Source organism: Apodemus sylvaticus, chromosome 17 (genome assembly GCF_947179515.1).
Source record: "Apodemus sylvaticus chromosome 17, mApoSyl1.1, whole genome shotgun sequence".
Lineage (NCBI taxonomy): Eukaryota > Metazoa > Chordata > Mammalia > Rodentia > Muridae > Apodemus > Apodemus sylvaticus.
In genome coordinates, this window is record NC_067488.1 from 51296624 (window position 1) to 51368314 (window position 71691).

The 71691-nt window shown below is 44.7% G+C and overlaps 2 protein-coding genes and 1 pseudogene across 4 annotated transcripts; all 3 read right to left on the reverse strand.

Annotated features, from left to right (window-relative positions):
- Positions 1-8069: 8069 nt before the first annotated feature.
- Positions 8070-12363, reverse strand: LOC127667321 (cytochrome P450 2D3). Of its 2 annotated transcripts, XM_052160318.1 has the most exons (9): positions 12175-12363; positions 11095-11266; positions 10660-10812; positions 10418-10578; positions 9603-9779; positions 9324-9465; positions 8921-9108; positions 8343-8484; positions 8070-8248 (listed from the first exon to the last, which is right to left on the reverse strand). In XM_052160318.1, the coding sequence occupies exons 1-9, from the start codon at positions 12361-12363 to the stop codon at positions 8070-8072; spliced, it is 1503 nt and encodes a 500-aa protein (XP_052016278.1). The 2 variants fall into 2 exon arrangements, with proteins under 2 accessions (XP_052016278.1, XP_052016279.1); XM_052160319.1 differs by lacking the exon at positions 10660-10812.
- Positions 12364-17534: 5171 nt separating this feature from the next.
- On the reverse strand, positions 17535-32462 carry LOC127667364 (cytochrome P450 2D3-like; annotated as a pseudogene).
- A 14072-nt stretch (positions 32463-46534) lies between these two features.
- LOC127667319 (cytochrome P450 2D3-like) lies at positions 46535-50872 on the reverse strand. Of its 2 annotated transcripts, XM_052160316.1 has the most exons (9): positions 50684-50872; positions 49616-49787; positions 49157-49309; positions 48914-49074; positions 48078-48254; positions 47786-47927; positions 47376-47563; positions 46813-46954; positions 46535-46713 (listed from the first exon to the last, which is right to left on the reverse strand). In XM_052160316.1, exons 1-9 carry the CDS (start codon positions 50870-50872, stop codon positions 46535-46537), a joined length of 1503 nt encoding a protein of 500 aa, XP_052016276.1. The 2 variants fall into 2 exon arrangements, with proteins under 2 accessions (XP_052016276.1, XP_052016277.1); XM_052160317.1 differs by lacking the exon at positions 49157-49309.
- Positions 50873-71691: the final 20819 nt, after the last annotated feature.

Below are 71691 nucleotides of genomic sequence, written 5' to 3' on the forward strand. Positions count from 1 at the left end.
CACTCAAAGACAAAGTATTTCTGGCTTTTGGAGCCAAAGGTAAGCTGAAGAATGCATCCTTTAGATCCAGAACAAAATACCATTTCTGATCTGGAGGTAGAGAGCTCAACAGGGTGTAAGGGTTAGGGACTGTTGGGTGTATGTCCATCACTCTGCAGTTAACTTCCCATAGATCTTGTATGGGGCAGTAATCATTGAACTTTGGCTTTTTCAAGGCAATAATGGTGTGTTCTAAGCTGACTAGCATGGCCTAAGGACTCCCACAGCCAACAGTTTCTGGATATGGGGAATGAACCCCTTCTGTGTCTCCTGCGGCATGGGATATTGGATCTGCTCCTGGCTTGAGCTCTATGAACACAGAAGGTTGGGTGGTTTGTCAGTCCCATGCCCCAAGTCTGTATCCATGCCTGGGGAAATTCTGCAAGCCAGGCATCCAGGTCTTGTTCAGGGCTGGCCTGCAGTTCGCATCATCTATACTCAGTCTCAGAGGCCAGGTCAAGTGTCAGCACCTGGATTGGGTTTCTGTTCTGGTCTGTCAGCTGAAATTTCCCAGGTTCAAAATGAATTTGGGCTCTCATTTTGGCTGGTAAATCTCTCCCCATCAAGGGGTATGAGCATTGAGGGATTACTGTAGAAGAATGGGACACACATCCAGTCCTCAAATCTACCATGCTTTTGGTAGTACATGAGTATTGTTTGGCGCCTGTGGCTCCCTGGACCCAGGACTCCTTAGACAATGGCCCTTCAGCCTCCACAAGCACTGAATGTTGAGCTCCAGTATCCACCAAGAAGTCCAGAGGATTCCCTCCCCACTCTGAGGGTTACCCTGGGCTCAGGTAGGGGATCCAAGTCCTGACTCTCTCAGTCTTCCTCTTCCTCAGTAACCATGATTTTGTTTTTGAGCTTTTTCTTGGGGCTCTCTCTGGCCCAATATCCCTCCTCTTTACAGTAGGCACACTGATTTTTACCTATAGCTGGCCGACAGCCTTCTCTGGACTCTGACTGGCAGCTTTCTTTTGGTTCCCTCCCCTCTGTGATGTCCCGGAGCTGGCATCTCCCCTCCCTTGGGTCTGAATTACCATTGGCTAATATGATCTTTGCTATATTTCTGCTGAACATCTTCCTTGTCTTAGTCTCCTTTTCATCTTTAGTTTCTCTGATGTGGTACACTTTCTCTGCCACTCCTGCTAAATCTGTCATTGGATTTTCTCCTCATCGTTCTAGATTTTGTAGTTTCCATCTAATGTCTGGTGCTGACTGGTTTATAAATGCCAATGCCACTGTGTTAGAGTTTGCCATGTCCTCAGGATCTAAGTGTGTATAACAACAGAAAGCATCCACAATCCTCTTGATGAACTCTGCAGGGTTCTCATTATCTTTCTGCTTGACATCATAAACTTTAGCCAAATTTATGGGTTGCTTAGTGGCAGCCCTGAGGCCTGACATCAGAGACTGGCAATAGACTTGAAGACGCTCCCTACCTGTCCTGGTGTTATAGTCCCAAGCTGGTCTCCTGAGGGGGAATCCTTCATCAATATCTGCTGGATTCTGGGATGTTCTTCTGGGCCTCTGGGATGATGTGTTCCCTCTCTTTTCTGGTAAAGAGAATCTGCAACAATTGCTGACAATCATCTCAAGTGGGCTGATGTGTAAAAGGAATAATGTCTAACAGACCAATAAGCTCTTTAAAGTTGTCAGAGAACTTAGCATGTACTCTTCTACAATTGTAGAGCTATCTGCTGTGGCAAAGGGCCAATAATGGTGTGGTTGGTTCACCTGCTCATCAATTTTCCCTGTTGCTCTAAGGGGTAGAATGGTAGAATGTGACTCTTGTGCCATGGTATGGGGTGGTGCCGCAGCACACCTGCTTCTGGTCCCCTGAGCTGGGCCTCCCTCTATCTCTGATGTAGATACTACTGGAACCTGGGGCACTCTGTCTGGTGAATATATAGGTGAGAGTAAAGCTGGTGCGGGGACTACTGGCTCTGCTGGAGGAATGCCTTAGGGTGGGGACACCTGTTCAGGTTCTGCAGATGCAGGTGGAAGTGGGGCCGGCAGAGGTGCCTGCCCTACTCCCACCAGCCAAGGCATGGATGGAATCACAGGTGTGGAATTCCTGGGAGCAGGCAGGAACTCTAGTAGGGGGTACCTCTGTGGGGGACAAGCCACCAAGGATGCTTGGTTTGGCCCTGCCTGCAGGAGTGCCAGCCAGGTCCCCTGGCTCGGCCCTGCCTGCTGGAGTGCAGGCAAATGCTCTCGTGGTGGTAGGCTGGCCAATGTAGGGGCTGCCTGCCTCAGTCAGATCTGGTGTCTGAGTATTTGGTGGCAGTAGGAATATGATCTCCTCTGGCATACTGTCCTGTAGGATAAGATAGAGAGGATTTGAGGACTTAGAATCTCCCCACTTTTGTTCTTTTGCCACCAGAGCACAGTGGTTTCTGGGGATGAAATAGCATTAGTCAGGGGTAACAGGAAGGATCTCACTCAGGATGGTTGGGTGACAACCAAATCTTTCCAGATCATGATGTCCCTGCACTTTCTGGAATACTTTATTCTCCCCCACTATCACGTGGCAATGTAGAAAGTTCCTTCTGCTGGCCATCCCAGTCTGAAAGTGGGCCACTCCTTGCTGCAAGATGTGTACATCTTCTTCTTGATCACACACACTGAGAGATTGTGAGCTCTGGTCTTCGATTTCTTGAAATGAGCCAAGACAATGTTAAGGGGATGGGAGAGAAGAGGGCAAGAGGTAAACTCCCACATTGAGTCTGTCTGTCACCATCCAGTATAGCAAAAGACTAAGCACTATCAGAAACACCACTGACAAAACCACACATCTACAGTAGCCACATCCTGACTGGAAACAAAAATAAATCTAAACACTAGGACTCACAGACTCCCACCTTGGAAAATGGAACCAAGGCAGATAAAGTTGCAAACCATGTTGAGGCCTTTCCTCTAACACTTCAAACTAATGGGCAGGAACTGCATCTACCCTGAATTCTTAGACAACAGGGATGCCCATCTGTCTCTCATGACCCTAGTCAAGAAGCATGTCTGCCATAACTACTATTGGTCGCAAATGCCCCTTACCTTGAGGCTTTTTCCCAGTGCCGAAATATGGCAAGAAAGATGAGAACAGTGAACAACAGACAATACAGAAGCACTGACACCACACTCACTTGCCCGCCTTAGACTCTCAGGACTGCAGGTTCCCGAGATCCTCTGGGGAGTCCCGGGCGAGCCCCCAAATGTTATACCTGGATTCTGCAGGAAACCCAGGAGAGCTCAAGAAATCTACAGAGTCTGCTGTAATGTAACATAAGAGTCTCTTTATTTCGAGTCTTGACCCAGTTTGCAAACCATTCCAAAAGATAGGCCAGGAGTGCAACCCTGAGCATGGGTGTCAGGCACTTTATACACAGAATAGTAAGAATAGTTAGGAATGCTTTGATTGTTCAGGGCGAAGCGGGAAGGAAGGTGGGTTAGGTGAGTCATAATCAAGCCACAATACCATTTGGCAGGGCAGAAACCATGATGCTGAAAGAGGGATTCTTCTGACCTAGAAGTTATCTTTTGTGGGGCTACCAGGTACTAGTTTTATGGCTGGCCATAACTGTCTGTGGCCTCTAATTGTCTTTTTTTCTATGATTTAAGCATGGGACTCTAATCTCTCTGCCCCAAGGACAGACAGCAGCTGCACCTGGTTATCTGGGAGAGTGCTGGTCTAGGTGCCACTGGAGCTGAGTTTTTGCTATTTGTCTTACTGGAGCTGGCACCTGTGGCACTCTTGAGTCTTCTCAGAGGAGTTAAGGGGAAGGAGAGAGGGGAAGGGGACTCCCTGAGTTTGCTGCAGGGGGCAGTGATTGGGGAAAGCCAAATGCATAGGCAAGCAAGCCTCTTGTGTGCCTGGGGAGAGTTGAACTTCTGAGGGGAAAACTCAGGCAAGCAAGCTGCATGGCTTGTGCATGCCTCCATGCTTGCTGAGGTGAAAGCCTAGGGTGGGGGGGGGAGAGTACAGAAACGATCTAACACTTCAATGTCCTCTACTGGTGTATGGCTGAAGACAGCTACAGAGTACTCATACTTAATATATAAAATGAATAAGTAATTCATTAAAGAAAAAGAACAATCAAATTATGGAGCCATGAGAGGAGTCAGTGTCAGGGGAAGGCCACTCAGCAGTCCTTTTGGTGGTGGCTATGGATTTGGTGGTGCCATGATGGCACAAACAGTAGATGTATCTCTGAGTTCAAGGCCAGCCTGTTATAAGTAGGAAGTTCCAGGCCAGCCTGGGCTGTATAGAGAGATTCTGTCTGAGGAGCAGGACCTTTCCTGCTGCTGTGGAATGAGGCTATAAATCCAGAGTTCAGTAGTGAAATGGGCACAGGACAAGCTTGTGGAAATTAGCAACAATGTTCTCAAACAACCAAAGAGTCTAAATGCTAAAAAATGGAAAAATGTGAGGCAAACAGAAATAAAACGTTATGCAAAATACTATAACAATGAAATATACCATCATCTCTCCAACCCATCCAAAAGGTTTAGGGCTGTGACAAGTTTGCTCCAAACCCTGGGTTCAACACACAGCACCTCAAAAACTTATATACAGAACTATCTGAGGAAGAAGCAACTGGAGTAGATCCAGACTGCCATCCTTGGGCTTCTATTGCTGTGATCCAACACAACGGTGGGAGGGAAGGGTTTGTATCACCCTTGAGATTACAATGCCCTCATTTAGGGCAGTTGGGGATGGGAACCAAGGCAGGAACTGATGAAGAGACCATGGTGGAGTGCTGCTGACTGGCTTGTTAGCCTTCTTTCTTTTATCGTTCAGGACTACCTGCCCTGGGGTGGCAGCACCCCAGTATGATGAGTCCTTCCACAGTACCCACCAATCAAGAAAATGCACTACAGTCCAGTCTGCTGGGAGCGTCTTCTCAATGTAGGCTCTCTCTTCTCAAGGGAAGATAGCTTGTGTCCAGTTGACAGGACTGTCACATACAGAGACAGCAGTTAACAAGAACGTTAAAAATGAGGAACCCTTGGCTGGTGATCTGGGAGGAGTTGGGCAAGCGGAAAAAAAAATAGTCAAAATATATGACATGTAAAAACTTTTTTTAGCCAGGCAGTGGTGGTATATGCCTTTAATTTCAGTGTTTGAGAGGCAGAGGCTGGTAGATCTCTGAGTTCGAGGTCAGCTTGGCCTACAGAGTAAGTTCTAAGATAGCCATGGCTACACAAAAAACTTCTGTCTCAAGAAACTAAACCAAACCAACCAAATAAATAACAAGGAACCCCCCTCCCCCACGTATACAATAACTAGAATTCAGTAGTGAAATGGGCACAGGACAAGCTTGTGGAAATTGGCAACAATGTTCTCAAACAACAGAAAGTGGAGAAAAAGCCCCACAGCTGGTTGCCTCAATTATGTAGCTCAAGGATAAAGCATTTGTTTACAGAACTTTGAAGGCCAGGATTTGAAAGAGACCTCTCTGTTTTTTTTGGGTTTCAGCCCTGTAGACAGGCACAGGATGGCTTCTTTCACCATTCAGGGTCAATCAGATGCCAGGGTGGGGCCAGACAGTAGAAGTGGGAGGGATCCTCAAACCCTGCAGCTTCCTCCTTTGCGCCAGGACTATCTTTGCTGCCCTCCTGTGGCTACTGAGAGACAGCACAGCCCATAGGTCTGTGACCTTCAGTAACCATAGCATCCCAGAATGGACTGGGGACCCTAGAAGCTAGAAATGTTGTGACATCTGTAATGTGGGTGTTGGTCAGGGCTGTAGGGCCTGTGCCTTCCTGATTCTATTGATGGGGTGTGAGATTGTAGAGCAGGTCTGGAAAGCAGTAGAGTAGATCAAATCATGCAGAAAACGGGAAGGAGGAAAACCTCCAAAGAAACAGTCAATCTAAATAAGGACAGTGCTGAGACATGTCATGTGCTCCAGAATTGCTGCTTTTGTCACCACACCCAGGGGACTGCAAGGAGGTGGCTGCAGAGATGGTTCAGGGGGTAGAGGGCTTGCTGTGGAGGCACAAAGACCTGAGTTCAGAACCTGGTGCCTATGCGCACCTGGTCTTGGTGTTGTGTGACAGTAACCACAGCAGTGGGTGCAGGGACTGGTGCATCCTGGGAACTCGTTGGCGAGCCAGTCTCCCCGACAGGATGAGGTCCATGTTCTCCATAGTAAAGGTGAAGGGGACACTGGGAGACAGTTGACATTGACCTCTGTGTGCTCACATGGAATGCAGGCCAGAGCATCAGCACACACATGTGCACGCACGCACGCACGCACGCACACATGCACGCACTGATACACACACACACACATATGCATGCACACACACATGTGAACAATGTTACACTCAAAGGTAGACACATATATACACACATACACACAGATACATGGAGATACACAGACACACACACACACACATACTTATAGGTAGAAACAGAGAAAGAGATAGACACACATGCACAACACAAGTACATTCAGACACTTTCATACACAGAAAGACACTTGATCATACAGTTACTTACAATACACCTACAAACATATTCACACATACACACACATATTCACACATACAAACAGACATATGTTCACATGTACAGATTTATAGGACACCCACATGCCAATGCACACAAACTTACAGCACATACTTGAACACACACAAATGTACCTATGCCACAGGTATGTGCCCACATAAGACACACATGATCACACATACACATATACCTTGGGTATGGTGCACTGGAGGGCTCTGTCTGAGCATACATAAGACCTTGGGGCCAATCCCCAACACCATGAGAAATACATGTTACTGCTTGTGAACATTAGTGATGCCTGACCACAATAAGACAGAAAAGGTGCTCAGACAAACGCAGCAATCTGCCTGGAACTGCAAGGAGTGTGGGCAGGGCTGAAGAGCAACCGCAGGTTAAGGAGTTCTGTCCTGCACATTCCAAGAGAAGCGCTTGAGTCCTGTCAGGAAGAGGGAGACCTTGCCTGAGAACCTGGGACATGCTGACAGAAGTGTCTCTGCACAGCTGGGGATGAGGGCCATGTGGCACCATTTATACCTCTAACAGGGTTTACGCAAGGGGTCCCTGGTCACTTGAGTCTGACTTGGAGAGTGTGGGGACAGGTCAGCCATGTGGGTGCTCCATCTCTCTGGCACCCACCAAGACCCTGGTCAGTGAGGCTCACTGAGGTTCCCTGTGAGCAGTGTCCTCAGCCTGAGTCACAGTGGTGACTGGGAGTCCCACCCTCTGACACATCTGACAGACAGCTGGGAGTGTGCCAGTCTCCCTGAGTTCTGTTGTCACTTTGCCTGCTGCTCCTTTTCTTCTCTGTCATTCTCTGTGGTCACCACTGTGAGGACAGAAGTGTTCCTGTCCTTGGGAGCCTTCCCTCTCCTAGTACAACAGGGTCTTGGGGACCGCCATATCATATATCCAGACAGGACCAGTGCTGACTCTGAGTCAAGGTGTTATATCTGTCCCTGAGATCCATGGAGAAGTGACTTCTGCCTGCAGTTTGTCACCAACCTCATCACCACTGATTGGCCTTCCTGGGTGCCACATGGTCAGCTGTCAGTCCTGAACATCAGTCCCTTCTGTCCTTTTATTTCTCTCTGACCCCCTTTCTCTCTTTCTCCTCTGTGGTCTGTTCTTGCTTACTTAGTTGTTTTCCTTTTTCCTCCCTGCCTTTGTTTGTGTTCATGAAGCAGTATCCCCTCATTATGTGTTCTCCAGAAGTCTGAAACCATGCTTTAGAGCCCCGGCTAGCCCCCAACTTGCCACTGTCTAGTCTCAGATTCTCAAATGCTGAAACAGGAGGCTGTGCCTCTGCACTAGGCTGAGGTTACCCCTTTTCTCTTAACACTCAAGTTGTCCATTAATGAAGGGTCAGGAGGAGGCTAGAGTGTGAATGAGGACTGTACTCTGAGGACAGAAAATAGACAGGGATGAGATTTTGAATAAGAAAAGAAATGGCAGCCACAAAACTGGTTTATTACGTGTATGACTCTAAGCTAGGGTGGGGACTAGGATTTGTTTCCTGCTAACGTGTGAATGCACAGAGCTCGTAGGGGGAGGGGCAAACCAGAAATGTAAAGACACCAAGGTCACTGGGCCTGGGCTGCCCAGCGGGCACCGAGAAACTAAAGCGCTGCAGGAGGCAGGTGAAGAAGAGGAAGAGTTCCATGCGGGCCAGGGGCTCCCCCAGGCATGCTCGGCGGCCTGTGGGTGGGAGAGGGTTCAGTGAGCCAGGGGCCTGGCTTCATAATTCAAAGCATTCTGGGAAGAGGAAGGGAAGCCAGGCCTCCCCAGGTACCTGCAGAGAAAGGCATGAAGGCCTCATGCTTCACAAAGTGGCCCTGGGCATCCAGGAAGTGTTCAGGATGGAAGCGGAGGGGCTTCTCCCAGACAGTCTCATCCTTCAGCACGGAGGACAGGTTGGGAAAGAGGGTTGTACCCTGGCAGGAGGCAATGGTGTGAACACAGAAAGGGTGAGGCTTACTAGACCCTTGTCACCAATTTCACAGGCACAGCCTCTACCACACACACTAGATCGCTTCAGGTAATCCCAGCACTAGAGGCTTCTCAGCACTCATTAATACTATGACAGGGATAAGTGACAATTGACAGATGTACACATGCTGTCACCTGTATTTATAGGTAGTGGCTATAAATACAGCCACTCAACTTTTACCTTGCCTGACTTTCTAGCTGGGGATTCCAGTATATAGTTCTTACTACTGTTTGTCTTCCCATACTTACCCAGGGGAAGCTGGTTCTGTGGAGTTGACAATTGGGCTGCCTAAATTCCAGTACTTCAAGAGTGGACAGCTCAGGCCACCAGCTAGCTGGCAACACTGACTAGACAGGGTCATTGGAGGGTCCCAGGCCTACCTTAGGGATAAGGAAGCCCTGTACTTCAATGTCATGAGAAGTTTTGTGTGGCAAGTTCATTGGGACAATGTCTGCGAAGCGCTGCACCTCATGAATGACTGCATTGGTGTAGGGCATGTGGGCCTGGTCTGCCATCTCTGGTCTCCGCACCTGTCCTATGACTTCATCGATTTCCTGTTGTACTCGGACTGGAAGGACATTATCCCCTTAGAAAAGGAACACCAGATGGAGTGCCCTTGTCCCTCCATGACCTCTAATGATAAGGGCTGGGTCCATGGAAGAAAGGTAGCCATCACCCTTACTGGAGTCTGGGTTAAACCAGAACTGGGAGCCACACAAGTCCCAAGTAGGCTTAAGGTGTGTGCCTCTATCCTCCCTTTTTCCCAGCCCCAGCCAGGCTTACGCTGAACATCTGGATGCAGGATCATGAGCAGCAGGGCCCAGGTCAGAGTGATTGAAGTGGTCACAATCCCTGCACCAAACAGGTCATGGACAACCAGTTGTAGATTTGCATCATTGAAGGTACTCTCGGGGTTCCCCTTTGCCTAGGACACAGCAGGACAGCAGACTCAGTGTAGAGACTGGATCGCCCCATAAAACCCTCCTGATAACTCCAGGTGGTTACACATCGGTGTCACTGGGTTAGTCACAGTTCAATGGACACCAGATCCCGTAGTCTCACCTTCTCCATCTCAGCCAGAAAGGCTTCAGTCAGGTCTCGAGGTGGCTGGTCAGGGTCCCAGGTCCTCTTGTGCTCAGTCACCAGCTTATCCACTATGGTGAAAAATGCCTTTTGCCCAGAGAAGACTTTGTCAGCCAACCCTGGGATGCGCAGGAGAATTGGGAACGTGTTCAGAACCTGTAATAGCCATAGAACGTTCTAGGCTTTCCTGTGGCCTTTAATTAGTTGAGTAAATAAGATTTCCAATAATCTTCATTATTATTCCAATGTGTGTTCATGTGCACATGATGTGGGGAGTGCTGTTGCCACAGTCAAGATGTTGAGGTCCGGGAAAACCATACAGAGTCAGTTCTCACCTTACTACGTGACTTCCAGGAATGAAACTCAAGCACCGTGCTTCCCTGGCCAGCTCCTTTACCCTTTGATCACCTTTCTGTCTCCTGGGTATGTGGGCTTAATGTTGGTCTCAGCCAGTCTTAGTTTCCAGCCTCTTCCATGATGGACACAGGCCCTATTTGTTCCCACCCATCACCTCTCTCCTCCTTAGTTCCTGTCTTCTGCTCCTAGCAGCACCTCGGTAGAAAGCTCATAGGCGGTTGGTGGCATTCCTGTGGGCAGAGGCTCAGGTTTTCAGCTTCTAGGAGCCCTGACCTTGGTCCACTTCTCCACTCCATTGCTACAGGCTTGTCAAGCAACAGGCTTCTGTTCCTGTGGTTGATATTTCTAATGTCTCATTCTGAAACCCTGTCTACAGCCTACTCTGGGAAGACGGACAACACAGAAGTGGCTCTGCAGGCTTCCCTTGAGCCTCCTACCTCAGGAAACAAGCCAGTATTCTCTCCCATGTTTTCTTTCAATACTTTTAGCATCTCGATGAAGTCAGGGTCTTCATACTCGAAGCGACGGGCATAAATGAGAGAGGCAATCACATTGCACACGGCTTTGTTCAGGAGAGGGTAAGGATTGAGGGGACTCCCTGGGAGTGGAGATGCAAGGAAAAGTCAGGATATTATTCCCACCTCCCTGTCCCCACTTGCTGTCCACACCCACCACCCACCATCCTTGGCCGTGAAGGCATCACAGAGGTGGCCAGCCTCTTCTGTCACCCATTGCTCCAGCGATTTCTTGCCCAGGCCGAAGTTGCGAAGGGTGGACACAGTGAATCTCCTCTGCTCTCGCCACTCGGGCCCATAAGGTGCAAGGACCACACCTGCAGACACATCTGTGTGTAACCAAGGACACCTGGGTGTGCTGCCCTCTCCCCCCTTCATTTCTCTTTTCCTCTGGGATCAGTATTACCCCTAACCTCACCCTTCCCCAAACACATCTCTACCTGCCTCCAGCATGCTAAGAGTGATCCACAATGGATTTCAGTGACTTTGTTTTTGGATTTCTTAAGTTCATAACCACCTACATCATGTCCTGACCTGCCTCCTCTCACTGTCTCCCAAACTGACTCTGATCCCATCTCTGCCCCGACACTGCATTTTGCCTTTAGCCTTTTGTCCATAGCCAAGGTGTTGAAAGATGGGCATTTCAGGGCGGTCAGCGGTGTCCTCCCCACAGGTCACCAGCACTTCCCGCACTGCCTTCAGTCCATTGACCACGACCATGGGCTTCCAGGCCATCTGCAGGCTGAACACAGCACCATAGCGGTTTTGAAGCTGAAGTAGAGAGACAGAGAGCATAGGAAGGGGAGGTCTCCAGAGATCATGTAACCAGGCAAGGTGTTGAGTGTGCACATACAGGTTCCAGAATATGTGTGTGTAAGCATGTTTGTGTGTATACACATGCAAGTATGTGCACATGTATGTGAACATGTTGGTGTGTATACACATGCATGTGCATGAATGTTTGTGTGCATGTGTGCATGCATGTGTACATGCATGTGTGTGTGAGTGTGTGTGTGTGTGTGTGTGTGTGTGTGTGTCTGTCTGTCTGTTTGTCTTGCTTGTTATTAAACACTGGTCCTTATGTATCCTGGGAAAAATGTCCTTCACTGACCTCCATCCCCAGCCTGAGGATTCCCACCACTGTGATGTCTTATTTTTTAAGTTCAGCAGAGGAATCACAGATGTGACACTGCAGCTGTGACCTTGTCACAGTCAGAAAACTGTTGTGGGGTCCCTTAGCATATCAACATACATGAATTAAACTCTGGTTCCTTGAGATGTGCAGAAAGACCAGAGAACACAGCATCAAGAGATTCAGGCAGCCTCAACCTCTCTCCACTTAGAGTCCTGACTACTAGTATGCTACACTAAACCTTGCACTATGAAAGACCTCGGCTTTGAAAGGATCATAAGGAATTTGGGAACTCTATGGCTGCTGTCCTGTCCAACCAGACTGAACCCTGCTCACCGGCTTCATCCTGCTTCATTCTTTCCCTGTTCATTCTGATTCACCTCCAGGACTTTGACCCCCATAACTTTTGCCATAGAAAGTCCCAGTGGCTGCCACCAAAACATTTCTAAGCTTGTCCCTTCATGGGGACCAGATCCCTTTCTGACCTGTTTCAACCCCCACTATGGACAGCATAACTTCAGGTCCCATACACCACTAAGTCACTCACCTTGTATAAGCTGTATGGCATGTTATTTGGGTCCACCTGCAGCAGGTTACCCAGCACAGGCCATGGCACAGGGCCCGGTGGGTAGCAGGAAGTCCAGCGCTGTCGCCGGTGCATCAGGTCCACCAGTAATATGAAGATGACTGTGAACAGGGCCACAGGCCACAGGCCAGTCCCAGTCAGCAGCTCCATGACTGCTCCACTGCTGCCCAGGCTATCCATAAACCAATGAACAACACTCAATACAGCACCTAGGATCAGGAAGTTCCAAACTTGGATCCCGCCACCGGATAAGGGAGTGCCAGGCTTGCCCTTTGTCCTCGCCTCCAACCCCATTCCTGTGCTTTGTTTGATGAAGTGTAGGGAGGGGTCATAGATGTTCAGTCCCTCCAAAGGGCTGGGCGTGATGGTTCTACTGGGCTGAGTTTGGTAGATAGATGATCTGATGACTGCATACAAAAGAAAAACCTTGTATGCCACACATGCAAAGTTTTGGGGGTTGAGAACATTGCCTCAGAGAGGAATGAGACCTCCCATATCTGCATGGAGCATTTTGTTGGACAGCCATGAGGGGTGACTTGCATCTAGTCAATGGCTTCTATGGACATATGAGCAGTCTGTCTCCTGCAGTTTAGGGAAAGAGGCTGGAGCCCCTATGGATGAGGAAAGGGCAGTGGGGGAGGGCAGCTGGGATCCCTGTGGGCGAGTGAGGGCCAGTGCAGAAAGGCAGCTGGATCATTGCCATCTTCAGTACAGGTCTGTAGTCAGCCAGTTGATCAGGCAGCAAGACATACTACATGGCATTTCTCAGACCCAGTATGAGGAAGCTGAAATATATTAGAATCTTGGGGGAAGGGGCATTAAATAAGTTCAGGAACTTGTCACATGCTGGCCTCTGTCTCTTTTTCACCCTTTGTTTCTTGGTGGATCAGTCTCTCCTGGCAACAGTCTTCTACCTGGAGATAGGTAAGGCAGTTTGCTCCTCATGCCAGAGGCCTATGATCAGGGATGGCAGCCTTGAGGAAAAGAGAAAGATGAGTCCCGAGCCTTCCAACAAATGGCACTTGGGTGCTGGGCACTGCAGGGCACACCACACATGCCAGCTCACCATTCCTAGGATCTGCAGAGGCTCAGACCCTGTCCTTGCTCAGGATACAGACATCTAAAGATTAAAAGCACAGAAGTCCTAGTGGAAGCTAGGCAGGCTCTCTCTTCTGTACCTTCAGTGTGACAGAAGCTGAGTTGAGACCACACCATGTATCCCCACAGCAAGGACTAGGCACAGATCTCCTCCTCTCTGTAGTCTAAGTCACCCCTGTAATAACTACCTTTGTGACACTGGAGCCTGTGGGAGACTCCATGCTGGCCTCCAAGTCTACTTCTCCCTGTTTATGATTCTTGGCCCTGCCCAATGCAGTTCCATAGAATGGCAGCATAGCTTGGGGCAGAGACAAGGATCTGAGCCCAAAGTTGGCCTGAAAGGGGACCTGCATGGGAGTCAGGACAACAGCAGAGATCATGGTAAGAAAGCGAATTAGGGTGACAACTTGCTCAGATCTGTGACATACTCAGGCTTCTGGGTTCCTCTAGGTTTGCTCCAGGACCCTTCCAGTATAACTTCTGGTGCCTGGTTTTTAACCCTGCCTGTCAGTGTTGGGACAACACATTTGGCCTCTCATCTCTACCTGTCTTGTCATACATGACATTGTCTAAGAGAAGCAGTGGCTGTATTTTCCTGCATCAGGTAAGTGAGCCCTTGTGAGGTAAGTGCACAGACAGCTGAGGGATGTCACTTACTGTGTGGTGTGATGGGTTTCCTGTCTGGCTCTTGGGAGAAGACAGTATGCTCTGTTCCTCCTGTGCCTGCTGCCACTGTCCAGTTCCCTTCATCCTCTGTCCATGTCCTCTCAGCCATGGTAACCACTGTGGTCTGTCAGGATCAGGTGACTTGATGGGGACTGGGGTCTGGATATTCATGTCACGTGCACCATGTCCACAACAGGAAGCTGAGTCCTGGGCATCAGGTGGAATTGGGTCTCCCATGTTTGCAATTTTCTGCAAGCATGTGTACAGATAAATGATTGCTATTCTTGGACTCTCTGGAAGAGGACAGATGGAACCTGGACACATCTCTCCTGGACTCTGTCCTTTGAAGTTCCCTTTCCTGCCTTTGATCTGTTTCATTCCCCTGAAATGAGTTTAAGAGCCACCTCTAGGTCTTCTTTCTTTTCCTAAACATTCTCAGAAGTGGGAAGTGACTCATTAAGATGATTGTGACTCTTGAGGGCTGCCTTGGGGAACCTTAGTTTGGACAAAGGATGACCAAGGTTGGCTAGCATTGGTTATACTTTAAACCCTGGATGCTTACTGTACCTCTCATGGTGCGAGGAACAACATGGTTCATTACCATGGTCTGTTACCTATGAAATCTCAAAGCACAGAATCGATGATTCAGATGATTCATTTGGCATGGAATGAAATGTAAAGTATTGAGAATCAACCTCAGATATAATTCCTGGATGTTTTATTTATTCCAAAATGCACACATCGGGGACTGCTGAGCAGGGCATGACACTGGCCAACCTCCATTTCCACCTCCCGTGCTGATGAAGTAGTTGGGTTTTTTAAGTGTTCTCGGATCCAAATAGACTTCTGGTCACAAAGAACACAGCCCAAGGATCAACGAAATAAAGCCAAACTGGGTTTTTGTAATAGTCAAAAACATCCAGGTCAGAGGTCACTGCCTGGCTGCTGAGATGGCTTGGGAGGTAAACATCAGCCACCCAGCCTACAGTCTGAGTTCCAGCTCTTGGAGCCGCACAGCAGAAGGGGTGTCTTCACTCCTCATGGTTGAACCAATTCCCTCTTACCTCTGCAAACACATGGGGCACCCACACACACACCTAAATAATAAATAAACTGATAAATAAATAAACCAAATAATGTTCATTAACATGGTCACTGTAAAAAGGGAAGAAGAGAAATAATCCATTGGGGCAAGAAACTAATGGCACTCCAGAGGTCTGACAAGACAGTAAGTGTCAGAAATGAAATTGCATATGAGATATCTGTAGCAATCATGAGCCAAGGTTTGCACAGATATTTCTGCAAAGTGCACAGTCAGGCAGTCAATAAGCACATAAACAATGACCACTCTCACTTATTATTAGAATAATGAGGCCACAACCTCACTTTGTGGTTGTATCAAAACAGCCCTGAGAACATAGGCTTCCTCAGGGCAGTGCTGGCAGAGCCTTGTGAATTCTTCCTAGAATGTCAACCAGCACTGAGGACAACTGTACAGGAATTCCTCAACAAAACTACTAAGGATGCCATCACCCAGGAGTCCCTTCTGAAAAAACATACAGAAGGCAAAGGAGCCTCCCTGGAGGGGTCATTGGACATCCGTGCCCACAGCTACATGGTCCACAATTGCCCAATGACAGAGAGACAAACAAAAATAGGGCCACTAGTGGTCCCCCAATTCCATGTTACTAAGCTTCAAGACCACTCTAAGATGGCTAATAAAATTGAACTACAAAGCATGCTGTGGTTTTTCCTACAGGTATGAAGGAAGTGGATGTGTCTTAGTTAGAGTTTTTCTGTTGTGAACAGACACCATGACCAAGGCAACTCTTATAAAGACCAACATTTAATTGGGACTGGCTTATAGGTTCAGAGTTTTTGTCCATTATCATCAAGGTGGGATCATGGCAGCATCTGGGCAGGCATGGTGCAGGCAGAGCTGGGAGTTCTACATCTTCATCTGAAGACTGCTAGCAGATTCCTGGTTTCCAGTCAGCTAGTATTAGAGTCTTAAAGTCCACATCTACAGTGACACACCTGGTTAAACAGGGCCACACCTTCTAATAGTGCCACTCCCTAGGCCAAGCATATACAAAGAATAACCCTCCACTCCTTTGACCCCATAGGCTTGTTCAAACAAGTCAGTCTATCAGGGTCATACCTAAATATAGCATAATACAAAATACATTACACTTACTTCAAAGGTACCCATAGTTTATAGCAATCTCAACAATGTTAAAAGTCCAAAGTTTCTTCTGAGATTCACCCAATCATTTAACTGTAATCTCATAGGCAAGACAGAAATCTAGCAGGGCAAACTCCAAACATTGCCATGTCTGATTTCAAAGCTGTCTTCAGATCTCCAACTCCATTTTCATCTTTGTTGATTGCAAAAACTTTCTCCTGAGCTGGTTCTACTCCCTGCTAGCAGCTTTTCTCAGCAGATAGCCCATGACTCTGGCATCATGAACATTTTGTGGTATCCAAGGCAGCTTCAATATTACAGTTTCTTGTTGCAGTGTCTAGGATCCACAATGATCTTCTGAGCTCTTCCAAAGGGTTGGCACCAATTCTCCAGCTCTTCCCTCTGTAGCACTCTAAGCTCTGGTTGATCCACTTCACTGCCTCTTCTGTTCTTGGTGATCATCCCATGTAACTGCCATCTCCAATACACTGGGGTCTTCTGCTGCAATTAGGCTCTACCAATACCCTCTCATAGGCTCTCCTCATGGTGACAAGTTTCAACTCCTTTGCATGACCCCTTCAGTCCTGGGCCATCAACTATAACTTAGGCTGTACCCTCCATGCCTACCACAGTGCCAAGCCTCAGTTGCTCTTCACGACCTCTTTTAGCCTTCAAAACCTGTACCACCTGTGTCACTCTTACAAAGTACATTATCAAGTACAGCTGCTGCAGTAGGTACAGCTTTAGCTATCTCAGGAACACAGATTCTTTGTGCTCTCAGAAAACATTTCCCAGAATATTTCACCTCAGTAATGCTGGTCACTTCTTAATCCTGAGTAATTTCTTAGCTTCAGCTAAGCAGCAGCAATTGTCCCAGTATTCCCTTTTATTATGGAATCTAAAACCAGAGCCACATGGCCAAAGTTATGGAGTTCTGCTGCTTGCTGGGCTGGAACATGGCCCCCTTGTTCTATTACCTTATCACCAACTTTCTCTTTTCCAACTCCTTCACTGCATAAGCTTGGCCTTCCTGGAAATTCCTCTACAGACTGACTTGGAACAAAGATATCTGCATGCCTGTCTCCTACATAGTAAGACTAAAGATTTGGTCCTCCAAGACTGGATTTAAGGTTTTCTTCACCCAGAACTTGCTCTGTTCTTGGCTGGACTTGAGCTCAAAGATCTGATTGTCTTTGCCTCCTGTGATTCAAGGTTTGTGGATCTAACTTTAGCTGGGCCACGATCTTGCCCTAAGGTCAATACTCCCTTAATTCAACATAATATCTTTGAACACAGGATCCAGTTCCATTTGACTTCCTGGTGCCTCTTTAATACTCCATTCATAGATTTGATATTTTGCTTTCTCAGTTTGCTATGCTTGTTTACAAGGCTTTTCATGAGACGTAACCAGAGAACAAAGTCTATGACGGGCATCTCTGAAACTTCCATTGTCAATGCAATTTATCTGAGCTTCATCACCTTAGTCTCAGGCAGACTCTTCAGACAAGGGCTAAAAGTAGCCATGTTCATCACTCAAATATCACAAAACCACTCTCTAGACCACATATTAAATCCTGCACTGAAACCTCTTGGGCCTGGTTCTGACAATTCAAATCACTCTCAGTAACAAAGTCTTCCATATTCCTACTAGGATCGTCCATTAAGCCCCACTTAAAACATTCCATGGCTTTTCCAAACCTGAAGCCCCCAAATCCACATTCTTTAAACAAAAGAATACTCAGGTCTATCACAGCAATACCCCAGTCCCTGGTACCAATTTCTATCTTTCTTAGGGTTTTACTGCTGTGAACAGACACCACGACCAAGGCAACCCTTATAAAGACAACATTTAATTGGGGCTGGCTTACAAGCTCAAAGTTCAATCCATTATCATGAAGGTGGGAACATGGCAGCAACCGGGCAGGCATGGTGTAAGAGGTACTGATCCACATCTTCATCTGAAGGCTGCTGTAAGAATATTGACTTCCAGGCAGCTAGGTTGAGGGTATTTAAGCCCATGCCCACAGTGACAAACCTACCTCAATGAGGCCGCATCTCTTAATAATGTCACTCCCTGGGTCTAGCATATACAAACCATCACAATGACAAATGCAAACTCAAATTATGGGCATAACCAAGGATGGTTCCCACTAGTGTCTTCTGCAGAATCATCTGTCCATTGACCAGAACCTCCTGCTTAAAGGCCAACTGTAACATGTCTGTGGTGTCGTAGTAAATGAGGCCAGGAGACAGAACACCTGTGAAGGAGAGTCCCATCAGACTTTAAGAGTCAGGTTCTTTTGATCGGGAAATGGGAGGAGGGAAGAGGGCTTATGGGACTTATGGGGAGGATTGGGGTGGGGGGACCGGGAAAGGGGAAATCATTTGGAATGTAAACAAAGAATGTAGAAAAAAAAAAGAATCAGGTTCTGTAGCTCAGAGAAGCTGTGCTCTTCCAGAAAAATGGTGACTCCTTTTGCTACAGCAGATTTCTTTCACATCTGTTGACTCCAGCAAGCCTGAGTGTGAAAACAGTAGCTCTCTAATTGTGAGAGCAGACTTAACAACCAATTGTAGCTCTTCACAGACAAGGGGACCTATGTCATCGTTGTCACCAGAACAAGAATTGCACTGACTTCCAGCACAGTCATTCACATGCTCCTCATTGTAACCCTTGAGAATGACTCCTGTGTGCAGTGTGCAGCAAACCCAGCAGTCATTGGTAGGTCGTTTTGTGTGATATTGGGTCAAGCACTGAACCTTAGTACAACTATCTCTCCTCCTACTATATATGGATGCTTCCCTCTCTCATCCCTTTCATTCCTTCCTCCTTCCTCCTGTCAGCACTTCCTGATGACTAACCACCTGTCCCCTTTCTGAGAAAAGGTCTCATTAAACAATCCAGGCTATATACCGCAAGTGGGACTTGAACTTGCAATCTTCTTGCCTCATCTTCCCATGTGCTTTAATGAAGGCCACAACTCCTGGAGTAATGAACTCTGTTCTCACAACATTAAAGTTGTTAATAGTTAGCCTGAGAAAGAGGATCAAGAAGGATTGTAGACTGTTGTCTTGGGGAACAATTTAGACAAGGGTGGGAGTGGACCAAGAATCTGAGTTGCAGACAGAGAACTTGTTTATTGGACATCAACCAGCCTCAACATAGGAGAAGGATGGAGCCACTGCCCCTCCTAGCAAACCACTATACAACTGGTAGGGCTCTGGAGTAACTGGCAATCTATAGTTGCCATAATCACTGGGCCTGGGCTGTCCAGCAGGCACCGAGAAACTAAAGCGCTGCAGGAGGCAGGTGAAGAAGAGGAAGAGTTCCATGTGGGCCAGGGGCCCCCCAGGCATGCTTGGCAGCATGTGGGAGGGAGAGGGTTCAGTGAGCCAGGGGCCTGGCTTCATAATTCAAAGCATTCTGGGAAGAGGAAGGGAAGCCATGCTTCCTGCAGGCACCTGCAGAGAAAGGCATGAAGGCCTCATGCTTCACAAAGTGGCCCTGGGCATCCAGGAAGTGTTCAGGATGGAAGCGGAGGGGCTTCTCCCAGACAGTCTCATCCTTCAGCACGGAGGACAGGTTGGGGATGAGGGTCGTCCCCTGGAAGGAGGCAATGGTGTGAACACAGACAGGATGAGGCTTACTAGACCCTTGTCATCAAGTTCACAGTCACTGCCTCTCATTCATGCACTGTATGCTGTCATGTAAACTCAGTCTTAGAAACTTCTCAGTTCTCATTAATACACAGATATGTGACAAGTAACAGATATACACACACTGCCACCTGTATTTATAGGTAGTGGCTGTTACAACCACTCCTGCCATATTTTGCTTTGCTTACTTTTCTACCTGGGGATTCTAGTGTACATACACTTCTTGCTCTTGTTTCTCTTCCCATACTTACCCAGGGGAAGTTGGTACTGTGGAGTTGAGTTGTATAAATTCCAGTCCTTCATAACTGGTCAGATCAGGTCACCAGCTAGCTGGCCACACTGACTAGACATTGGAGGGTCCCAAGCCTGCCTTAGGGATAGGGAAACCCTGCATTTCAATGTCACAAGAAGCCCTGCATGGCAAAAGCACTGGGAGAATGTCCCCAAAGCACTGCACATCATTAATGACAGTATTGGTGTAGGGCATGTGACCTGGTCTGCCATCTCTGGTTTCCCCACCTGCCCTATGACCTCATCAATTTCCTGTTGTACTCAGCCTGGAAGGACAGCATCCCCTTGGTTAAGGTGCTCCAGGGATGCCCCCTTGTCTTCCTACTACATCTCTGTTAAGGGCTGGGTCATGGGAAAAAGATAGCCATAGCCCTTACTGGAGTCTGGGTTAAACAAGTACCGAGAGCCACAACTGTGCCAAGTAGACCTAATGTGTGTGCCTCCACCTCCTCCTCTTCTCTGCCCAGCCCCATCAGTCTCATGCTGCACATCTGGATGCAGGATCATGAGCAGCAGGGCCCAGGTCAGAGTGATTGAAGTGGTCACAATCCCTGCACCAAACAGGTCATGGACAACCAGTTGTAGATTTGCATCATTGAAGGTACTCTTGGGGTTCCCCTTTGCCTAGGACACAGCAGGACAGCAGACTCAGTGTAGAGACTGGAGCGCCCCATAAAACCCTCCTGATAACTCCAGGTGGTTACACATCGGTGTCACTGGGTTAGTCACAGCTCAATGGACACCAGATCCCGTAGTCTCACCTTCTCCATCTCAGCCAGAAAGGCTTCAGTCAGGTCTCGAGATGGCTGGGGGCCCTATCACCATCACACATGAAGAAACTCTGTTTCCTGAAGATGGGCAGTGAGATCAGAGAGCACAGCAGTGAGAGATTCAGGGAGCCCCAACTCCTCTCTCTACTTAGTGTCCTGATTGACATGGGGTCTTAGACCTCTCAGCAGTCCAAGGCCTCGACTTTGACAGGACCATAATGGACTTGAGACCTATATGGCTGCTGCCTTTTCAAACCAGCATGATCATTATTGTAATATCCTTCTTCACCTGGAATTTGACCCCCAAAACTTTTGCTTTAAAAAGTCCCATGGTATGCCACAAAAAAAAAAAAAAATTGGTAAGGCTGTCTGCCCTTGAGGGCCAAGATCCCTATGGCTTAACCCCAACTGTGTGCTGCTGCGGACACCATAACCTTAGATACCATCCATCACTAAGTCACTCACCTTGTACAAGCTGTATGTCAGGTTATCTAGGTCCACCTGCAGCAGGTTACCCAGCACAGGCCATGGCACAGGGCCTGGTGGGTAGCACGAAGTCCTGTGCTGTCACCGGTGCATCAAGCCCACCAGTAAGAAGAAGATGATTGAATATGGCCACAGACCACAGGCCAGTTCCAGTCAGCAGCTCCATCACAGCCCCATTGCTGTCCAGGCTTCTTAAAGTCCAATGACCATCACTCAATATAACACCTAGGTTCAGGAAGCCCCGAGCTTGGATCCTGCCATCGTATAAGAGAGTGCCAGGGTTGCCCTTTGTCCTCTGTGTCCAGCCCCAATCCATTGTTTTGTTTGTCCAGATGTAGGGAGGGGCCAGAGTCAATAAGTGCCTTCCAGGAGCTTAGCATGCTGATTCTGTTGGGCTGAACATGGTAGACAGATGTCCAGTGGACTCCTGCTTCAAGATGGATGATCTGATCATTGCTTGCAGAAAAATCGTCTGGTATGCTACCCATGCAAAGCTTTGGGGGCTCGTGTTCATTGTCTCAGAGAGGAATGAGAGTCCTTTCTTTCATGGAGTACTTTGTTGGCAGGACATGAGGGGTGACTGTCATCCAGTCAATGGCTTCTGTGGGTGTGTGAGCAGTGGGAGGCTGTCTCATGAAGTTGAAGGGAAAGGCTGGAGACCCTATGGGCAAGGGAATGGCAATGGGGAAAGACAGCTAGAGTCCTTGTGGGCAAGTGAGGGCCAGTGGGAGAAGGCAGCTGGAGCATGTGACATCTTCTGTATGGGTCTGTAGCCACCCAGTTGATCAGGCAGCAAGACATAAAACACGGGATTTCTCAGACCCAGTCTGAGGGAGCTGAGAAATGATCTGAGAATCTACAGGGACTACTAAGTTGGGGCAGAAACTTGTCACATGCTGGCCTCTGTCTTTTATTTACCCTCTGTGTCTTGGTGTGTCAATCTCTCCTGGCAATAGACTTTCATATGGATAGGTAGAGAAGCTTTCTCCTCATATCAGAGGCCTATGGTCAGAGCCATCAGCCATGAGGAAAACAGAAAGATGACTCCTGAGCCTTCTAAAAAATGGCATTTGTGTGCTGGGCACTGCAGGGCACACCACATATTCCAGCTCAACATTCACTAGGGTCAGCAAAGGCTCAGTCCCTGTCCTTGTTGGATCCAGACCTCTGAAAATCAAGCACTCAGAAGTTCCCAGTGGAATATAGGCATGCTCTCTCTGCTGCACGTTCAGTGTGGCGGAAGGGTGCCAGGGACTGAGTGGAGACCACACCAGGCAGCCCCACAGCAAGGACTACACATGTGTCTCCTCCTCTCTGCTGACCATACCACCCCTGCAATGACCACCTCTGTGTCACTGGAACATGAGGGTGACTCCATGCTTATTGCTGGCCTGAACGCCCCACGTCTGCTTCCTCTTCCTGTCCATGCTTCACAGCCCTACCCAACCCAGTTCCCTAGAATGGCACCATTTGGGGTAGATACAAGGGATATTGTTAAGGCCCAATTTGGCCTTAAAGGAGACCTATGTGGGAGTCAGGAAACCAGAATGGGTCATGGTCAGTGTGGGATTATGGGGACAATTTGCTCAGGTCACTGATAGACTCAAGGTACTGGGTTCCTCCTGGTTTGCTTTAGGACTTTTTCCAAGTAATTTCTGGTGCCTGACGATTAAACCTACCTGTCAGAACTGGGACAATACATTCAGCCTCTCATCTCTGTTTCAAGCATTAGCTAAGAGAAGCAGCGGTGCTGACTAGGTGTTGTGTCCAGTGGGGGATAGACTGACTCAGGCTGGATTTTCCTGCATCCGGTAAGTGAGTCCTTGTGAGGTAAGTGCACAGACAGCTGAGGGATGTCACACACTGTTTGCTGTAATGGGTTTCCTCTCTGTCTGCAGCTCTTGGGAGAGGACCTGGATGTTCTGCTCAGCCTCTGCCTGTTGGCATTGTCAGCTTCCTTTCATCCTTAGTCCATGTCCTCTCGGCCATGTGAACAATGGTGGTCTGTCAGGATCAAGTGACTTTAGGGGGACTGGGGTCTGGATGATCATGTCAGCAGCACAGGTGTGCCATGTCCACAACAGGAAGCTGAGTCCTGGTCATCAGGGGAAAGTGGGTCTCCCCTGTTGACAATTCACTGCAGTCATGTGTACAGATAAATGATTGTTGTCCTTTGGACTCTCTGGAAGAGGACAGATGGAACCTGGGCACATCTCTCCTGGACTCTGTCCTTTGAACTGTTTATTTCCCTTTCCTACCTTTGATCTGTGTCATTTCCCTGAAATGATTGCCAAAGTGAGTTTAAGAGCCATCTCTAGGTCTTCTTTCTTTTCCTAAGCATTCTCAGAAGTGGGAAGTGACTCATTAAGATGATTGTGACTCTTGAGGGCTGCCTTGGGAAACCTTAGTTTGGGCAAAGGATGGCCGAGGTTGGCTAGCATTGGTTACACTTTCATTCCTGGATGTGTACTGTACCTTTAATGGCACAAGGCCCCAGTGGACTGTGGTCCATTATGATGGTCTGTTAGCTATGAAATCTCAAAGCACAGAATAAACACTTCAGATGATTCATTTGGCATGAAATGAAATGTAAAGTACTAAGAATCAACTTCATAGATAATCCTGGAGGAGTTTATGTGTATTCCTAAAATGCACACAAAGGGTACTGCTAAGCAGGATCATGACACTCACCAACCTCCATTTCCACCTCTCCTGCTGAAGAAGGGGACCAAAGGCCGGAAAGGGAAATGAACAGTGCACAGGGCAGAGTCCAGGAGAGATGTGCCCAGGTTCCATGTGACCTCTTCCAGAGAGTCCAAAGGACAACTTCTTGCTGTTTGTAAAGTTGTTTTGAAATCCAAAAGGACTTCTGGTCACAAAGAACATAGCCCACGTAACAAAGACATAAGCCAAACTGGGTTTTTGTAATAGGTAAAAACACCCATGTTAGGGCTCACTGCCTGGCTGCTGAGGTGGCTTTGGGGTAACCCTCAAAGACTCATACAAGTTTTTAGACCTCATGGGACAGAGAACATGGAGACTGTGGAAACAGTCATCAAAAAACTAATCAAAAATGAAGTTGTAATGACCCTTCTCTTTCCTTTAATGTGACCAGTTATTTGGACTCAATCATAGACTAGTCTGGAAATCAATCCAATATTGGGAAAAAAATAAAATAATGGTCTTCATTTGGAATACTAGCTCTGGACATGTTCAGAGCATGTTTGGAAATTGACAATGCCTTGTGTGAAGTTACATTTGCAGTGGATAAAATTAGACAGGATCTGGATTTTGAACAAATATTGCTGGAGGTATTAAGGCTCCTAAGTTTTTATTAATTTGTCATGTTAAAATTATTTTTGTATCTTCTATGGTATTTAATGTAAGTTGTATTGACTGTACACTTTCTAATCGTGTTAGTGTGTTGAAATCTGGCATGGCTCTTATGGTGGTCTATCAACCAGCTTTTGTTTTATAGCCTATGAGTATTATAGCACCTTGGTATTCTGAAAAAAAAAGCATGCAGATACTGGAAGAAATGAGTCAGGCTTTAAACAGAAACAAGAGTGTAGTGGGCTTGACTATTGCTGGTATAACAGCTTTGATCACATTAATAACTAGCATCACTGTTTTTGCAATTGCTTTGACACAAGAAGTGAAGAAAGCTACTTTTGTTAATCATTTAGCAAAAAAATGTTGCTAATACTCTAAGTATTCAAGAAGATTTAGACAGACATTTGGAACAGTGAAGTGATGCCCCTTATATCCTATTTGAATTATTAGAGAGGAAGTTCAGATTTTAAGAGTAAGAAGCTCCCTTGAGTGTCACTGTAAATTCCAATGGATTTGTGTCACTCTAAAATTTACAGTGGTAGTCACTATAATTGGGAGAAAGATCAAAGACACCTGCAGGGTGTTGGACGTAATTTTAACACCTCTCTGGATATTTTAACTTTGCATTTTTAGATTATGAATTTAAGCAAGCTGCTTCACTGAGTTTTGGTGCTCTGGAAAATGCTGATAAAATTATTCATGGCCTGAGGTCAGTATTTTCATCTTGGTCAAACTTCCAAAATGGCTTATATAGTTTGATCATGCTAGCCCTTCTTGTCCTGGGAATTATTTTATTCCTGCCCATCCTGATAAAACTCGCCTTTAATAACATCAAAATGTTAATGACCAAAATACAAGGTTTGAAACTAAAAATAAACCCCCAGCCAGACTTATTGATTGAACAGGCTGGCAGTCAAAGATGGGTAAGATTCTGCACAGTTCCTTACCAACCTAAGACAGAAATCCAATGCTTTTGAAAATGCATATTCAAAGATGAGTAAGGAAGGGATTCTTATTAGAACAGCCTAACCAAACAAGTGAAAGATCTGTATGAAAATAGCTTCAAGTCTCTCAAGAAAGAAATTGAAGATCTCAGAAAATGGAGAGATCTTCCATGCTCATGGATTGGCAGAATTAACAGTAAAAACTGCCCTCCTAGCAAAAGCAATCTACACTTTCAATGCAATCCCCATCAAAATCCCAACACAATTCCTGAAAGATATGGAAAGAGCAATTCTCAAATTCATCTGGAAAAGTGAAAAACCTAGAATAGCTAAAATAATTCTAACAATTACAATATGACTGAGGGAATCACCATCCCAAACCTCAAGCTATACAGAGCAATAGTGATTAAAAACTGCATGGTGTTGGCACAGAGACAGATACATTGATCAATGGAATAGAATTGGAGACTCAGAAATAAAACCTCATACTTATAAACACTTGATATTTGACAAAGAAAACAAAGCTATACAATGGAAAAGCCAAATCATCTTTAATAAATGGTGCTGGTGTAACTTTAGTCCGTATGTAGAAAAGTGAAAATAGATCCATATTTGTCACCTGGCACAAAGCTCAAGTCCAAGTGGATCAAGGACCTCAACATAAAACAAGATACAATGCATCTGATAGAAGAGAAACTGGGAAAGAGCTGCAAACTCATTATCACAAGGGGAAATTTCCAAGACAGAGCTCTAATGGCCCAGGCTCTAAATCAATAATATGAGCAGGGGTCAGAACACCTCCAAAGGAGAGGCCCGTAAGACTTCAATATACCAGACTGGGTACACAAGGCTCTATGTCTTGTACTTTTGGTACCTATTGCATCCAGGATCTCATGGATGTTGGGCAAATGCTCTCCCAATGATCTACATTCACATCCTGCGATCTAGACCTTGTGGATAGGAATATCACATCTTCTAGGTCATTTCAGATATGACCACTCAGCTGTGACCTTAGCAGAACCTGGAAACTGCCACTGGACCTCCTAGCCTCTATACTGCATAAAGTCAGGTGTATTGAGGCAGGCAGTGAGGTCCAAGATCTCACAGCGCCTTTCTCATTTTCTTATCTTGAATAAAATGCTTCGTTAGACCCTGATCCCTCTTCCATATCCACAAGACCTCATCAATTAAAGGCAGCAGAAGTCTTCTATATCTTCTTTCCTGTGAAACCCTGGGCCAAGTCAGCTGTCAGGTCCTGCCCTGATTCCTGGTCTTTCTGTCCACACTTTGCAATTAAAAAGAGGAATGAGTCCTCAGAAACTTTAGTTCCTGTCAGAAGGAAAATGCTAAAGCTGATACTTGTGGTCAAAGCTCCCTGTCTGTCCTGTGGCTTCAGCACCATTGTTTTGCTACAGGTTCTGTGATCTCTGTTGCCCTTCATTCCCACCTCTCCTGTGTATACAAGCCATATGGCACACTCATTGATGTTACACACTACATATTGACATGCATGTTGTAGCATGTTGGGCCTGGAGGCAGCTGGAATTCCAGAACTTGCATCAATGTATCAGGCCAACCAGAAAAAGGAAGGAGACATGAACATGACCACAGTTCATCTCCAGTCAGGTACCTAATGCGTACATCATTGCTCATAAGTCATTCAGGAACCATCCTATATCAACCACCACAGCCAACTGAGCTTAGAAAGGAGACCTCTTACTACAACCTGCCATCTGGTCCCCCATTAAAGGAGTCAAGACTGACTCTTGTCTTTCTCCCTGAGTTGAGCTCCTGTATTTTCTCTCAGTCTGGGTGCCGGGAGAGACCAGAGTCCTCTAGGAAAGTTTTCCTCCTAGTTTCCATTATCATTATCTCCTTCCCCTCCTGGTACTAATTCACTAGAGGGCATCAGATATAGAGCTGACTCCACAGGAGGTATGTAAACTGGTTATTTAAAGATGGCACTGTAAGCATAGGGAACAAGTGTCCAGTGAACCCCTGCTCCAAGGGGCATGATCATCACCCACTCATCTGACAGGCCATACTCACAGCTTGAAGGAGTCAAACAACATTAACTTAGACTAGTGTAAAACTTTCTAGCACCATTAAAAGGGGGGAGAGAAGGGCTGTGGAGAACATTCAGCACTGAAGAGCACTGGTTTCTCTTCCAGTGCACCCAGGATTCACTCCTAGCACTCACAGGATGATTTACAACTAAAGGAAACGCAAGTCCACAGGAATATTATACACTATTCTGTCCTCTGTGTACATTGCATGCATGAAGGCAAATACCCATGGATATACAATAACAATAAAGTGGAGAAGTGGGGCAAAGAAGAGGGTGTGGTAAAAATATGTGATTATTTCTGTAGGTACATGAGGGGTTCTATGAAGTATACTTTCCCCAGCATGGGGAGTGTTTGATCCTGTTCATTTTACAAACCAGTGTCTGACTAGTGATGAGCTATGGGAGCAGAATCCTTAAGATTCCTATTTAAGTGGAACCTGTGGGACATTTACCTTTTCACAAAAGCAAAAGCAGTGTCTGCACACAAATGAGTTTCAAGGCCAGCCATACAGGTCAGGGTCTTGGGATGCTATAGGCCTGCCTCAGATTATATGGAATCTAAAATGAGTCTTGTGGAATGTCACATGCTCTAGAACTGTGACCCAACCAATCCTACACACTTTCAAGACTCCAAAATACTTGAAGTTTCCTAGTGAGTAGCATCCAGTACATTTGTCACACATGGTTGCAAGGAGGTCTCTTTTCAACCAAACAGGTTGTTCCCAGACAGAACAACAGAATCCTGCCCATCTTCCTGGAATCTGATCTGTCCCCATTTGCTAAAGTAGATTTCTTCCATGTCCTTTGACTCTAGCAAGCCCAAATGTGAAGACAGCAGCATTTCTAGTTGTGAGAGTTGTGTTAACCACCATTTGTGGCTCTTCAGGTTCATGGGGACATATGTCAACATTGTCACCAGAACAGGCATTGTGCTGACTTCCAGTCATAGACATTCATACTCTCCTCATAGTAATCCTTGAGAATGACTTCTGTGTGCAGTGTGTGACCAACACAGGAGCCATTCATATGTCTTTTAGTGTGATATAGGGTCAACCAGGGAACATCAGCACAACTATCTCTCCTCCTACTTTATCTGGATGCTTCCCTCTCTCCTCCCTTTCATCCCTTCCACCTTCCTACTGTCAGCATCCCAAGATGACCACGAACTCGTGCCCTTTCTGAGAAGGGTCTCATTAAGTAGTCCAATCTATGCAGCACATGTGGGCCTTGAATTTGCCATCTTCTTCCCTCATCCTCCCATGTGCTTTAGTAAAAGCAACTGATCCTGGATTAATAAACTCTATTCTCACCACATTAAAGTTGTTCATAGGTTGTACTGAGACAGAGGGTCAAGAAGGATTCTTGGGACCCAATTAAGACAAGCATGGAAATTGGAAAAAGAATCTGAGTTGCAGACACAGAACTTGTTTATTGGACATCAATCAGTCAAAACTGGAGAGAAGAATGGAGATACTGGCCCTGCTAGTAAACCACTGCACAGAGATGGTAGGGCTCTGGAGTAATTGGCATCGTGTAGTTGCCATATCACTGGGCCTGAGCTGTCCAAGGGGCACTGAGAAGCTAAAAGTGTAAACATGGACATGGTGAGGCTTACTTGATCCTAGTGACCAATTTCACAGGCACAGCCTCTACCACACACACTGCATGCAGTCATCTAAACTCATCTGTAGAAGATTTTCACCTTTTGTTAATACTATGACATGGATATGTGATAAGTGACAGATGTATACACAATGTCACCTGAATGTGAAGGTAGTGTCTGTTACAACCACGCCTTCCATATTTTACCTTGCTTGCCTTTTTAGCTGGGGATTCTATAGAACAGCTCTTAGTCTTGTTTCTCTTCCCATACTTACTCAGGGGGAGTTGGTTCTGTTGATTTGAGAACTGGGTTTCCTTAATGCTAATCCTCCATAACTGAGCAGATCAGGCCAGCGGCTAGCTGGCAACACTGACTAGTTATTTGAGGGACCCAGGCCTACCTTAGAGATAAGGAAGCCCTGCACTTTAATGTCACTAGAAGCCCTGTGTGGTAAAGTTATTGGGACAATGTCTGTAAAGCGCTGCACCTCATGAATGACAGTCTGCCAACTCTGGTCTCCGCATCTGCCCAATGACCTTGTCGATTTCCTGTTGTACTTGGCTTGGAAAGACAGCATCTCAGCTAAAAAGGCATCAGTCAGGTCTCTAGGTGGCTGGTCAGGGACCCAGGACCTCTTGTGCTCAGTCGCCAACTTATTCACCATGGTGAGAAATGTCGTTCGCCCAGGAAAGACTTTGTCAGACAACCCTGGGATGTGCAGGAGAATTGGGAACACGTTCAGAACCTGTAACAGACATAGAATATGCTAGGCCTTCCTGCTGCCTTTAATTTAACGAGTTAAGTAAGTTTTCTAGTAATAATATTCATTGATATTTCAATGTGTGTTCATGTGCACATGATGTGAAGAGTGCTGTTGCCACAACCAAGATGTTGAGGTCCAGAAAAACCATAGAGATTCAGTTATCTTACTACATAGCATTCAGGAATGAAACTCAAGGGGCATGCTTGCCTGCAAGTTCCTTACCTGCTGACTCTCTCTCTCTCTCTCTCTCTCTCTCTCTCTCTCTCTCTCTCTCTCTCTCTCTCTCTCTCTCTCTCCTGGGTACATGGACTTAGTGTTGATCTCAACCAGTCTCAGCCTCTTCCATGATGGACACAGGCCCTAGTTGTTCCCACCCATCACCTGACTCCTCCTTAGTTCTAGCCTTCAGGCCTTTGCAGCCCCATGATGGAGAAAACAATATTGTACCAGGAAATCTAATAGGCGTTGGTGGATTCCATGTGGGCAAAGTGCCAGGTTTTCAGCTTCTAGAAGCCATGACCTTGGTCCACTTCTCCCCTCTTATTACCGACAGCTTGTCAAGCACCAGGCTTCTATTTTAGTGGTTGACCTTTCTAGATGTCTCCTTTTCGAATCCCCTGTTAAAGCCTCCTCTAGGAAGATGGACAGCAGAGGATTCATTCTGCCGGCTACCTATGAGCTTTGTACCTCAGGGATCAAGCCAGTTTTCTCTTTTGCATCTTCTATCAATACGTTTAGCATCTTGATGAAGTCAGGGTCTTCATACTCAAAATGACGGGCAAAAATGAGAGAGGCAATCACATTGCACACATCTTTTACCAGGAGTGGGTAAGAATTGAGGAGACTCCCTGGGAGTGGAGATGCAAGGAAAAGTCAGGATATTGTGCCCATCTCTCTGTCCCCATTTTCAGTCCACACCCATCACCCACCAGCCTGGGCAGTGAAAGCATCACAGAGGTAGCCAGCCTCCTTCATTGTCCAGTGTGCCAGAGATTTCTTACCCACCCCAAAGTTGTGCAGGGTGGACATAGAATCTCCCCTGCTCTTGCCACTCAGGCCCATAAGGTGCAAGGACCACACCTGCAGGTACATCTGTGTGTAACCAAATAGAAGTGGGCTGTGCTCTCCCCCTCCCCCTTCATGTCTCTTCTCCTCTGGGATCAGCATCCCCCATAACCTCACCCTTCCCCCAAACCCATCTCTACCTGCCTCCAGCATGCTCAGGAGGCTCCACAATGGATTTCAGTAACTTTCTGTTGGAATGTTTAACTCCATTACCACCTGCATCATGCCCTGATCTTCCTCTGCTCACTGTCCCCCATGTCTGGCTATAATCCCATCTCTGCCCCCACATAGTATTATGCCTTTAGCTTTGGGTCCACAGTTTATATGATGAAGGTTGGCCATTGGAGGGTGTTCTCTCCATGGGTTACCAGCACTTCCTGCACCACCTTCAGGCCATTGATCACAACCAAAGACCACCTGCAGGTTGAACAAATCACCATAGTGGTTTTGAAGATGCAGTAGAGGACAGAGCACATAGGAAGTGGAGGTCACCAAAGACCATGCAACCAGGCTCACTGAGCAAACATGGGCTAGGTGTTGAGTAAGAACACACTCGTTCCAGTGTGTATGTGTATGAGAACATGTTGGTGTGCATTCATGTGTGTAAGTGTGTGTGTGTGTGTGTGTGTGTGTGTGTGTGTGGCTTGCTTGTTATTTGCCTTGGTTCTCATATATCCTGGGAAAATGCTCTTCACTGAGCTCCATCCCCAGCCTGAGGATGCCTGCCCCTGTGGTATCTTTTGTTTCAAGTTCAGTGAAGGAATCACAGTAGATCTGACATCCTGAGTATGACCTTGCAAGAGCCAGAAATCTCTCCTGAGGCCCCTCTGCATTTCATCATAGATGCAAAAACTCTGTTTCCTCGAGATGGGCAGTGAGATCGGAGAGCACAGAAGCAAGAGATTCAGGCAACCACAGCCCCTTTATCCACTCGGTGTCCTGACTGACATGGTTCATTAGACTTTGCACCATGGTAAGACTTCATCTTTCACAGGATCATAAGGGACTTGGGATCTCTATGGCTGCTGCCCTGTCGAACCAGCCGGAACCTGTTTTAACATTCTGCTTCACTTCCTGGATTTTGACCCCCAAAACTTTTGCTTTAAAAAGTCCCACTGTATGCCACAAAAAATTTGCTAAGTCTGTCTGTTCTTGTGGGCCCAGATCCCTGTCTGTCCTATGGCTCAACCCCAACTGTGTGCTGCTATGTACAACATAACCTCAGTTACCATCTACCACTAAGTCACTCACCTTGTACAAGCTGTATGGCATGTTTTGTACGCCTACATGCAGCAGGTTACCCAGCACAGGCTATGGCATAAGGCCTGAAGGGTCGTGAGAAGTCCAACACTATCACCAGTGCATTAGGTCCATCAGTTTATATGAAAATGAAAATGACTGTGAATATGGCCACAGGCCACAGGCCAGTCCCAGTCAGAAGCCTTATCCCAGCCCCACTGCTGCCCAGACTTCCCAGAGACCAATTACCAACACCTAATATAACACCTAAGATCAGGAAGCCCCAAGCTTGGATCCTGCCACCTTATAAAAAAGTGTCAGAGTTGCCCTTTGTCCTCTGCCTCCAGGCCCAATCCTGTGTTTTGTTTGGCCAAGTGTAGGGAGCTGGACTGAGGCACATGAACAGTAGATCTCTCTGTCAAGATTGATGATCTGATCATTGTGTGCAGACAGACATCTTGTATGTCACATTTGCAAAGCTTTGTGGGCTTGAGGACATTGCCTCAGAGAGGAGTGAGACCTCCCAGATCTGCATGAAGCACTTTGTTGGCAGGATATGAGGGGTGACTGTCATCCAGGCAATGGCTTCTGTAGGTGTGTGAGCAGTGGGAGGCTGTCTCCTGCAGATGAGGGAAAGAGCCTGGAGACCCTATGGGCAAAGGAAGGGCGATGGGGGAAGACAGCGAGAGTCCCTGTGGGTAAGCGAGGGCCAGTGAGGAAAGGCAGCTGAAACATTGCCATCTTCAGTACAGGTCTGTAGTCACCAAGTTGATCCAGGCAGCAAGACATAAAACACGGGATTTCTCAGACCCAGTCTGATGGAGCTGAGAAATGATCTAAGAATCTGTGGGGACCCTTAAGTTGGTACAGGAACTTGTCACATGCTGGTCTCTATCTCTTATTCACCCTCTGTTTCTTGTTGTGTCAAACTCTCCTGGCAACAGACTTTCATATGGATAGGTAGTGGAGCTTTCTCTTCATATCAGAGGTCTATGGTCAGAGTAGGCAGCCACAAGGAAAACAGAGAGATGTCTCCTAAGGCTTCCAACAAATGGTGCTGTGTGCTGGGCATGGCTGGGCACACCACACATGCCAGCTCACCATTCACTAGGGTCAGCAGAGACTCAGTCCCTGTCCTTGCTGGATGCAGACCTCTGAAAATCAAAGGCTCAGAAGTCCCAGTGAAATCCAGGAAGACTCTGTCTGTTGCACCTTCAGTGTGACAGAAGGGAGGCAGGGGCTGAGTGGAGACCCATAGCAAGGACTACACAAATTTCTCCCTCTCTGCTGATGATGTCACCCCTGCATTCACCACATCTGAGTCACTGGAGCCTGAGGGTAACTCCATGCTTCTTGTTGGACTGAAGCCTCTAAGTCTGCTCCATCTCCCTGTTGATATTTCTTGGCCCTACCCAACCCAGTTCCCTCTAATGGCACCATAGCTTGAGGTGGAGACAATTGCCTTTCCCAAGGCCTAATTTGTCCTGAAAGGAAACTTGCATGTGAGGAAGGACACCAGCATGGATGATGGTCAGTGTGGGATTAGGAAAACAATTTGCTCAGGTCACTGACAGACTCAGGCTGATGTGTTCCTCCTGGTTTGCTCCAGGACCCTTCCAGGGTAACTTCTGGTGCCTGATGGTTAAGCCTGCGAGTCAGTGCTGGGACAACCCATTCAGCCTCTCATCTCTACCTGTCTATGTCATACATGACATTATCGAAGTAAAGCAGTGGTGCTGACTGAGTACCCAGTGGGGGATGGACTGACTCAGACTGGATTATCTTGCACCAGGTAAATGAGTCCTTGTGAGGTAAGTGCACAGACAGCTGAGGGGTGTCACACACTGTGTGCTGTAATGGGTTTCCTCTCTGTCTGCAGCTCTTGGGAGAGGACCTGGATGCTCTGCTAAGCCTCTGCCTGTTGGCACTGTTAGCTTCCTTTCATTCTTAGTCCATGTCCCCTCAGCCATGTGAACAACTGTGGTCTGTCAGGATCATGTGACCTTAGGGGGACTGGGGTCTGGATCTTCATGTCAGCAGAACAGGTGTGCCATGTCCACAGCAGGAGTCTGGGACTGAGTCTGTGGCCATCAAGCATTGCTGCACCGGGACAGTGGTGCTCCCAGGTTTGCAATTCTCTGCAGTCATGTCTACAGGAAAATGATGGATGTCCTTTGGACTCCACTGGAAGAGGACAGGTGGAACCTGGGCATGTATGTCCTGGACTCTGTCCTGTGCACTGTTTATTGTCTTTCCTGCAATTTATCTGCCCCATTTCCTTGAAATCATGACCAACAGTGAGTCTCAGTGTCTTTTTACTCTCCCTAAACATTCTGGGAAGAGTGATGTGACTCACTTGGATGATTGTTACTCTGAGTGTTGCCTTACGAAATATTAGTTTGTGGAAAGGATGGCCAAGGTTGGCTATGCTATGGTGATGCTTCCCTCCCTGGATGACTCTTGTACATATCATGGTGTGAGGGCAACACAGAACTGTGGTCCATGGGCTGGTATCTGTAAAAACTTGAACCACAGAACCAACACTTGTAATGATGCACTTAGTAGGAAACAAAATGTAAAGTATTGAGAATCAACCTCAGAGATAACTCCTGGAGGAGAATTTGGGGTATTCCCACAATTTTGAGTATGAGCAAAACGGGGACTGCTGAGCAGGGACATGACACTGACCAACCTCCATTTCCACCTCTCATGCTTAAGAAGTAGTTTGGGTTGATAAAACTGTTCTCAGATCAAAATAGACTTCTGTTTGCAAAGAACATAGTCTGAGTGGCCCAGACTATCAAAGAACTAAAACCAAAAACATACAGGTCAGAGGTCACTTCCTGGCTGCTGAGATGCCTTGGTTGGTAAACACACTCTACCCAGGCCAACAGTCTAAGTTCAAGCTCTTGGAGCCACACAGTACTTCCACTTCTTCTGGTTGAACCAATACCCTCTTACCTCTGAATACACAGGTAGCACACAACCCTACATACACTGAAGAATAAAATAATAAATAAAAATAAATAAAACCCAAATGTTCTTTAACATGGTCACTGTTAAAAGGGGAGAAGAGAAAATATTCATGGGAGGAAGAAACTAATAGCAACCCAGAGGTCTGACAAGACAGTAACAATCAGAAATAAAATTGTATATCAGATATGTGAAGCATGCAGAAGCCAAAGGCTTGCAAAGACATTTGTGCAGAATGAACAGACAAACAGCTCACAAGCACATGAGCAATGCCCACTGTCAGTCATTATTAAGACAATGAGGCCACAACCCCACTTCGTGGTTCTATCAAATCAACCCTGGGAACAAAGGCTTCCAGGGGGCAGAGCTTGCAGAGCCTAGTGTATTCTTCATAGAATGCCAACCAGCACTGAGGACAACTGTACAGGAATTCCTCAAAAAAAAAACTAGTAAGGATGCTATCAATGAAAAGTTCTTCTGTGGGAAAACATACAGAAGGCAAAGAAGGCTCCTCCCCAAAGGGAAATTGGACATCCATGCCCACAGCTACATGGTTCACAATGTCCAAAGACAGGCAGACAAACAGAAAAGGGGACAGTAATGATCCCCTTTTCCATGGTTCCATGCTCCAAGACCACTCTAAGATGTCTGATAGCACGGAATTACAAAACATGCTGTGGTCTTCCAATGGGGCTGAAGGGAGAGGACATGTGTCTTAGAGTTTTATTGCTGTAAATAGACACCATGATTAAGAAAACTCTTAGAAAAAACACATTAAAATTGGGATGGCTTACATGTTCAGAGGTTTGGTCCATTATCATCAAGGAAGGAGCATGGCAGTGTCTGGGCAGGCATGGTGAAGGCAGAGCTGAAAGTCCTACATCTTAATCTGAAAGCTGCTAGCAGAATACTGGCTTTCAGTCAGCTAGGATGAGAGTCTTAAAGCCCACACCCACAGCGACACACGTACTCCAACATGGCCACACCTTCTAATAGAGCCACTCCCTGGGCCAAGCATATACAAGCCATCACATTCTACTCCCTGAACCATATAGGCTTGTTCAAACATTTGAGTCTATACCTATGTTTAGGTATGGAGCCATACCTAAGCATAGCATAATGCAAAATATATTTAGTCTACCTACAAAGGTCTCATAGTCTATAGCAGTCACAGCAATGTTAAAAGTCCAAAGTTCAAGGTCTCTTCTGAGATACCTCCAAACACTTAACTGTAATACCCAACACAATACAGGAAACCAGCTGGATAAACTCCAAAATCTGCATCTCCATGTCTGATGTAAAAGCAGTCTTCAGATATTCAACTCCTTTTTCATCTTTGTTGACTGTAACAAACTTATTTTTCCAGCTTCTTGTTTCAATGTCTGAGATGCACACATGGTCTTCTGGGCTCCTCCAAAGGACTGGTGTCACTTCTCCAGCTCTAAACTCAGGTTGATCCACTCCACTGCTGCTGCTGTTCTTGATGATCAGCCCATGGGACTGGCATCTCCAAATCACTGCAAGTCGGCTTTACCAATAGCTCCCATAGACTCTTGTCATGGTGCCAAGCCTCAAATCCCACGTGCATGACCCCTTCAGTCCTGGGCCATCTACTGCAACTGAGGCTACACCTTCACAGATGTCCTTGCACGGCTTCTTACAGTGCCAAGCCACAGCGGCTCTTAATGATCCACCCCTTCATGCCTTTAAAACCAGTATCACCTGGGCGACTCTTACACATTACCAAGTACAGTTGCTGCAGGAGGTACAGCCTTAGCTATCTCTGGAGAAAGCTTCTGTGCTCTCAAAAAAAGACTTCCTAGCCGATTTAACCTCAGTGATGCTCTTCTTAGTCACCACTAATTTCTTAGCTCCAGCTAAACAGCAACAATTTTTCCAGTAGTTCCTTTTATTCTAGACGCTAAAGCCAGTGCCACATGGCCAAAGCTACCGAGTGCTGCACCTTACAGTGGCTAGAACATCACCCTCTTGTTTGTTCTATTACAATATCACTAGCTCCTCTTTTCCTACTCACTCACTGCATAAAATTGGTTAATGTGGAAGTTGCTCTGTGGACTGACTTTGAACAAACAGATCTGCATGCCTGTCTACTAAGCAGTGGGACTAAAGGTTTGGTCCACCAAGCCTGGAATTAAGGTTTTCTTCACCCAGAATCTGTTCTGCTCTAGACTAGCCTTGAACTCAGAGATCTGATTGTCTTTGCTTCATGGGATTCAAGGCTTTTACAACCAAGCCTGGATATAAATTTAGCTGGGTGGGATCTTGCCCCAAGGTCAATATTCACAATTGAAATTAATTCAATTTAATATCCTTGAACACAGGATCCAGCTCCATTTCACCTCCTGGTACCACTTTAATACTCCAATCATAGATTTTATATTTTATTTCTCATCTTGCTATGCTTGTTTACAAGGCTCTTCATGAGACTTAACCAGAGAACAAAGTCTATGATGGGCATCTCTGAGACTTCCATTGTCAATGCAATTTATCTGAGCTTCATCACCTTAGTCTCAGGCAGACTCTTCAGACGAGGGCAAAATTTAGCCTCACTCTTCACCAAAATACCACAAAACACTCTCTAGACTACATATTAAAATCCTCCACTAAAACACCTTTTGCCAGGTCCTGACAGTTCAAATCACTCAGAGCTACAAAGTCCTTCATACTCCTACTGGGATGGCCCATTAAGCCTCACTTAAAATATTCCGTAGCTTTTCAAGAATCAAAGTCCTAAAATTCACATTCTTTCAAACATAAGCATGCTCAGGTCTATCACAGCAATACCCCTGTTCCTGGTACAACCTTCTGTCTTAGTTAGGGATTAACTGCTGTGAACAGATACCATGACCAAGGCAACTGTTATAAAGACAACATTTAATTGTGGCTGGCTTCTATCCTCAAAGTTCACTCCATTATCATCAAGGAGTGAACATGGCAGCATCCAAGCAGACATGGTACAGGAGGACTTCAGAGTTCTACACCTTTATCTGAAATAAAGCTGATAGCAGAATACTCACTTCCGGACAGCTAGTATTTAAGCCCAAACCCTCAGTGGCAGACCTACTTCAACAAGGCCACATGTCTTAAATATGCCATTCCCTGGACCTAGCATATACAAACCATTATTATGAAACATGCACACTCCTATTATGAATGGAACAAAGGATACCTGTGTGTTCTGTTGTGTCCTACCCATATTCCTCCATTTGTGTTGGTTCCTCTGGGTCCAGATGCCCCCCATGAGTTCTGCAAAATGTCAACAGGCACTGAGGACAACTGTACAGGAATTCCTCAACAAAACTACTAAGGATGATATCAATGAAAAGTTCTTCTGTGAGAATACATAGAGAAAGCAAAGGAGGCTCTTCCCCAAAGGGACATTGGACATCCATGCCCACAGCTACATGGTTCACAATGTCCAAAGACAGACAGACAGACAGACAGACAGACAGACAGACAGACAGATGGACAGTAGTGATCTCCTTTTCCATGGTTCCATGCTCCAAGACCACTCTATTAGGGCTGATAAAACTGAATTACAAAACATGCCGTGATTTTCCTATAGGGCTGAAGGGAGTGGGCATGTGTCTTAGTACCAGGAACCATTCTCACATAGATCTCTAAAGCCCCTCCTCTCAGCCATTTCTAGTCTGCTTTCTCTAGCCTGCTTTTAGAAGGAAATGTACTAGCTTAAAGATTAGCCAAGTAAGCTAGATGGTCAGTACATACAGAGATCACCCGATTGGGCTAGAACAAAAGAAGCTCACCTGTGGTTAGGTTACCATAGCAACTCCTTTCCACTTCACCTCCTCATGATCAATTTATCTTGCCAAGTTCCTACAGCAATCGCCAGCTTTCCCCCCGAGATTGTTCCCCAAATACAATGACTTTCCGCTTCACCCCTCCCTACATCTTGCTTGCTCCCTTTAAATTGCCTTGTGTAAAAAATAGAATTTGACAGCTTGATTAGAATACTGCCTTGCTATCTATCTCTCACATCTCTTGCCTCTCTCCTTCTCTTAGGTGGTCCAGGGACCCTGTTGACTGTTCTGTGAGCCAGGACAAGTTAGGGTTTTACTGCTGTGAACAGACACCATGACCAAGGAAACTCTAATAAAGAACAACATTTAATTGGGGTATTTTACAGGTTCAGAGGTCTAGTACATTGTCATCAAGGCAGCAGCATGGTAGTATCTGGGCAAGCATAGTGCAGGCAGAGCTGAGAATTCTACATCTTCATCTGAGATCTGTTAGAGGGACATTGGCTACCAGTCAGCTAGGATGAGGGTCGTAATGCCCACACCCACAGTGACACACCTACTGCAACAAGGCCGCACTTTCTAATAGTGCCACTCCCTGGGGCAAGCATATATAAACCATAAGATTCTATTCACTGGACCCCATAGGCTTGTTCAAACACATGAGTCTATGGGGGCCATACCTAAACATAGCATAATGCAAAATACATTAATTAGGACATCTTCAAAGTTCTCCAAAATTCCATTGGAGTTCTCTCCAATGTTAAAGGCTCAAAGTTCTAAATCCCTTCTGAGATTCATCCAATCACTTCACTTTAATGGGTTTTTTTGTTTGGTTTTTTGGTTTTTGGTTTTTTTGTTTTTGTTTTTGTTTTTGTTTTGTTTTGTTTTGTTTTGTCTTTTGATGTTGTTGACATTGCTGATCAAATAATTCATGGCTTACGGCCAGTATTTCCATCTTGGTCAAGCTTCCAGAATGGCTTATATAGCTTGATCATACTAGCCCTTCTTGTTCTTGCAATACTTTATTCCTGGACATTGTAATAAAACTTGCCTTGTAGAACATCATGATGTTGATGGACAAAATACATGGTTTGAAATTAAAAATGGACCCCCAAACAGAGTTATTAATTGAACAGGCTGACAATCAAAGACAGTTAAGATTCTGCACAGTTCCTTACAAATCTAAGACAGAAATCCATTGCTTTTGAAAATGCATATTCAAAGACAGGTAAGTAAGGCATTCTTGTCAGAACAGCCTAATACAGACTCAGTCTTGTTTATGAAATTAAAATAGGGAGATGTGGAGAGCTTTGGGGGCTGCTTCTAAAAATTTGGCAAGTACTTGTCCCTCTGCTCAAAGAAATAGACTCGGAATATTCCTATTTGGGCTAAGACAAAGCTCATGATAAACTCAGCTGAGGAATGTGTGGCATTCCTTTTATCTTGGTCATCCTGATAGGCCCCAGAAACAGTGACCAGGGAGCTTTGTTTATTGCCTTGTTTGATTTCTTTGTTTAATATTTTGTTTTATTACTTTGTCTTTGATCTAAGAACTGGCCATAATCTCTGCAAGTACTTAAAATGGTATAAAAGCTGACTGGGAAAAATAAACCCGCTTCAGCCTCATTCCTGGCTGGAGTCATGTTATAATGTTGTCTAATTGTCTTTTCCCCCCCAAATCTCACTTCCTCCCTTGAGACCCTGTTGACTGACTGAGATGACTCGGTCCCTCCCTTACTTCAATTCAATATTCTTGAACACAGGATTCACCTCCATTTCAAGCCCTGGTGCCCCTTTAATACTCAAACCATATATATTATGTTTTTCTTCTCTCAGTTTGCTATGCTTGATTAATCTGCTCTTCATGGGACTTAAACTGAGAACAAAGTTTCTGCTGGGCTCTTTTAAGATTTCCCTCATCAATGTAATTAATATAAATCTACCTTGGCCTCAGATAGACTCATCAGACAAGGACTCACCAAATACCACAAAAACAGTTTCTAGGCCAATACTGACATTCTTCTCCACTAAAACATCTTGGGCTAGGATTGCATAATAAAAATCAATATGAGCAACAAAGTTGTTTTATATTCTTACTAGGATGGCCCATTAATCCCCACTTAAAACACTCCATTGCTTTCCAAATCCACAGTCCCCAAATACACATTCTTCCAGACAAAACCATGGTCAGGCCTATCACAGCAATACCCCACTCCTGGTAACAATTTCTGTCTTAGTTAGGGCTTTACTGCTCTGAACAGACTTCATGACTAAGGCAAACCTCATACAGAAAAACATTTAATGCTGGGCAGTGATGGTGCATGCCTTTAATCCCAGCACTTGGGAGACAGAGGCAGGCGGATTTCTGAGTTCAAGGCCAGCCTGGTCTACAAAGTGAGTTCCAGGACAACCAGGGCTACCCTGTCTCGAAAAAAACAAACAAACAAAAAAAAAACAAAACAACAAAAAAAAAACACATTTAATTGGTCTTGTTTACAGGTTCAGAAGATTAGACAATTATCATCAAAGTGGGAGCAAGGCAGCATCTGGGAAGGCATGAGACAGGCAGAGCTGAAATTTGTTTTCCCTGCCTTCTCCAAGGGAATGTCCCCATCCCCCAAATACCAACCCCAACAGACCTCCCCCCATGCTGAAGTCTCAAGTCTCTTTTCCCACTGAGACCAGACCAGGCAGTCTTCTGCTGTATATGTATTAGGGGCCTCATGTCAGCTGTTGTATGCTGCCTGGTGGGTGGATCAGTATCTGAGCAATCTCGGGAGTCCAGGTTAGTTTATATTGCTGGTTTTCTATACAGTTGCTCTTCTCCTCAGCTTCTTCCAGCTTTTCCCTAATTTAACAACAGGGGACACCAACTTTTCTCCATTCATTGGGTATAAATATCTGTATCTGACTCTTTCATCTGCTTGTTAGGGCTTTTATAGACAGTCAGGCTAGACTCCTGTTTGTAAGCACTCCATAATATCAGTAATTGTGTCAGGCTTGGGGCCTCCCTGTGAGCTGGCTCCCAATTTGGGCCTATCACTGGACCTCCTTTCCCTCAGGCTCTTCTCCATTTTTGTCCCTGCAGTTCTTTCAGACAGGAACAATTCTTGATCAGAGTTTTTAACTGTGGGATGACAAACTCAACAGTCTACTTGATGCTTTCTTTCTACTAGAGGTGGACTCTGTGAGTTCCCTTTCATCAATGTAGGGGATTTCATCTAAGGTCCCTCCCTTTGAGTACTGAGTGTCTCTCACCTCCCAAGTCTTTGGCATATTCTAGAGGGTACCTCCATCTCCTGCCTCTTGACTATGCCTGTTTCCATTCTGTCTACTGGCCCTCAGAGATTCTGTCCTATTCCACACCCAATATACAATCAGGTGCCCCTCTTCCTCAAACTGTCCCCTTTCCCACTCCAATCCCTCCCTCACTTCCCCCTCCTGTGATTGCTTTCTTCTCTCTCCCAAGTGGGATTGAGGCATTTTTACTTGGGCCTTTTACCTTGTTAAGCTTCTTGAGTTCTGTGGATTGTATCCTGGGTATTTGGTAGTTTTTTTTTTTACTAATATCCATTTATTAGTGAGTAAACATCATGCATGTTCTTTTGGGTCAGAAATACCTTACTCTGGATGATATTTTCTAGTTCTATCCATTTGCCTGCAAAACTCACGATGTCCTTTTTCTTAATAGCTGAGTAGTATACCATTGTTTAAATGGACAACATATTCTGTATGCATCTGTTGTGGAAATGTGGGTGGTTTCCAGCTTCTGGCTATCACAAACAAGGCCTCTAGGAACATAGTGGAACACATGCCCCTGTGGCATGGTGGGGCATCTTTTGGGTACATGCCCAAGAGTCATATAGCTGGCTCTTCCAGTAGATCTATTTACAATTTACTGAGGAACCTCCAGATTTATTTCTACAGTGGTTGTACCAGTTTGTAATCCCATCAGCAGCAAAGGAGTGTTCCTCTTTCTCCATATCCTCGCCAACATGTGCTGTCACCTGAGGTTTTGATCCTAGCCATTCTGAATCATGTAAGGTGGAATCTCTGGGTTGTTTTAATGTGTATTTCCCTGATCACTAAGGATGTTCAACATTTCTTGAAATGCTTCTCAGCAATTTGAGATTTCTTTGTTGTGAATTCTATGTTTACTTCTATACTCCATTTTTCAATTCAGTTGTTTGGTTTCTTGGTGGTTAGCTTCTTAAGTTCTTCATATATTTTGGATATTAGACCTCTATCAGATGTGGGGTTTATGAAGATTTTTTCCCAACCTTTAGGTTGCCGATAAGGCCCATACCTAAACATAATAAACGCAATTTACAGAAAACCAAGAGCCAATGTCAAATTAAATAGAAAGATACTTGAAGCAATCCCAGTAAAATCAGGAACAAGACAAGGATGCCCAATCTTGCCATATCTATTCAATATAGTAGTCCACATACTAGCTAGAGAAACAAGATGAGAAAAGGAGATAAAGTGGATATGAATTAGAAAAGTAGAAGTCAAGGTATCACTATTTGCAGATGATATGATAGTATACATAAGGACCCCAAAAATTCTTTCAGAGAACTTCTCCAGCTGACAAACAACTTCAGCAAAGTGGCTGGATACAAAATTAACTCAAATAAATCAGTAGCTTTCCTTTATATAAATGATAAACAGGCAGAGTCAGAAATTAAAGAAACAACACCCTTTACAATAGTCATAATCTGAATGACAATAGCTTCAAGTCTCTCAAAAAAGAAATTGAATGTCTTAGAAAATAGAGATATCTCCTATGTTCATGGATTGGCAGAATTAACATAGTAAAAATAGCCATCTTACCGAAAGCAATCTACACACTCAAAGCAATGTCCATCAAAATCCCAACACAATTCCTCAAAGACATGAAAAGAACAATTCTCAAATTCATCTGGAAAAGCAAAAAACCTAGAATAGATAAAACAATTCTTAACAATAAAAGAAATTCTGCAGGAATCACCATCCCTGACATCAAGCTACACTACAGAACAATAGTGATAAAAACTGCATTGTATTGGTACAGAGACAGACATGTTGATCAATGGAATAGAATTGAAGACTCAGAAATAAAACTGAATACTTACAGACACTTGGTCTTTGAAAAAGAACCCAAAACTATACAATAGAAAAAAGAAAACATCTTCAATAAATGGTACTGTTCCAAAAGGTAGTCTTTAATATAATATAATATAATATAATATAATATAATATAATATAATATAATATAATATAATATAATAATATAATATAATATAATATAATATAATAATAAGATATAATATATCTTATATTAACCACCATAACCAACTGAGATTAGGAAGGAGGCCTCCTACTGAAACCTGCCATCTGGTCCTCATTAAAGGACGCAAGGCTGTCTCTTGTTTTTCTCCCTGAGTTGAGCTCCTGCGTGTTCTCTGAGTCTGGATGCTGTGAGATGCCAGAGTTCTCTAGGAAGGCTTGCCTCCTAGTTTCAGTCCTCTTCTTCCTCCATTACCCACCCAGTACTGATTCAATGGAGGGCATCAGAAATGGAGCTGACTCCACAGGAGGTGTGTACGCTGGTTATTGAGCATAAGGCATAAGTGTCCAGTGAACCCCTGCTCCAAGGGGCATGATCATGAGCCACTCATCATAAAGGCCACATTCACAGCTTTAAGGAGCTAAACAACATTACCTCAGACTAGTGTAATACTTTCCAGTACCATTAAAAACAGGGAAGAGGAGTGCTGTAGAGATCATTCAGCAATGAAGAGCACTGGCTTCCCTTCCAGTGGACCAAGGCTTCACTCCCAGCACCCACAGGATGATTTACAAAAAAAAAACCTCAAGTCTCTCGGGATATTATACTCTATTCTGTCCTCTGTGCACACTGCATGCATGAAGGTATGGATATACAATAACAATAAAGGGGAGAGGTGGAATGAAGGTCAGTGTGTGGTAAAAATATGTGATTATTTCTGTAGGTACACAAGGGGTTTTGTGAAATATACTTTCCCCAGCATGGGGAGTGTTTGGTCCTGTTCATTCTACAAATCATTGTCTGACTAGAGGTGAGCTGTGGGAGCAACTTCCTTACGATTCCTATTGAAATAGAGCCCATGGGAGGACATTTTCTTTTTCAGAAAGGCAAAATCAAAATCAGTGTCTGGCCGGGCGGTGGTGGCGCACGCCTGTAATCCCAGCACTCTGGGAGGCAGAGGCAGGCGGATTTCTGAGTTCGAGGCCAGGCTGGTCTACAGAGTGAGTTCCAGGACAGCCAGGGATACACAGAGAAATGCTGTCTCAAAATAAAACCAAATCCAAAAAAACAAAAATAAAAACAAAAACAAAAAAATCAGTGTTTGCACACAACTGTGTTACAAGGCAGGCCATTCAGATCAGGGTCTTGGGATGCTGCAGGCTGTCTGGCCTCAGATTATATGGAGTCTAAAATGAGCCTTGTGGAGTATCATATGCTTTAGAACTGTCCTCTCTGGCCCTACCAATCCCACATACTTTCAAGACTCCAAAATACTTGAAATTTCCTAGTGAGTAGCATCTAGTACATTTGTCATACATGGTTGTAGGGAGGACTCTTTTTGTTTTAAATGGGTGTTTCCAGACAGAACAGTAAGACCCTGCCAGTCTTTGTGGAGTCTGATATGTCCTCTTTTGCTAAAGTAGATTTCTTCCATATCCTTTGACTCCAACTAGCCTGAGTATGAAGACAGCTGCATTTCTAGTTGTGAGAGCTGTCTTAACCACCATTTGTGGGTCTTCAAGTTCTTGGGGACCTATGTCAACATTATCACCAGAACAAGAATTGTGCTGATTTCCAGCACAGCCACTCACACTTTCAGCACAGTAACCCTTGAGAATGACTTCTGTGTACAGTCTATGACCAACCCAGCAGCTGTTGCTAGGTCTTTTAGTGTGATATAGGGTCAGCCAGGAAACATCAGGACAACTGTCTCTCCTCCTACTTTATCTGGATGCTTCCCTCTCTTGTCCATTTCATTCCCTTCCCCTTCCTACCTCCAGCACTCCAAGATGACCATGAACTCCTCCCCTTTCTGAGAAGGGTCTCATTAAGTAGTCCAATCTATATAGCACATGTGGGCCTTGAACTTGCCATCTTCTTGCCTCGTCTTCCAATGTGCTTTACTGAAGGCCACTGATCCTGGATTAATAAACACTATTCTCACCACATTAAAGTTTTTCATAGATTGAAATGGGACAGAGGGTCAAGAAGGATTGTAGACTGTTGTCTTCGGACACTATTGAGACAAGGTTGGGAATTGGACCAAGAATCTGAGTTGCAGACACAGAACTTGTTTATTGGACAACAATCACCTCAAACTGTGGAGGAGGATGGAGATACTGCCCCAGCTAGCGAACCACTGCACAGAGCTGGTAGGGCTCTGGAGTAACTGGTATTCCATAGATGCCACGGTCGCTGGGCCTGGGTTGTCCAGCAGGCACTGTGAAGCTAAAGCGCTGCAGGAGGCAGGTGAAGAAGAGGAAGAGTTCCATGCGGGCCAGGGGCTCCCCCAGGCATGCTCTGCGGCCTGTGGGTGGGAGAAGGTTCAGTCAGTCTGGGACCTGATTGGGGCTCCACCCTTCAAGGCACCCTGAGGACAGACAGGCAGCCAGGCCTCCCCAGGCACCTGCAGAGAAAGGCATGAAGGCCTCATGCTTCACAAAGTGGCCCTGGGCATCCAGGAAGTGTTCAGGATGGAAGCGGAGGGGCTTCTCCCAGACAGTCTCATCCTTCAGCACGGAGGACAGGTTGAGAATGAGGGTCGTCCCCTGGCAGGAGGCACACGGTGTGAACATGGACTGGGTGAGGCTTACTGGACCATAGTCACCAAGTTCACAGGCACAGGCTCTGCCACACATAGTTCATGCTGCCTTCTACTCACCTGTAGAAGATTCTCAGCTTTCATTAATATGAAGACATTGATATGTGATAAGTGACATATGTACACACACTGCCACCTGTATTTGTAAGTAGTGGCTGTTACAACCACTCCTGCCATATTTTATGTTGTTTGCCTTTCAAGCTGAAGACAGTTATTGATCTTGTTTCTTTTCCCACACTTATTCAGGGGAAGTTGGTTCTGTTGATTTGAGAATTGGGTTTCCTAAACTCCAGTCCTCCATAACTGTGTAGATCAGGACAGTGGCTAGCTAGTAATACTGACTAGACATTGGAGGGACTCAGGCCTACCTTAGGGATAAGGAAGCCCTGAACTTCAATGTCACGGGATGTCATGTGTGGCAAAGTCATTGCGGCAACGGCTGCAAAGCGCTGCACCTCATGAATGACAGCATTGGTGTAGGGCATGCAGGCCTGGTCTGCCATCTCTGGACGCCGCACCTGCCCTATGACTTTGTCAATTTCCTGTTGTACTCGGCCTGGAAAGACAGCATCCCCTCAGTTAAGGAAACCCAACATGGTGCTCCTGGTCCCTCAACTACCTCTCTGTAAAGGGCTGGCTCCATGGGAAAAAGATGGCCATCATCCTTATAGGAGTCTGGTTTAAACATTCACTGGGAGACACAAGTGTCCCAAGTTAGCTTAAGGAGTGTGCCGCTACCCTCCTCCTCCTCCTCTTTGCCCATCCACATCAGTCTCACGCTGCACATTTGGATGCAGGATCATGAGCAGCAGGGACCAGGACAGAGTGGAAGAGGTGGTCACAATCCCAGCACCCAAAAGGTCAAGGATAATCAGACGTAGATTTGCTTCATTGAAGGTACTCTCAGGGTTCCACTTTGCCTAGAACAGAGCAGAAGAGCAGACTCAGTGTAGAGACTGGAGCGCCCCATAATTCCCTCATGATAACTCCAGGTGGTTACATAACCTCCTGATAACCCAGTGTCTCTAGGTTAGTCACAACACAGTGGACACAAGATCCCATAGTCTCACCTTCTCCATCTCAGCCAGAAAGGCATCGGTCAGGTCTCGAGGTGGCTGGTCAGGGTCCCAGGTCCTCTTGTGCTCAGTCACCAGCTTATCCACTATGGTGAAAAATGCCTTTCTTCCAGAAAAGATTTTGTCATAAACCCCTGGGATGCTCAGGAGAATTGGGAATGTGTTCAGCACCTGTAACAGTCATAGAATGTTCTAGGCTTTCCTGTTCCCTTTAATTTAATGAGTTGTATAAATAAGATTTCCAGTAATAATCTTCATTATTATTCCAATATGTGTTCATGTGTACATGATGTGGGGAGAACTATTGCCATAATAAAGATGTTGAAGTCTGGGATAAACATACAATCAGTTCTCTCACCTTAGTATATTGGTTGAGAAATGACGCTTAAGTGCCCTGCTTGCCTGGCAAGCTATGTACACACTGATCATGCCTCCAGCTCATGGGTACATTAGCTTAGTGTTGACTTAGCCAGTCTCAGTTCCAGAATCTTCTATGATGGACACAGGCCATATTTGTTCCCACCCATCACCTGATTCCTCCTTAGTAGAACTTAGTAGAACTAAGAACCTTCAGCCTCTAGCAGCTCCATGGGGGAAATTTCATAGGCCTTGGTGGCTTCCCTGTGGGCAGAGACCCAGGTTCTCACCTTCTAGAGGGTCTGACCTTGGCCCACTTCTTCCCACCCATTGCTGCAGACTTGTCACACTTCAAGCTCCTACTCCGGAGGTTGACACTTCTAGAGGTCTCCTTTCCAAATCTCATCTATAGGTTCCTCTTGAAAAATGAACAGCACAGCAGTTGCTCTGCAGGCTAACCTTGAGCCTCCTACCTCAGCGATGAAGCCAATTCTCTTTCCCATGCTTTTATTCAATACTTTTAGCATCTTGATCATGTCAGGGTCTCCATCCTCAAAGCGATGAGCAAAAACGAGAGAGGCAATCACATTGCACAGGGCTTTGTCCAAGAGGGCATAAGGATTGAGGGGACTCCCTGGGAGTGGAGTGGGCAAGGAAAAGTCAGGATATTGTTCCCACCTCCCTGTCCCCACTTGCAGCCCACATCCATTACCCACCTGCCTGGGCAGTGAAGGCATCACAGAGGTGGCCAGCCTCTTCTGTCACCCACTGCTCCAGCGATTTCTTGCCCAGGCCGAAGTTGCGAAGGGTGGACACAGTGAATCTCCTCTGCTCTTGCCACGCAGGCCCATAAGGTGCAAGGATCACACCTGTAGGCACATCCGTGTGTAACCAAATATACATGCCTGTCCTTCCCTCTCCCCACTTCTTTTTTATTCTCATCTGGGAGATGTTATCTCCCAGATAACAGGGATCAGCATTCCCCATAACTGTTCCCTTCACCGCAAACAGATCTCTGTCTCCCTCCAGCATGTTAAGGAGGCTCCACAATGAATTTCAGGGACTTTTTCTATGGCACTCTTATCTCCATTACCACCTGCATCATGCACTGATCTTCTGCTCACTGCCCCCCATGTCAAGCTATGTCTCATCTCTGCCCCCAGACAGTATTTTGCCTTTAGCTTTGGAATCACAGTCTCTGTCATGAAAGATGGGCATTTCAGGGCGGTCAGCAGTGTCCTCCCCACAGGTCACCAGCACTTCCTGCACTGCCTTCAGTCCGTTGACCACGACCATGGGCTTCCAGGCCATCTGCAGACTGAACACAGCACCATAGCGGTTTTGAAGCTGCAGTAGAGGGACAAAGCACAGAAGAAGTGGAGGTCACCAAAGATCATGCAACCAGGCTCACTGAGCAAACATGGATAAGTGTTGAGTGAGCACATGTGAGTACAGTGTGTATGTGTGTATGTAAAGCTGTTGGTTTGTATTCCCATGCATGTTTGTGAAGGTATATGTGCACAAGTATGTACGTGTGTGTGTGTGTGTGTGTGTGTGTGTGTGTGTGTGTGTATGTGTGTGTGTGTGTGTGTGTGGTGTGGGGGGGGGGGCTCTGGGTCTCTGGATGTCTTGCATTTTTTTGACCATTGATCCTCATGTATCCTGGGAAAATGCTCTTCACTGAGCTCCATCCCCAGCCTAAGGATGCCTACCACTGTGGCATCTTATGTTTTAAGTTCAGCAGAGGAATCACAGAAGATTTGATGTCCCAGTTGTAACCTTACAAGAGCCAGAAAACTGCCTTGGGGCCACATAGCATTTCATCACACATCAAGAAATTCTGGTTCCTCGACATGGGCAGTGAGTCCAGAGAGCACACAACAGTAAGAGATTCAGGTAGGCATAGACCCTCTCTGAACTAGGTTTCCTGACTGATACTATTTCCTATACTAAATCTCTTGCCATAGTAAGACCTCCTCTTTGACAGGACCATGAGAGACTTGGAACATCTGTGTCTGCTGCCCTATCCAACTAGACTGGAGCCTGCTCTCACATCTTGCTTCACCACCTGAACTTTGACACTCAAAACTTTGCCCCAGAAATTCCTAGTGACCACCACCAAAAATTATAAAGTCTGTCCCCTCTTGGGGACCCAGATCCCTGTTTGACCTGTGGTTCCACACCCACTATGTGCTGCTATGGACACCATAACCTCAGTTACCATCCACCACTAAGTCACTCACCTTGTACAGGCTGTATGGCATATTATCTAGATCCACCTGCAGCAGGTTACCCAGCACAGGCCATGGCACAGGGCCCGGTGGGTAGCGGGAAGACCAGCACTGTCGCCGGTGCATCAGATCCACCAGTAATATGAAGATGACTGTGAATATGGCCACAGGCCACAGGTCAGTCCCAGACAGCAGCTCCATGACCACCCCACTGCTGCCCAGGGTTCCCACAGGCAATGACCAACACTCAACACAACACCTAGGATCAGGAAGTACCAAGCTTGGATCCTGCCACCTTATAAAGGAGTGCCAGTCTTGCCCTTTTTCCTCTGTGTCCAGCCCCAATCCTGTGTTTTCTTTGGCCAAGTGTAGGGAGGGATCAATGATGTTCGGTCCTGTCCAGGAACTGAGCATGCTGAATCTGCTGGGCTGAGCGTGGTAGGCAGATGTCCAGTGGACTCTTGCTTCAAGATGGATGATATGACCATCACCTGCAGGAAAAGCATCTGGTGAGGTACATATTCAAAGCTTTGTGGGCTTGATGGTATCACCTCACAGAGGAATGAGACCTCCTAGAACTTCATGGAGCAGGGTTGTTTTTTTTTTTTTTTTTGGCAGGCTATGAGGGCTAACTGGCATAGAGTCAATGGCTTATGTGGGTGTTTAAGCTATGGGAGTCTTTCTCCTGTAGTTGAGGGCAAGATCCTGGAACCCTATTGGCATGGGAAGGGCATTGGGGGAGGGAAGCTGGAATCCCTGTTGGTGAGTGAGTGGAGAAGTGCAGCTGGAGCAGTGCCATCTTCAGTTCATCAGGCAAGAAGACATACAACACAGGATTTCTCAGACCCAGTCTGTGGAAGCTGAGGAATGGTCTGAGAATCTTAGGGGGGGGACTAAGTAGGGACAGGCTCTTGTCACATGCTGGCCTCTGTCTCTTATTTACCCTCAGTTTATTGGTGGGTCAGTCTCTCCTGGCAACAGTGTTCTACCTGGAGATAGGTAATTCAGTTTGTTCCTCATGCCAGAGGCCTGGGTCAGAGTTGGCAGCTTTGAGAAAAACAGAAAGATGACTCCTGAGTCTTCCAACACATGGCACTTGTGTGCTGGATACTGCTGTGTCATAGCACATGCCACTTCACCATTCACTAGGGTCAGCAGAGGCTCAGTCCCTGTCCTTGATAGATCCAGGCATCTGAAGACCAAAGGCTCAGAAGTCCCAGTGGAATCTAGGCAGGTTCTCTCTGCTTCACCTTGAGTGTGAAAGAATGGAGGCAGGAACTGAGTGGAGACCACACGATGCAGCCCCACAGCATGGGGCTCATATGGGTCTCCATCTCTCTGCTCAGCATGCTACCCCTGCACTGACCTTCTCTTTGTCACTGGAACCTCTGGGTGACTCCATGCCCATTGCTGGCCTGAAGCCTTTAAGCCTGTTTCCTCTTCCTGTCCATGATTCTTGGCCCTGCCCAACCCAGTTCACTCTAATGGCACCATAGGTTGGGGCAGAGAGAAGGGTCTTTCCTGAGTCCCAATTTGACCTAAAAGGAGATTGTACAGAGCCATATTGGGGCAGTCATGCACATGGTTTGAATTTGACATTGGTCAAGGACAATCCCTGGCTTCGGGGCAGGAATCTGCCATTAGGACATAATAGGGAAGTAGGTTAAAGCAGGAATTTTTATCCTAGGGTGGAGAAGCTCAGTGAAGGTTAAGCTCATTGTTCCTCCAGGTCTAGGAATTCCTGAATTAAGCAGCTGACCCACCCAGATGCTGGAGCAGTTGAGACAAGGACCTCCAAGAGAAGTTAGACAACTTCCACCAGAACTCAGCCCGGGGTCTGGGGGGAAGGGTTTGCCCAAACTGTTAAAAGGTCTGACTGACATTAAAATTTTGGTCTTGATCAGTGAAACATTGTCCTGGCCCTTCTTTCTTTTTGCCCCTTCCTCATCTATCCCTCAGCTTCTGTTCTTGCAACCCAGTTTGTAATAGCTGCAGGCAGCTATGGAATCCAACAGAGTGGCGCCCGGACGCTGGGATGGATACAAGAAGGCTTCCTGAGGTGACCCTGTTTTGGCGAAGCTTTGCGGAAAAAGGAAAAAAGGATGGTATCCTGCATGGTGAGCAACTATAGGTGCTAGAGGATACTGACTAAGTGAGGAAGTGTAAACCCAGTGCTTAACTTGCTTAGGGGGCAGACAGTGGAATATGGGGTAGGAATTTGGTAGGCATTTGTCCACAGCTCTTAAGAGCTGATTCAGGCGAAAAAGAAAAGGGTTTTAAAAATAGGCATATATCCGCAGCCTCCAAGAGCTGCTTTAAAGAGGAAAATGGATGCAATTGCTTAACAACAAGCATGCTTCTCTTTCTGTGTATCTTTCTGTGTTGTTTGTCCCAGTGCACCGACTGTTTGTCTATGTGTACATTTATGTCCTCTCCATGTTTTTGTGTAAATGACTGTTTGTTTCATGTTAAAAAGAAAAACTGGTAAGGATTTCATCTGCTGGCGGCCTATCTCTTAATCTAGCCACAGTTCATACAGAGGGGACTGATTTAAAGCCACGCCGCAGCACAGCTCACTCACCTGAGTGGTAAACATGGCTGGAGAAAAAGCCACTTTTAAAAGCCCGGAAGCCTCAAGGTTTGCGAAAACTTTGGTTTAACTTGTGAAATTTGTGTAATCGCTTTATACTTGTTTCTAATTGGTCTTAACGGTATAAGGTTTTACATATCTTGACTATAGAGTTATAAATTAATTGGTTATGATTTAAAAGGTATATCATTCTTAAGAAAAGGTTAGTTTAAAACTGTGTTTCAGTGTTGGGGCCATCTTAACTAGCTACACGTGGCCTAACGCAACTCATGCCTTGTTCTTGTTTATAATTGATCTTAAAGGCATGAGTATATTTTACATGTCTTGACTATATAGAGTATTGGCTTATAAGTCATTGGACATGATTTAAAAGGTATAATGTTATTAACAAAAAGTTAGATTAAAACTGGTAGTTTAGGTTACTTGCCATTTTAAACAACACGTGGCATGATGCAACCCAGGAAATACAGACCTTTAAGATGCTTCTAAATTGGCATGGTATTTTGTGTGAATCTTGGCCTAGACATTGGACTTATAAGAAATAAGATTTAAAATAATGTCACTTTAATAAGTTACACTGCCATACACTTGAACATAAGAACTGGCAGACAAACCTTGTGCTGTAAAAATGCATTTGCCATTGATTTTAAAGAAAATAGATTGTTTAAAATTGGGATTTGCTTCCAAAGCTCTAATATTGCAAAAAAAAAATTGAGTTACAATAAAAATTGCCAGTGTGTCATTGGCTACAGTTTTTAGTTTGCAGTCTTGGTTAAAGGCTCATGATTCTTAACATATTTTGTAATTAAGATAATTTTAAGAGTGATACAGCTGTGGTCATTATAGGCCTATTGCCACTTTTCCACAAGTTTATTGGCTACAATGGTAGAAGCAAAATTTAACCCTCCAAGATTAAAAAGGAGATCTCAGTGGAAATGTATTTGATATCAAGCAGGTTCCTTTGACTATGAAATTGCAGGTTTCTTTTGTTATTTAATCCTCAAAATGTCCTTGAAGGACAGGTAGGTTTGGGTCTGGTCTTAGATAAAAGGCTCAGATTAGAAGGTTGTTACTTTGATGAACATGTAACATCCTTGCCAAGGACTCAAGGTGGGTCCTTGGGCAACAAAAAAAGAAAAAAAGGAATTTACATTTGAATTAATGCAAAGTTTAGAGCTGCCTCAGTGGAAACTAGTAAGGAAGCTTGTGAACAACTGTGTATGCCTTGCAGGCCTCACCTAGGGAGTGTTTGGCTAAAAGAACATTCTAGACAGACCTTTCCAGGTGTGGTTTAAAGTGCAGTTCAAATCTATGAAAGGTCAATAAGACTATATAGAATTTATAAGGACATTGAAATTTGGCCTGTCTACTCCATACAAAATTATTATAGATTTAAAGGGGTTATTTTTTGCTTTACATTCTGATAATTATAAAAGCATTTGCTTCTAACTTTAAAAAAGCAATAAAGCAATTTCATTAGAAGGTTTTTTCCTCAAGGAATGGCTAATAGCCTTACATTATGAAAAAAAAAATTGTCTCTGTTTCAATGCAAGAAGCTAGGATCTTAAATTTTTCAGTGTATAATGTTCATGAAATGTTCGTTACAGGCCTTTGCTCCTAACTATGGACTTTTAGAATTTTTACATAAATGATTTTCAAAGTTTGTTAGGATATATTAATTGGTTTTATCTTACATTAACCTCATCTTAAGCTTGCCACAGGAGGTCATAAACCCCTGTTTTCAAGGTAGAAAATGTTTGTTCCTTGTTTCAAACAGCAATCAAATTAGCTATTGCAAAACATTGATGGTTGATCTATTACATGGCAAGCCATTTTAGGCAAAATAAATAATTGTTATCCAAAAGATAATTTGTTACTATCAGATCACATGTTTATTCCTTTAAGTTTCTACCTACTTCAGGACAAACACTATAGCAGCTATTTTTGAGATGTTAAAAATCAAGCTTTTAATAATAGTAAATAAATATATATAGCTCATGGTTTACAATTGCTTAAAATTGTTCCCTTTTTAATACTGCTAATTCTTAATTTTTACAGTTTATACAAATGTAATTCAAATTTCAAAGGATATGGTCTCTAAACGACTGTCCTTTAGGTATTTGAAAGCTAACCCAAAGGAGCAGCTACAATATACTTGTATATAATTGATATTTTTTTACCTTTTTATTTTATTTTATTTTATTTTATTTTATTATTTACATTGCAAATGATTTCCCCTTTTCTGGGTTCCCATTCCCCGCAAGTCCCATAAGCCCTCTTCCATCCCCCTATTCTTCCATCCACCCCTTCCCACTTCCCTGTTCTGGAATTCCCCTATACTCTTGCACTGAGTCTTTCCAGAACCAGGGACCACTCCTCCATTCTTTTTCGACATCATTTAATTTGTGGATTATGTCCTGGGTATTCAAAGTTTCTAGGCTAATATCCACTTATCAGGGAGTACATACTATGATTGATCTTTTGAGACTGGGTTACCTCACATAGTATGATGTTCTCCAGCTCCATCCATTTGTCTAAGAATTTCATGAATTCATTATTTCTAATGGCTGAATAGTACTCCATTGTGTATATATACCACATTTTTTGTATCCATTCCTCCGTTGAAGGACATCTAGGTTCTTTCCAGCTTCTGGCTACTACAAATAGGGCTGCTATGAACATAGTGGAGCATGTGTCCTTATTGCATGCTGAAGAATCCTCTAGATATATGCCCAGTAGTGGTATAACAGGGTCCTCAGGAAATGACATTCCCAGTTTTCTGATGAACCGCCAGACTGATTTCCAGAGTGGTTGCACCATCTTGCAATCCCACCAGCAGTGGAGAAGTGTTCCTCTTTCTCCACATCCTCGCCAACACCTGCTATCTCCTGAGTATTTGACCTTAGCCATTCTGATTGTGTGAGGTGAAATCTCAGGGTTGTTTTGATTTGCATTTCCCTAATGATTAATGATGTTGAACATTTCTTAAGGTGTTTCTCAGCTCTCCAAAGTTCTTCATGTGAAAATTCTTTGTTTAGCTCCGTACCCCACTTTTTAATGGGGTTATTTGGATCTCTGGGTTCTACTTTCTTGAGTTCTTTGTATATATTAGATATTAGCCCTCTGTCGGATTTAGGGTTGGTGAAGATTCTTTCCCAGTCTGTTGGCTGACGTTTTGTCCTTTTGACGGTGTCCTTTGCCTTACAGAAACTTTGTAGTTTTATGAGGTCCCATTTGTCAATTCTTGATCTTAGAGCATAAGCTATTGGTGTTCTATTCAGGAACTTTCCCCCTGTGCCCATGTCCTCCAGGGTCTTCCCCAGTTTTTTTTCAATTAGTTTCAGTGTGTCAGGTTTTATGTGGAGGTCCTTGATCCATTTGGAGTTGAGCTTGGTACAAGGAGATAAGAATGGATCGATGCGCATTCTTCTGCATGCTGACCTCCAATTGAACCAGCACCATTTGTTGAAAATACTATCTTTTTTCCACTGGATGCTTTCAGCCCCTTTGTCGAAGACCAAGTGACCGTAGGTGTGTTGGTTCATTTCTGGGTCTTCAATCCTATTCCATTGATCCGCTTGCCTGATATTGTACCAATACCATGCAGTTTTTATCACTATTGCTCTGTAGTAGAGTTTAAAGTCTGGGATATTGAATCCCCCTGAAGTTCTTTTACTGTTGAGAATAGATTTAGCTATCCTGGGTTTTTTGTTATTCCAGATGAATTTGAGAATTGTTCTTTCTAGCTCTATGAAGAACTGGGTTGGGATTTTTATGGGAATAGCATTGAATCTGTAGATTGCCTTTGGCAAGATGGCCATTTTAACTATATTAATCCTGCTAATCCACGAGCATGGAAGGTTTTTCCATTTTCTGAGATCTTCTTCGATTTCCTTCTTCAGAGATCTGAAGTTCTTGTCATATAGGTCTTTCACTTGTTTGGTTAGAGTCACCCCAAGATACTTTATGTTGTTTGTAGCTATTGTGAAGGGGGTCATTTCCCTAATTTCTTTCTCAGTCTGCTTATCCTTTGAATATATAAAGGCTACTGATTTGCTTGCGTTGATTTTGTAGCCAGCCACTTTGCTGAAATTGTTTATCAGCTGTAGGAGTTCTCTAGTAGAGTTTTTAGGGTCACTTAAGTATACGATCATATCATCTGCAAATAGTGATAATTTGACTTCTTCCTTTCCAATTTGTATCCCTTTGACTTCCTTCTGTTGTCTAATTGCTCTAGCTAGGACTTCAAGAACTATATTGAAAAGATATGGAGAGAGGGGGCAGCCTTGTCTAGTCCCTGATTTTAGTGGGATTGCTTCAAGTTTCTCTCCATTTAGTTTGATGTTGGCTAACGGTTTGCTGTATATTGCTTTTACTATGTTTAGATATGGGCCTTGAATTCCTGTCCTTTCCAAGACTTTTAGCATGAAAGGATGCTAAATTTTGTCAAATGCTTTTTCAGCATCTAATGAAATGATCGTGTGGTTTTTTTCTTTGAGTTTGTTTATGTAGTGGATAGCATTTATGGATTTCCGTATATTGAACCATCCCTGCATCCCTGGGATGAAGCCTACTTGATCATGGTGGACTATCGTTTTGATGTGTTCTTGGATTCAGTGGGCAAGAATTTTATTTAGTATTTTTGCATCGATATTCATAAGGGAAATTGGCCTGAAATTCTCTTTCGTAGTTGGATCTTTGTGTGGTTTTGGTATCAGCGAAATAGTGGCTTCAAAGAAGGAGTTGGGTAGTGTTCCTTCTGTTTCTATTTGGTAGAAGAGTTTGAAGAGTATTGGTGTTAAGTCTTCTTTGAAGGTTTGATAGAATTCTGCACTGAAACCATCTGGTCCTGTGCTTTTTTTGGTTGGAAGTCTATCTATGACCCCTTCTATTTCTTTAGGGGTTATGGGTCTGTTTAGATGGTCTATTTGATCCTGGTTTAATTTTGGTAATTGGTATCTGTCTAAGAAAATGTCCATTTCTTCCAGATACTCCAGTTGTGTTGAGCACAGGTTTTGGTAGTAGGATCTGATGATTTTTTGAATTTCCTCGGTTTCTGTTGTGATATCTCCGTTTTCATTTCTAATTTTGTTAATTTGGATACTTTCTCTGTGCCCTTTGGTTAGTCTGGCTAAGGGATAATTGATTTTTTAAAAGGTGCCTGGTCAAAACCCCTTAAGGCAAGGCACATAAAACTTGTATGCCAGACAGGCTATATAGAAACAATCAAATGTACAAGCATATTATTCATATCATTAAAAGGGTAATGGCTTAAAAAATAATTTTGTATTTTTGTGCATATCAAATTATAAAGATTTGTTCTTGATGTCCTCAATTTCTACCTCTACCACATAATGGTGTTAATCCTAGAGGACTTAATTAATTATTACAGATAAATGATACTCATATTTCTAATTTAGAAGATTATATATGTGCATGTGACTAATGATTCATTTTTAGGCTTTCTAGTTGCAATTGCTCTAACAGAAAAAGCAACTAAAAATGCTACGTTTATTTTCTATAATTACATAGTTATTGCCTATGTTATGGTATATACTTTGTGTTCCAACTTAAATTAATAAAACAATATCTTCTTGGAAGAGAGAAGGGAAGGGAAATTGTGTTCCCATGCATATCATTTAAATTATGCTTGCATATTTTTAAGAAAAATTTAAAATTTGGATGCCAAGGAACTCCTTGCTGAGTGTATATGACATCCTGTAATTAGGCATTCTAATGTCTAGGTGAAATGAAGGAATTCACTTATTGACATATACCATGATCCTGATTTAATATTGGGGAAGAAGGCATGTCCCCTATGTTTTTTCCACAGAAAGTTGCAGAAGCTTGCTAACTACCAGAGTGATTGGTGTGGCACGCTGAAGATATGCTGACTGTGTGCTTGCTGAATGCCCAGACAGTGGTAACGTAAGAGCTATATTGGGTATATACTCTTGACTTACCTTAATTGTCAAATGTCCCAAGTTAGATAAATTGCCTAGCTTCAAGCTTTTAGAATTTGTGGGACAGAACATGGAGACTGTTAAGCTAGCTTAGGAAAAATTAATCTAAAGAGGAGTTATAATGACTCTTTTCTTTCCTTTAATGTGATCAGCTGACTCAACCATAGACTGGTCAAGAAATAAATCCAATATTGGAGGTTCCAATTTTGAAGATGGCTAACAATCTTCAGCCAGCTGTGTTAATTTAAAATATAGTCTCCACTTTTCCTGAGAAGTAACAGCTTATCTCTTGATACACAAGGCTACCTCTCCCATCCCAGAGGCCAGGCTTTGTGTCCTTAAAGTTGCTAATTTGCAACTGAATTAGATACTTCAGGGACAAGTTAATCCCGTTCCACCTTTAACTCTTGACCTTGTTTGTTAAGCAGACTGGCTGTCTCCACCCAGGCTCACATGGATGGAAGGATTGCATGTCTGTTAAAGACACTTGCAGACCCCCTGGCTTCAAAACTTACACAAATGTATCTTCAAAGAGGGAGCCACATAGAACTCAGATCTATGTGTGTTTGTCTATGAGCAAACATGAGCACCAGTGAGACGTGTGAGGCAAGGCACTGCATGGGGAGGTGAATTTCTGCTTCTGAGTCCCCAGGAAGTACACCTAATTGCATAGGGGTTAACATCAAGAGGCTGTTCTTAAAATAAAGGAGCCTATTACCCCTCCTCTGAAAAAGACGTTATACAATATTTAAGAGGAATTGAGGTCAATGCTCCCCCTCCTGGTTAAGGCCCGCCTTCTTATGAAGAATATTTATCCACTTGTTTTCTACCTCCTCGTTTTCAAATTAATAAAAACGGGAGGAAATGTACAGAGCCATATTGGGGCAGTGATGCACATGGTTTGAATTTGACATTGGTCAAGGACAATCCCTGGCTTTGGGCAGGAATCTGCCTTTAGGACATAATAGGGAAGTAGGTTAAAGCAGGAATTTTTATCCTAGGGTGGAGAAGCTCAGTAAAGGTTAAACTCATTGTTCCTCCAGGTCTAGGAATTCCTGAATTAAGCAGCTAACCCACCCAGATGCCGGAGCAGTCGAGACCTCCAAGAGAAGCTAGACAACTTCCACCAGAACTCAGCCCGGGGTCTGGGGGAAAGGGTTTGCCCAAACTGTTAAAAGGTCTGACCTACATTAAAATTTTGGCCTTGATCAGTGAAACATTGTCCTGGCCCTTCTTTCTTTTCACCCCTTCCTCATCTATCCCTCAGCTTCTGTTCCAGCAACCCAGTTCATAATAGTTGCAGGCAGCTATGGAATACAACAGGAGATCTGCATTGGAGGCAGGACACCAGCATGGATCCTGGTCAGAAAAGAGATTAGCAAGACAACTTGCTTAGGTCACTGACAGACTCAGACTGCTGGGTTTGCTCCTGGTTTGCTCCAGGACTCTTTCAGGGTAACTTCTGGTGCCTGATGATTAACCCTGTTTGTCAGTGCTGGGACAATACATTTGGCCTCTCATCTCTTCCTGTCTATGTCACAGATGGCATTATCTAAGAGAAGCATCAATGCTGAATGCTGTAAAGGATGGGCTGACTCCAGCTGGATTTTCCTGCAACAGGAAAATGAGCCCTTGTGAGGTAAGCACACAGACAGGTGAGGGATGTTACACAGTGTGGTGTAATGGGTTTCCTTTCTGTCTCCAGCTCTTGGGAGAGGACCTGGATGGTCTGCTAACCCTCTGCCTACTGGCACTGTTAGCTTCCTGTTGTGGATGCACCTGGTGCTGTTCTTGTGAACCAATCCTACAATGAATAAAGGAGCCAATTGCTGGACAAGTAGGCCGGACTTCAAGGTTTGGCAGAAGGAGTGACAAACCAGGTGAGAGTTAGTCCTCTTTTAAAATGGGACAGAGAGGGGTAAGATGTATAAGCTAGAATTTCCTAGTATCATGGCAGATCTGCAAGAATTTGCCACTAGAGAGATCAGATTGTAATAAGGCCTACAAGATTAGATTTTAAGTGTTGCACCCAGAGTCTGAGTTACAATTGTTTCTGAACTAAGTTTGTGGTGCATTTTCCTTCATGGGATGGCTCATCTGGGTTAAAGAGAAAGTGGTATGGTGGCCAAGTGTGGGTTTGCCTGAGGTGCTCCACAAAGGCCATGCAGGATTTGAACCACAGGATTTACGTGGTAGCAACTTGCCAGTGGGAACATAGCAAGCCGGGGGGAGATATTGTGGAGTTCAGAGTAAGAATCTCAATGAGATAAAAACAGGTCGGTCATTGCCATCCCATACGTGGCAGGCCAAGCCACCGGGGCAGAGTACAGGAACATGCTGGCTTGATTTTTTTATAATATTTTCCTCAACATTTTCCCTTCATCCTCAGTTGATGTCCCCTCAGCCATGTGAACCACTGTGATCTGTCAGGATCATGTGACTTTAGGGGTACTGGTGTCTGAATATTCAGATCAGCCCCACAGAAGTATCATGTCCACAAAAGGAAGCTAAGTCCTGGATATCACAGGGCAGCAGGTCTAAATTAAATCCTGGTCAGATTAAAATGCTCATGAGTCATGTGTACAGATAATTGATTGCTGTCCTTTGGACTCTCTGGAAGGGGACAGATGGAATCTGGGAATGTTGCTCCTGGACTTTGTCCTGTGCACTGTTTATTTCCCTTATCTGCCTTTGTTCTGTCTATATTTGTTGAAATGAGAACCATCAGTGAGTCTCAGAGACATTTCTAGGTCTTCCTTCTTTCCCTAAGCATTCTCAGAAGTGGAAAGTGACTCATTTGGATGATTGTGACTCTTGAGGGGGTTCCCTGGGAAAGCTTAGTTTTGGCTAAGGATGGCCAAGGTTAGCTATGTTTGGTGACACTTTCATCCATGGACGGTTACTGTACCCCTTATGGTGTGAAGCCATAAGGGGACTGCTGTCCATTACCATGCTCCATTATCCATTACATCTGAAACCACAGAACAAAAGTTTGAGATGATTCACTTGGTATGCAACAAAATGTAAAGTATTGAGAATCAACCTCATAGATAATCCTGGAGGAGGTAATGTGTATTCCTAAAATACACACAAGGGATTGCTAAGCAGGAGCATGGCACAGACCAAACTCCATTTCCACTTCCCATGCTTAAGAAGAAGTTGGGGTTTGTAAAACTGTCTTGGGTCCAAATAGAATTCTGATCACAATGAACATCATCTGAGTGGCTGAAGCATCAACCAACTAAAGACAAACTGGGTTTTTGTAATAGTTAAAACTTTTGTGTCACAGGTTATTTCCTAGATGTTGAGCTCACTTGATGGATAAACACCTGCAACTCAGTCCAACAGTCTGAGTTTTAGCTCTTGGGGCCAGAGAGTAGAAGGAGTGCTCTAACTCCTTATGGTTGAACCAACTCCCTCTTACCTCCTCAATGCACACATGGCACACACACCCTCACACACCTAAATAAAAAGCTACCAAATATTCTTTAAAAGGGTCACTGTCAAAGGGAGGACAATAAATAAACCATTTGAGGAAGAAAATAATGGCAATCCAGAGGTCTGACAAGACAGTGTCAGAAATAAAATTATATATCAGGTATCAGTAGGAAGCATGAGCCAGATTTGCATAGAGATTTCTACAAAGTGCACAGTCAGGCAGCCAGCAACCACATAAACAATGCCCACTGTCATTTCTTATTAGGATAATGAGGTCACAACCTCATTTTGTGGTTCTATCAAAACAGCCCTGGAAACACAGGCTTCCAAGGGCCAGAGTTTGCAGAGCCTTTTGCATTCTTCATAGAATGTCAAAGGACACGGCAGAAAACTAAACAAAAATTCCTCAACAAAACTACTAAGGATGCTATCACCCAGCAGTTCCCCTTTGAGAATACATAGAGATGGGAAAGGAGGCTAACAGAAGGGTCATTGGACATCCATGTCCATAGCTACATGGTTCACAACTGTTCAATGACAGAGAGACAAACGAAAACAGGAATAGTAGTGGTCCTCTTTTGCATGGTACCATTCTAATGGTCTTTTGCAAGACCATTCTAAGATGACTGAGAGAAATGAACTACAAAAAATATTGTGGATTTTCCTATCAGGCTGAACACAGTAGACATGTATCTTAACTGGGGTTATACTGCTGTAAACAGACACCATGACCAAGGCAACTCTTTGGTTGCCCAAAGAACAACATTTAATTGGAGCTGGCTTACAGGTTCGGAAGTTTAGTCCATTATCTTTAAGACAGGAACATGGGAGCATCTGGGCAGTCATGGTGCAGGCAGAGTTGAGAGTTCTACATCTTCATCTGCTAGCAGAATATTGGCTTTTGGGCAGCTAGAATGAGGGTCTGAATGCTCACACCCACAGTGACATGCCTGGTCCAACAGGACCACAGCTTCTAATAGTGCCACTCCCTCAGCCAAATATATACAAATCATAATATTCCACTCCCTTGACATCATAGACTAATTCGAACAAGTGAATATACCAGGGCCATACCTAAACATATCATAATGCAAAATACATTAGGCCATCTTCAAGGTCCCGGGGGTCTATAGCAGTATCAACGTTCAAAGTCCAAATTTCAAAGTCTCTTCTGAGATTTATCCAATCACATAACTTTAATGGTTTTTGTTTTAATCCTGTGGTTACTGCTGATCAAATTATTCATGGCTTAAGGTCAGTATTTCTGTCTTAGTCAAGCTTCAAGAATGGCTTATATAGCTTGATCATGGTAGCCCTTCTTGTCTTGGGAAATATTTTATTTCTGCCCATTGTGATAAAACTTACCTTTAACAACATCAGTGTGTTGATGACTAAAATACATGGCTTGAAACTAAAAATGAAATCCAAACAAAGTTATTAATTGAATAGGCTGGCAGTCAAAGACAGGTAAGTTTTTACACAGTGCCTTTCCAACCTAAGACAAAATGCATTGCTTTTGAAAAATGCATATTTGAAGATGGGTAAAGAAAGCATTCCTGTCAGAATAACCTAAGACAGACACAGTCTTGTTTATGAAATAAAAATAAGGTGATATGGAGAGGTTTTGGGGCTGCTTCTAGAAATTTGGCAAGTACTTGTCACTGTGCTCAAGGAAGCAGCCTCAGATAAGAATATTCCCATCACACAGAAGCCACATCAGAACTCTGCCTCCCGCCAGTCAGTTACGAGGGCTCCATATTGGTTCTCGGTCGCCAGAGAAATCAGACTGAGGTACGCAAATATAACCCGAGACCAACATCGCGGGGGTCTAAGCCCGACGGGCGTTGGCCTGCACCCAGGCCCTGGGCTGATCGGGAGGGGGCCACCGGGGTGCAAACCCGGCCAGGAGGTTTTTTTCCTCCTGGGCCCGCTCGCGCACCACCGCCATTTTGCCTAAGGGAAGCCAGGGAGACCTAGCAGGCAAAACCAAACCGGCTAACAGGCATAGCCCGAAGCGGACATAGCAGGGGTCTCAGACGGTCAGGCCCTGGACTGCCCCCAGATCCTGGGCTGCTCGGCGAGCCATCTGTGTGCCGACCCAGCCAGGAGCTTGTTTGCCTGGGACGGCGCGCACCGCCGCCATTTTGCCTACGGGAAGCCAGAGAGACCTAGCAGGCAAAACCAAACCAGCTAACAGGCATAGCCCAAGGCGGACATAGCAGGGGTCTCAGACAGTCAGGCCCTGGACTGCCCCCAGGCCCAGGACTGCTCGGTGGGCCATCTGTGTGCCGACCCAGCCAGGAGGTTGTTTATTGGGGCTGTTTGCGTACCACCACCATTTTGCCTACGGGAAGCCAGAGAGACCTAGCAGGCAAAACCAAACCGGCTAACAGGCATAGCCCGAGGCGGACATAGCAGGGGTCTCAGACGGTCAGATCCTGGACTGCCCCCAGGTCCTGGGCTGCTCGGTGGGCCATCTGTGTGCCGACCCAGCCAGGAGCTTGTTTGCCAGGGCCTGCGCACACCGCCGCCATTTTGCCTACGGGAAGCCAGAGAGACTAGCAGGCAAAACCAAACCAGCTAACAGGCATAGCCCAAGGCGGACATAGCAGGGGTCTCAGACGGTCAGGCCCTGGGCTGCTCGTTGGGCCATCTGTGTGCTGACCCAGCCAGGAGGTTATTAGCCCAGCAGACTCTCCCAGCACTCTCAGGGAACTCGCGCACGCCACCATCCTAGCCACCTGACACACCCAATTAACACCCACAGCTGAGGGGAACTTTGCACCGACATTGGCCTGCCAGGCTTTTGCCTAGACTCAGGGCCTGAGCAGCTAGGCTAGTCTTGTGTGCACCAACCCAGTTGGGAGTTCTGCTGCCCAGATCAGCCTGGGCGGCATCTCCAAGTCCTGCAAGTGGCTAGCTAGGTTTCCAGGCGGCCAGCTGGGAGAAGTCAGTGTGCTCCAGTGAATCCAACGGACCCCAGCGGGAGCCTTCGGGTGCCTGCTTTGGGATCTGAACAGCCTGGGCAGCAGCACCCTGTCTACAAGCAGTGCAGGAGGTAAGCTGTGCACCAGAGGCCAACTGGGAAGGGGCAGCTTGCACTGGTGAGTCCAGCACTGACAAGACAAACTAACACCAGTGAGAACTAGATGGCAAAAGGCAAACGCAGGAACGTCACTAACAGAAATCAAGGCAATATGGCAACATCTGAACCCAATTCTCCTCTACCAACATGTCCTGGATACCCCATCACACCAGTAAAACAAGATTTGGATTTAAAATCACTGGTCATGATGCTGGTACAGGAACACATGGAAGGACACACTTAAAGAAATTCAGGAGAAAATGGATCAAAAGTTAGAAGCCCTTGCAAGGGAAACACAAAAATCATTGAAAGAAATCCAGGAGAATACAAAAGCCAACAAGGAGGAAATGCAAAAAACACTTAAAGAAATACAGGAGAACTTTGGTCAACAGGCTGAGGTCATAAAAGACGAAACACAAAAATCTCTTAAAGAAATACAGGAGAACTTTGGTCAACAGGCTGAGCTCATGAAAGAGGAAACACAAAAATCTCTTAAAGAATTACAGGAAAACACAAACATGCAAGTGAAGGAGCTAAGCAAAACCATCCAGGATCTTAAATCAGAAGTAGAAACAACTAAGAAAACTCAAAGGGAGACAACTTTGGAGATAGAAAGCCTTGGGAAGAAATCAGGGGACAGAGATGCAAATATCAACAACAGAATACAAGAGATAGAAGAAAGAATCTCAGATGCTGAAGATTCCATAGAAACCATGGACTCAACAGTTAAAGAAAATGCAAAATGCAAAAAGCTTGTAACCCAAAATATCCAGGAAATCCAGGACACAATGAGAAGACCAAACCTAAGGTTTATAGGCATAGATGAGAGTGAAGATTTACAACTTAAAGGGCCAGCAAATATCTTCAATAAAATTATGGAAGAAAACTTCCCTAACCTAAAGAAAGAGATGCCCATGAATATACAAGAAGCCTACAGAACTCCAAACAGACTGGACCAGAATAGAAATACTTCCCGTCACATAATAATCAAAACACCAAATGTTCTAAACAAAGAAAGAATACTAAAGGCAGTAAGAGAAAAAGGCCAAGTAACATATAAAGGAAGACCTATCAGAATCACAGCAGACTTTTCACCTGAGACTATGAAGGCTAGAAGGTCCTGGGCAGATCTCATGCAGACTCTAAGAGAACACAAATGCCAACCAAAACTACTATATCCAGCAAAACTCTCAATCACCATAGATGGAGAAACTAAGATATTTCATGACAAAACCAAGTTTACCCAATATCTATCCACAAACCCGGCCCTAAAAAGGAATATAGGAGGACAACACCAATACAAGGAGGGAAACTTCACCCTGGAAAAAGCAAGATAGTAACCTTTCATCAAACCCAAAAGAAGTTAAGCATTCAAATTTAAAAAATAACGTCAAAAATGATAGGAAGTAACAATCACTATTCCTTAATATCTCTTAACATCAATGGACTTAATGCCCCAATAAAAAGACACAGACTAACTGAATGGATACGTAAACAGGACCCTACATTTTGCTGCTTACAGGAAACACACCTCAGGGTCAAAGACAAACACTACCTTAGAGTAAAAGGCTGGAAGACAATTTTACAAGCAAATGGTCTCAGGAAACAAGCTGGAGTAGCCATTTTAATATCAGATAAAATTGACTTTCAACCCAAAGTCATCAAAAGAGACCCTGAGGGACACTTCTTGCTGGTCAAAGGAAAAATACAAAAAGAAGAACTGTCAATCCTGAACATCTATGCCCCAAATGCAAGGGCACCCTCTTTCGTAAAAGAAACTTTATTAAAACTAAAAGCACACATTGCACCTAACACAATAATTGTGGGTGACTTCAACACTGCACTTTCCTCAATGGACCGATCAGGAAAACAAAAACTAAACAGGGACACAATGAAACTAATTGAAGCTTTGGACCAATTAGATTTAACAGACATATATAGAACATTCTATCCTAAAACAAAAGGATATACCTTTTTCTCAGCACCTCATGGTACCTTCTCCAAAATTGACCATATAATTGGTCACAAGACAGACCTCAACAAATATAAGAAGATAGAACTAATCCCATGCCTCCTATCTGATCACTATGGACTAAAAGTGGTCTTCAATAGCAACAGAAACAACAGAAAACCCACATACACGTGGAAACTGAACAATACTCTACTCAATGATACCTTGGTCAAGGAAGAAATAAAGAAAGAAATTAAAGACTTTTTAGAACACAATGAAAATGAAAACACAACATACCCAAATCTATGGGACACAATGAAAGCAGTGCTAAGAGGAAAACTCATAGCCCTGAGTGCCTCCAAAAAGAAAATGGAGAGAGCATACATTACCAACTTAATGACACACCTGAAAGTCCTAGAACAAAAAGAAGCTATTTCGCCCAGGAGGAGTAGAAGGCAGGAAATCATCAAACTCAGGGCCGAAATCAATCAAGTAGAAACAAAGAGAACCATACAAAAAATTAACAAAACCAGGAGCTGGTTCTTTGAGAAAATCAACAAGATAGATAAACCCTTAGCCAGACTGACCAAAGGGCACAGAGAAAGTATCCAAATTAACAAACTTAGAAATGAAAAGGGAGATATAACAACGGAAACTGAGGAAATCCAAAAAATCATCAGATCCTACTACAAGAGCCTGTACTCAACACAACTGGAGAATCTGGAGGAAATGGACAATTTCCTTGACAGATACCAAATACCAAAATTAACTCAGGACCAACTAGACCATCTAAACAGTCCCATAATGCCTAAAGAAATAGAAGGAGTCATAGAAAGTCTTCCAACCAAAAAAAGCACAGGACCAGATGGCTTCAGTGCAGAATTCTACCAGACCTTCAAAGAAGAGTTAACACCAATACTCTTCAAACTATTCCACAAAATAGAAACAGAAGGAACACTACCCAATTCCTTCTACGAAGCCACAATTACGCTGATACCAAAGCCACAAAAAGATCCAACAAAGAAAGAGAACTTCAGACCAATTTCCCTTATGAACATCGATGCAAAAATACTCAATAAAATTCTTGCCAACCGAATCCAAGAACACATCAAAACGATCATCCACCAAGATCAAGTAGGCTTTATCCCGGGAATGCAGGGTTGGTTCAATATACGGAAATCCATCAATACAATCCACTACATAAACAAACTCAAAGAACCAAACCACATGGTCATTTCATTGGATGCTGAAAAAGCATTTGACAAAATTCAGCATCCTTTCATGCTTAAAGTCTTGGAGAGAACAGGAATTCAAGGCCCATACCTAAACATAGTAAAAGCAATATACAGCAAACCGGTAGCCAGCATCAAACTAAATGGAGAGAAACTTGAAGCAATCCCACTGAAATCAGGGACCAGACAAGGCTGCCCCCTTTCTCCTTATCTTTTCAATATTGTACTTGAGGTACTAGCTCGGGCAATTCGACAACATAAGGAGGTCAAAGGGATACAAATTGGAAAGGAAGAAGTCAAACTATCATTATTTGCAGACGACATGATCGTCTACCTAAGTGACCCAAAGAACTCCACTAGAGAGCTCCTACAGCTGATAAACAACTTCAGCAAAGTGGCAGGTTATAAAATCAACTCAAGCAAATCAGTGGCCTTCCTATACTCAAAGGATAAGCAGGCTGAGAAAGAAATTAGGGAAATGACCCCCTTCACAATAGCCTCAAACAGTATAAAGTATCTTGGGGTGACTCTTACCAAACATGTGAAAGATCTGTATGACAAGAACTTCAAGACTCTGAAGAAGGAAATGGAAGAAGACCTCAAAAAATGGGAAAACCTCCCATGCTCATGGATCGGTAGAATCAATATAGTTAAAATGGCCATTTTGCCTAAAGCACTATACAGATTCAATGCAATACCCATCAAAATCCCAACTCAATTCTTCACAGAGTTAGAAAGAGCAATTATCAAATTCATCTGGAACAACAAAAAACCCAGGATAGCTAAAACTATTCTCAGCAACAAAAGAAAATCTGGGGGAATCAGTATCCCTGACCTCAAGCAATACTACAGAGCAATAGTGTTAAAAACTGCATGGTATTGGTACAGTGACAGGCAGGAGGATCAATGGAACAGGATTGAAGATCCAGAAATGAACCCACACACATATGGCCACTTGATCCTCGACAAAGAGGCTGAAAACATCCAATGGAAAAAAGATAGCCTTTTCAACAAATGGTGCTGGTTCAACTGGAGGTCAGCATGCAGAAGAATGCGAATTGATCCATCCTTGTCTCCTTGTACTAAGCTCAAATCCAAATGGATCAAGGACCTCCACATAAAGCCAGACACTCTGAAGCTAATAGAAAAGAAACTGGGGAAGACCCTTGAGGACATCGGTACAGGGAGAAAGTTTCTGAACAGAACACCAATAGCGTATGCTCTAAGAGCAAGAATTGACAAATGGGACCTCATAAAATTACAAAGTTTCTGTAAGGCAAAGGACACCATCAAGAGGACAAATCGGCAACCAACAAATTGGGAAAAGATCTTCACCAATCCTACATCAGATAGAGGGCTAATATCCAATATATATAAAGAACTCAAGAAGTTAGACTCCAGAAAACCAAACAACCCTATTAAAAAATGGGGTACAGAGTTAAACAAAGAATTCTCACCTGAAGAACTTCGGATGGCGGAGAAGCATCTTAAAAAATGCTCAACTTCATTAGTCATTAGGGAAATGCAAATCAAAACAACCCTAAGATTTCATCTTACACCAGTCAGAATGGCTAAGATTAAAAATTCAGGAGACAGCAGGTGTTGGAGAGGGTGTGGAGAAAGAGGAACACTCCTCCACTGCTGGTGGGGTTGCAAATTGGTACAACCACTCTGGAAATCAGTCTGGCGGTTCCTCCGAAAACTGGGCACCTCACTTCCAGAAGATCCTGCTATACCACTCCTGGGCATATACCCAGAAGACTCCCCACCATGTAATAAGGATACATGTTCTACTATGTTCATAGCAGCCCTATTTGTAATTGCCAGATGCTGGAAAGAACCCAGGTATCCCTCAACAGAAGAGTGGATGCAAAAAATGTGGTATATCTACACAATGGAGTACTATTCAGCCATTAGAAACAATGAATTCATGAAATTCTTAGGCAAATGGATGGAGCTAGAGAATATCATACTAAGTGAGGTAACCCAGACTCAAAAGGTGAATCATGGTATGCACTCACTAATAAGTGGATATTAACCTAGAGAACTGGAATACCCAAAACATAATCCACACATCAAATGAGGTACAAGAAGAAAGGAGGAGTGGCCCCTGGTTCTGGAAAGACTCAGTGAAACAGTATAGGGCAAAACCAGAACGGGGAAGTGGGAGGGGTGGGTGGGAGGACAGGGGAAGAGAAGGGGGCTTGCGGGACTTTCGGGGAGTGGGGGGGCTAGAAAAGGGGAAATCATTGGAAATGTAAATAAATTATATCAAATAACAAAAAAAAAGAAATGAAAAAAAAAAAAGGAATATTCCCATTTGTGGTAAGGCAAAGATCAAGGTAAACTCAGCCAGGGAATATATGCCATTCATTTTATCTTTGTCATCCTGATAAGTCCTAGAAACAGTGACCAGTGGGCTTCATTTGTTGCCAACTTTGATCTCTTTGTTTATTACCGTGTTTGATTACTTTGGCTTTGATCTAAGAACTGGCTCTATTTTTTTTTTTTTGCAAGTACCTATAATGGTATAAACACTGACTGCATAAAAATGAACTGGCTTCATCCTCAGCCTTGGCTGGAATATGTTATAATTTTGTCTAATTGTCTTTTTTTTCAATCCTCCCTCCCTCCCTTGTGACCCTGTTGACTGACTTGGCTCCCTTAATTCAATTCAATATTTTTAAACTCAGGATTCAGCTCTATTTCATGCCATGGTGTCCCTTTAATTCTTGAACCATATATAGTATATTTTTCTTTT

Excerpts from the sequence above, each read along its gene's own strand:
- LOC127667321 (XM_052160318.1), bottom strand. The coding sequence starts at position 12,363 with ATGGAGCTGCTGACTGGGACTGGCCTGTGGCCTGTGGCCCTGTTCACA. Across the intron at positions 9,780-10,417 it reads ATACTGGCTTGTTTCCTGAG|GTTCTGAACACGTTCCCAAT; the intron begins GTAGGAGGCTCA and ends TGGCTATTACAG. Across the intron at positions 8,485-8,920 it reads AGGGCTTCCTTATCCCTAAG|GGTACAACCCTCTTTCCCAA; the intron begins GTAGGCCTGGGA and ends GCCTCCTGCCAG.
- LOC127667319 (XM_052160316.1), bottom strand. The coding sequence starts at position 50,872 with ATGGAGCTGCTGTCTGGGACTGACCTGTGGCCTGTGGCCATATTCACA. Across the intron at positions 47,928-48,077 it reads TTCTGGCTGAGATGGAGAAG|GCAAAGTGGAACCCTGAGAG; the intron begins GTGAGACTATGG and ends GCTCTGTTCTAG. Across the intron at positions 46,955-47,375 it reads AGGGCTTCCTTATCCCTAAG|GGGACGACCCTCATTCTCAA; the intron begins GTAGGCCTGAGT and ends GCCTCCTGCCAG.